At 40.2% G+C, this 60948-nt stretch overlaps 2 protein-coding genes and 1 long non-coding RNA gene across 4 annotated transcripts in view; 1 reads left to right on the top strand and 2 right to left on the bottom strand.

The window, feature by feature from the left end:
* Positions 1–9872: 9872 nt before the first annotated feature.
* On the bottom strand, positions 9873–26834 carry LOC116259128 (pectinesterase 31). 2 transcript variants are annotated; one of them, XM_031636776.2, is made up of 6 exons: positions 26446–26831; positions 25499–25603; positions 20104–20181; positions 19782–19969; positions 10467–10640; positions 9873–10325 (listed from the first exon to the last, which is right to left on the bottom strand). In XM_031636776.2, exons 1-6 carry the CDS (start codon positions 26686–26688, stop codon positions 10163–10165), a joined length of 951 nt encoding a protein of 316 aa, XP_031492636.1. In that variant the 5' UTR covers positions 26689–26831; the 3' UTR covers positions 9873–10162. The 2 variants fall into 2 exon arrangements, with proteins under 2 accessions (XP_031492636.1, XP_049935088.1); XM_050079131.1 differs by lacking the exon at positions 10467–10640 and having other exon boundaries at positions 26446–26834.
* Positions 26835–37800: 10966 nt separating this feature from the next.
* On the bottom strand, positions 37801–46480 carry LOC116258937 (ABC transporter B family member 19). Its single transcript, XM_031636440.2, has 10 exons — positions 45841–46480; positions 45628–45682; positions 44018–44193; positions 43730–43930; positions 42963–43222; positions 42532–42848; positions 42218–42441; positions 41241–42063; positions 40904–41145; positions 37801–39212 (listed from the first exon to the last, which is right to left on the bottom strand). The coding sequence occupies exons 1-10, from the start codon at positions 46084–46086 to the stop codon at positions 37995–37997; spliced, it is 3762 nt and encodes a 1253-aa protein (XP_031492300.1). The 5' UTR covers positions 46087–46480; the 3' UTR covers positions 37801–37994.
* A 13665-nt stretch (positions 46481–60145) lies between these two features.
* LOC126410327 (uncharacterized) overlaps positions 60146–60948 on the top strand; it is a 3816-nt gene continuing 3013 nt past the window's right edge. Inside the window, exons 1-2 of the long non-coding RNA XR_007574138.1 lie at positions 60146–60553; positions 60667–60721. This is a non-coding gene — a long non-coding RNA (uncharacterized LOC126410327). The remainder of the gene's footprint in view (positions 60554–60666; positions 60722–60948) is intronic.

Genomic DNA, 60948 nt, shown 5'->3' with positions numbered 1-60948 from the left:
GATTAGGACACCTTTGACAATGAGTTTGATTGAATTGACATTTGGACATCATATTTTACAATGACTTCGATTGAATTGGGATTTGGACATGGATTGTTTTGATATGGATTTAAAACTTTACTTGGTTAAATCTAGTTCTGAAAATGGGCTTATTTAGATATAGACTTTTGGAAATTAGTTTGATGGAATTGATTTATTTGGATTGTAAATACAAATATTTATTTTGATTGGACCTAGGTTACAAATTTGGCTATTTTGGACATGAGATTTTGAACAATTTGTTGGATTGGATCTCAAATTGGATTTTAGATAAATAAACCCAAGAATCATATTTGAAATCTTTGGAATGGCTAGCTAGGTTTGGCTGACAATGATTTTTACAACGGATTTCATCTTAAAGGGATAATTAAGTTTGGAAAAGTTATCGATATCACCTCAAGGTTTTCTCAGATCTATGTAGAGAGAGAGAGAGAGAGAGCTTTAACCCAAAAGGCCTTTAAAGTTGAAAACTACTTGGCCATTCATTTGCTTCAAGTACAAGATATCCACGCGAGAAGTCTTTCTATCTAAGAACACAGAATTCTTATATTCAATACTCTCCTGAGTAGGCTTTAGGTAGTGTCTCAACGGACAGTTTGACCAAAATATGAGCAAGGTTCTCTAATACATTCAATAAGATCATACATATAAAATAATAGAGCATTATACATCCCATGATCCAGTCTGAGAGCACCACAGCGCAATGCCCAAGTATGAAATTCCAAAATTACCTCTAAATCACTCAAACATGCACATGCCTAGCCCCCATAAAAAATGTAAATGCCAACATAATGAAGCCATACATACCATTAATTAATATATCATATTGGCCAAATACTGTTCTCCTCATCGTTAAACCATTGAACCTATAGACTCACAAGAAGTGTGATTGGAGCTTCACAAAACCATTCAAAGAAAATGAATCTGATATGCAATAACGAATTATATGAGCAATAAATAATAGTTCTTAAATTCAATGACCATATTTTGAAACATTGTGAACGCATAAAGTGTTTTAATATTAAGGCAAACTAAGAATAAATGATTAGCAAAAGATGAGCTAATGCTATTGTTTGCAAAGAAAAAATAACTAGCAACTAATCTACATACTGTGTTGTTGTTAAATAAATCATTTCACACATTGATTCTGGCAAGAAAACTCTCTAAACCTATCATTTCTACACATGCAAACTATATAACAGATAGCAATGCAATCACATATTAACCATGTATCATGCAAGCTCATTGCACATGGTATGACTGAACTCAGGAACTTAGGAAAATAGCAAGGGGGCCTTTAATTTATCATCCCCTACAATATTTGTCTGTTGCTTATTTTTCTCAAAGAAATTTGCCTCAATATTCCCAATTTTTTTGTAATAAAACCATTGCTTTGCCTTATAGTTTGGTTTGTAGATATTACCTTCCTTTGAGAATTCTGCACCATGCCTTCCATGTTCTCTTCCTCTACCACAAAAGTAGCCTCTATAACTTCCTTTTTCGTGACCTCTAAATCCACCTTTTGTATCATTGGTCTCCGTCAATTTCTTCTTGTTTGAGCTTTCTCTTTAGTTTTTTCTCAATTCTATTCATGTGACTCTCATGTGCTAACAAGGCACTAATCAACTCATTAAACTTGTATGATGACAAATCCTCAGATTCTTTAATTTCAGTTACAACATGATCAAACTTATGAGGAAGACTTGTTAAGACTTTTTCCGCAATCTTTTGGTCAAAAATATTTTTCTCTCAAAGACCTCATTAAGTCTTGAAAAGAAGTTTAGAATCACCATTTTTCATACAAAATGTTTAAAAACTCTAACGCAATATATGTAACTTAATAGTTGTACCTTTTTGCCTCCATCAAAATCCTGCTTTGAAGTATTCCATGCATGATTGGCCGTGGTTGCCTTTGTGGTCCTTAGAAAGATGTCTATAACTGATTGTTAAACCAATAATGCTTTTGCATCCTTTTTTTCGATTCTCTGATTTGTCATTTAATTTTGAAGGTGATTTTCATTTTGACCAGCAACACCATTATTTACCAAATCTCATAAATCTTGAAAAATAAAAAATGTTTTCCTCTTGATCATCCAAAATTCGTAATTTTCACCACTGAAAATAAGAACCAAAGTGTGTGACAAATTAAGAGAATCATACAAAATGTCATATTCATAATTTACCAATATCTCTTCACATGCTCAACTCAGCCTTTTGTTTCCAACACTTCTGCTTCAGTAGTAATATCTGCAATTCCAAGTCACACCTCTAAACAAGCTCTAATACCACTTTATTGGGATGTTGAGTTGAAATTGATTCTCAAAAGGAGGAGAGGACTAGCTATACATTGCTGAAAACACATGAAGCTGCTATTTCATTTCTCTTCATAGATCAATGATAGATACATAGCATATTTATAGGTCACCAAAAGACTTAAGTTACACAATTCATTTATACTTATTTAAACATGAAACCCCTTATTCTAATAACTATTAAAATTTTAAAAGTTTTTTCTTGTGAAACTACCAAACTAATTCACCATAAATCAAAAGGGAAACCACCCCAGTAACTCACACCTTAACTTATATTAGACATGTAAGAAGCATATGGAGCATTAAGAATAGATTGCCTAAACCAATTTGATTTCCAACTTTATTCATAGTTGATTGCAAAAACTTGATTTAGGCATGCACAATGGACCTACATAAAAAAGGTTAAGATGAAAACAATTCAAAGATCCATAAAATCTTTAGGTTGATGCCATGTTAATTGATGAGACAGCAAGGTTCTAATATTTGATTACAATTGAAACGATCATGTCAGTAATAACATGGCCTAGCTATGGTCGAATAAAGCATGCGTAAGGTAGGATGCATTCACAGCTGCTCGCTGCTGGTAGATTTAGTCCTGTTTGTGAAAGACCATCACATATCTATTGAGAATATAGCATATAATTACAGATCCCCAACAGAATATAAAATTTCAATCCTGCCAAAATAGAAGGAACTTACTTAAGTTACTGCCGTCGATTTATTTAGCCATGCTTTTTATAGGAAGGGCATCGATGTAAAGGTGTGCAGCAAAACATCTTTGATTGTGATGACTCACCTCCATTTGAAGAGAAGAGGTGCATCAGCTTCCCCAATTGATTGAAGCTCATAACTTGCTATGGAAGGAGAGGGTCCGATGGTGGTGGGTTGCTCCCTTTGAGTTTTGTTGCAAAATGGGTTACAAAAGGTAGGAGACGAGAGAAGACAGTGGTAGTGGCTAATGTCAAGGATCTGCAAAGGAAATGCAAGGCAAGAGTTGATGAGAAGAAGATCTTTCATTTTTGTATTGCAATATTGGTTTATGTGTTTTTTACACTGGGCTCTTGTCTATTTAAGAAGACAAGTTATAAAGTGATGAAAAAAAATTAGTGCATGTCTTCATAATGAGATGTGACTCTTCATATGAGACATGATTTTCCAAAAAAATTGTGCTCTCCAAAGAATTGTTTCTCTCCAAAGGATTGCCTCTTCCTGTTCCACATTTTATGCAATATCAGAATGCTCCCTTCAAACTGGACTGTGCTGAACTTGTATACCCCGTTTGTGAGTAAGATGCTAAAATTGTTCCTTGGATAAAAATTGGTGAAAATATCAGCCAATTGATCTTGAGAGTGTACATAAGCATGGAAAATAGTGCCATCTAAAATTTTTTTGTGCATCAAATGATAATCAATGCTAATATGTTTGGTGCTTTCATTCAAAATAGGATGGGCAAAGTTTTGGAGTGCTACTTGATTATCACAAAATAGACGTTTGGGCCAATGGATGACAATAGATACATAAAGGAGTAGGTGTCAAAGCCAAATGATCCTACATGTGGCATTGGCCATTGCCTTATATTATGTTGCAGCTGGATTATCAAGAGATAGAAGCAATTGTTTTTGTTTTCCAAGTGATTCAGCTTTTGCCCAAAAATATACCTAGTGGTAGATTTTCTTGTCTTAGGGCAGGTAGTGCAGTCTGAATCACAATAAAAGTCAAGTCCAAGACCAAAGTGCATGACATGAGGGAACTTGCCCTAGATTATTTTTCAATTATTGTACAACTCGAAGAGTGGCATCCATGTAAGGCGATCATGGATGTTGCATCAACTCAAAATGTTTACTAAAAATAAAATGTCTAGACAAGTAATAGTTAAACAAATCAATCACCTAACAAATGGTCTATATTTCTCTAGATTTTGCAATGGTTCTCCTTTAATGGAAGTTAATTTGAGTTTTTGCTCCACAGAAGATTGACATGGTTTGCATCAAAGAAGTCCATTCTCTAGATAACATCCAATGCATATTTTCGCTAACCGAGAATCCAATTCTAGATCTGGACACTCCTATTCCCAAATGATACTTAGCGCTCCCAAGTGCAACTTGTTTCAGCTCTGATGATATTGACAATACACATATCTTAATTGCATGCATTTATCCATGTTTCTAAAAAGCCCATGATTATGTTGTTATAGGTGTTGAAAAGCTTTGGTCAAACTTTCATAGCTTTTGGAGCTAATTTGAGGGATTTGCATGCATGTCAGTGTATTGAAGCAATACTGTTGAAAATCCAGATCTGGATCCGATCCAAATGGATAAAGATCAGTCCTTGGATCTGATTTGGACTCAATTCCATGCGGAAGACCCAAATCTAATGTGATTGTATGATGAAAGTTCCAAAAGTACTATCCAAAGTGACATCTAAAAGTCCTCAAGAAACATTGCAGTTTTTTAGATTTTCCACAAGTAGTTTTTACTTTGGACCTATTGGAAAGTTTTATTATTGTTGGGAAATATGTATGGGACTTCCAGCCCCATATTTCTTTGTCTAGAGTCTCAGATTCCACGTTAGGCCTTGTGATGTTTGTTATCTGCTTTAGTGTTCTAGCGTTTGTTGGGCACCTTGGCATCCAGTTTGACACTCGGGGTTTGTCGGGTGTTCTAATTCTTCTTCTCCGTTGTTTGTGTGTTCTTCTTCCTTTTTTTTTCATATGTTTTTCCCTCTCTTTTGTTTGCTGGTTTTTGCAGGCAGCAATACATATGCAAGCTTTCTCCTAAACACCAGTGTTTGTTGGTAAGTCCTTCTACCTCTTTCACTAGTTTTAGGCATAGCTGTAGATTTAATTTAATTTATTTGATTGATTTTATATTCGATTGGATGTTGTTGGATCACCGTTTCTCTGGATCTTCATGCTAAGATTCTTCAGCATTTGAGAAGCTATTGAATGTACATGTAATAGACATTTTATAATTGTTTTGATTTCGATAGGATGGTTTATAACCAAGAAAAAATTGATTTCGGTAAAATGGATTGAGGTAGATGATGAGTTTTCTGTTGATTAAAAATCTGTTCTTTTTCTCCTCGACGTCCACGTCGTCAGTTGAGTGGTGCTCGGCCCCCTTCTCGGTCGAGTGTTCTTTCTTTAGTAAATTTCATTTTGAGCGCACTTTAGTTTAGTTAATCCCCGGTCAAGTTTGTCAAGCTTCTTTATTTAGTTGATGCGGCTACTGGTCATAGTGTTTTCACTTTTTTCTTTTGATTACTCCAATGCACGTTTTGTTTGGTAATTTATTTTCTTGTGTTCTCTACGAGACCATCAATGCCACGTAAGCTCTCTACTTTACATATCATAGGAATATCATAAAGTGAGACCACAAGAGAGAGTGCCACTAATTTAGTATAGACTACTAACCCTGTGTCCCTTGCCTTAAGCTTGTTCAATTAGAGTTTTCTTTGAGGTTGTCTTTTTCCTTTGTGATTTTATTTGTTTGTTTAGTGTTTTAGAGATTACTTCTAGGTTATTCTACTACAGTTTAATAGAATTGAGAAGATGTGTTTAGTTCTGTTTGATGGTAGACTTTTCTCAGGCGAACCAGGAGGAGGGTGGGCAAGGTGGAGTGCTGATTATGCATACTTCTCGCTGAAGAGTTTAATGATACCTAAAGAAATGCCTCAAGCACAACTAATTCTTTTGGTTTGATGTATTTATTTTCCGACAATGTAAATTTTATCTCTGAGTTTTAATAAAACAAGTATTTTTTCCTTTTCAATCTGTCTATAAGCTACTTAACCTGTTCCCTTCCATATTGGTTCGGCCCGACTCGACACTAAAGTGGAAGTTGGAACTTAAAATTGGTGTATGACTCCCACTTATTTGCAATTAAAATATCTTTTAAATGTACTCCATAAAAAAAATTGCATCAAATCCATAACAAAATTTTTTTAATTTTTACATATTGAAGAAAAAATCTGATTTTTGGTCTCCACATACTTCAATATTTGTAAAAGAAACATCAAATGTGATTTTAGCAAGAAATGCCCGTTTTTGTCAAACTATTGTAAAACAGACAGTTTTGGCCCTTGTGCGGCACAGGATGTCTCTAGTTATTTTCAAACGATTAAAGTTGAACTTGGGCTGACTTTTGCTTGAGACCGTTACAGCTATTTTTAAAGAATGCCTTCAAAATTTTAGGATTTTTGAAGTTAGGGATGAATTGGTGTTGATTTTGAGTCTTCCCCTCTTTTTTTCCTATAGAAATAGAATATTGACATTTCAGTAATATGATGTAGATAGTTAGAATTTTAAGTTTTTACCAAAAAAAAAATCTCAACATTTTTCTTCTTTGATTTATTTCCTGCTGGGTAGGTTTTTGTGAATTTAGGAGTCCTAACTCTCCGTTATTATATTGCATTATATGATCAGTAGATCCGGAAAGGTTACAGATGATTAGAGGATTGAGGCGGAAAGTCTTGGTGTGTTGTTAGTATTTGTATGGCTTGTTTTCCATTGTTAGCGGCAGCTCCTACTAAAGATGTTTCTTTTTCTATGTGGCTTGTAGGTCGATGGGGCCCCATAGACCAGTTACAGAAATTTAGCTTTTTAGAAACAACTGAACTGAAAATGAGAAGGAAATGGTAAAATGAGGGACAAAACTAGTGGAAATGTCAATTAAATAAGTTCCGGCAACTGCTTTTACAAGTTGAGATGATGGTGCCCATATATGATGGTAAATCCAAGTATGATGAACCTATTCCCAACTTGCCAGGAACTATCCTCGCTTGAATGAGTTAGAATTATGCTTGAACATCATAAATGGAGTGAAGCGAGCTAGTATTGTAATCTCCAAACTTTGGAAACTGAATCCGACACAACTGAACTAGAGCTGAGCTAACATTAGGATATTTTGAGCACCGTGAACCTTCCCTAAGCTTTGTTTAGGTTGACTTTGCTCTGTTGAACTAAAAATGGGATAACCCCATCAAAGTGGGAGTGGAAGTGGCCTAGTGACTGTGTCCAAGTTTGTCGGAACTGAAATTGGGTTATTTTACTGTATGGGCCACTAGAGTTCAGCTAAATAGAATACGGAAAAAAGTTGTTCTAGGTTGCAAGTGAGAAATTGGGTTAAAAATGAACCATTTCTAGACAAGTGGAACCTGCTAGGCTCAATTTAGCTAGCATGAGATTCAATGAGCTACCCTAAGCACATGTAAGCAAGAAATGATATCTTCCCTACCTAAATGAAGCTCAAAACAGGCCTAGTTGAAATCGAACAGCCCTTAGTTGACTGGATTGTAGGGTTTTCTGAGGTAATTAAGGGCAAAATGGCAAATTGTCTACGGCCTTGGCCTAGTACTTTAGGGTCTCACTGAACCTAAGGTAATGAAGGCCTAAAGGAGGATAGGTAAGGCTGTTTGGGACTATTTTCAAGGCCCAAGACTATGTTCCTCTCTTATTCAACTCCCCTTCTCTCACCTCTTCATCCCTCCCTTCTTATATTCTCTTTTCTCTCTCCTACGCGCCATCCACTTGCTCTCTCTCCTCACGTCCATGTAGGGCTGCACACAAGCCGAGTCATGCTCGAGTTGGGCCAGCTTCAGCTCGTCCCAGCTCAAAAAACTCAAGCTCAAACTCGAGTCGAGCTTTATAGAACAAGCTCGAGCTCAACTCGACTATATAGTATCGAGCTTGAACTCGTTTAACTAGTTTATGTTACGCCCATCTTGTTTCTTTTAACTCGTTTAGTTGCTACTCATTTAACTATTTTCTCATTATAATTCAACATTTATTATATAATCGAGCCGAGTCAAGTTCCTACAACTCAAACTCCATTCGTTTAAAATTTCGAGCATACATTTGAACCCAAACTCGACTTGTTTATAGAGGAATCGAGTTTAGATGAGCAACTTCAAGTCGAGCTCGAGCTGGCTCGACTCATTGTGCAGCCCTACGTCCATGCCTTCCTTTAATTCTCACTTTTTTCCTATTTCTCCAACCTTTTCTTCTTTCAACAAATTATTCTTAAATAGTCAAAACCCTCATTACTTGCGCCATCCCACAGAGGAGGTTGCTGCACAACGCAGGCACTCCTTACTAGAGCCACTATATATGTGCACAAAGTATGAAGCATAAATTATTGGTGACCTTAGTTCATTACAAACAATGAAGTCCTCTTAAAAAAAGCACGTACACACAAGTTACTCGCAATTTAGTACGAGGGATTTACTTTTAGCAATTTACCATCTACTTGAGGGATTTTTACATAGTTTGGCAATTTCGTCATAACTATACAATCAACGAATTTTCTATATATGCGAAGCAATGTATAGCAGAATTATTCAAAAGATTTTTTACATAGTCTAGTTATTTACTTTGTTAGTTATTTACTTTGTTACACCATTCATAACCTAATGAGATTGTGGTTATAGTTATTTACTTTGTTACACCATTCATAACCTAATGAGCTTGTGCAATGTCTAATCTTGGAGTTCCAGAAAAATTAGAGAAAATACTCCGATTGCAAAACCAAATAAAAATTATAGGATAAAAAAATAAATAAAATTCACAAGAACTAGTAGAGTAGAATGAGGAGGAGATGCCCATGCAATTGAGGTACCCGACAACAACATGCAATATTTGTGAATATCAAGCAATGTACATCTTCACAGTTCTTCAAGGTACTCCCACACTAATAATTCTTCAAATTCCGTGAAAACTTATATGGTCTAGATATGAGGGTTTTGCAAAGCATCTAGTTTTGCAGGGCTTCTTCATATGAGACTTATACAAAGAGGGATTCAAAGTGTTATATTGTCTCCATGAGGATTGAGAATATTAACAATGAAACGCATTTATGTCAGTTGAAGTCTTGATGAAGGCGGATACATCTTTGTATCAATGCAAGCACAGATTGAAATCCCTGCGAGAGTAAATGACATTAATATCTTTTTGGCCAAGTGCGTTTTAGGCCTTTGTATTGACATAAGAATGGGGTGATTTGAGAATAGATTCAAGGACAAGATACAGTACAAGTGGCACAGTTGAGGCTAGTGTTTTTTCCTTTAAAATCCACCCTCATCCCACCTACCCCCAACTCTCTCTCTCTCTCTCTCTCTCTCTCTCTCTCTCTCCCCTCAAAGAATGTAGCATAGCTGATCAGATTGGCAGACTGATGAAAGTACAGGCACTACTCTAAGTAGATGCACAATGCTCTATCTAAAGGGTAATACCACTCTCCATCCAAGTCTGGAAACAGTCTAGGCCCCAGAAGCAGGGAGAAAAGGGTAGAACTTTAGGGATATATATATATATATATATATATATATATATATATTAAATGGATAATAAATTTTTGAAGTCCTAATATTCATTACACCATGTGGGTAGAGATGGCATTCCATAGTCAAATTCCCGTTCCACAAATCCACAAAGCAGGATGCTTGAGGAGGAGAATGACCACAAAAGGTTTGGCAATTAAAAGGAGTGAAGGCGCACAAATGCGGTGGGGGAATGGGAAACTCTCGTTTAAAACAATTCTTTGCAACTTTCCTAGTTGGATCCACTTTTCAAGCAATCATCCAGTTCATCATAACAACAGTATATGCACTTGTACAAAGGGTAGCAGATATTTTTCCTGCACTTGTGCATTAACACAAGTCAAAAGTAAAGAGCAGGGACACTGAACACATTATAACAATTACTTTGACAAACCAAAATACTACATGAGAAAAGACCTCAAATATGTACCAAGTGCCAAAGTGCTCTATTCTAGTTTCATTTTCCCAATCTCTTGCCCCAACCCAAACACAGTAAATTATGCGGAAAGAGGGATTTTCATCGTAATTTTATTTAACAACCATGACTTCTGTGGATTGGGATCTATAAAATTATGGGCAAGAAACTGAGTTGCTTCGTCATCCACAAGTTCTCGAGCCCATGGCACCCTCTGCAGTCGACTGCTTCCAACACCCAAACATCTGCAGGAGAACATCACATAGTCAAGAAGCTTGTACAAATAGGAAGTAGTAATTTTTGCAATTTCGATATCCAATAGTGTTCATTAGGATCCTGAGAAATGCTAAATACAGTATCGTATTAGCTAATCTTTGCATCATAACCTGTACTCATAGAAGCATGCACTTCTTTCATTCTCTGAATTATTCCAGTTATTCCATCCTGCAGGTTTGATACAGGCATCCATCCACGTATATGCAAATACAACCCTCGCACACGGTCCCCACGGCCTTCCAAGGTATGCATAAGATCTTTCACCATTCCCAGTGATAATACATCTGCATTTTTTATTTATATAAAAGCTCACATTAGTCTGAGACTCTGAATGGAAGCAACTCATCCAAGGTATGCATAAGATCCTTCACCATTCCCATTGATGATCATCTACATCCCATTTATATAAAACATCACATTAGTTTGGATGGAAGCAACTCTTTAAGAAAAAGAAGAAAATGCAAAGGAAATAACTTCTGGATAGGTTATGGGCATGCTTCCAATGTTTTAACTATGCAGTCTAATTGATTCAGTAGCTGCCATTTCACCGTTCCTTTCTTTTCTTCCCCATGTGTAACACCTAAAAGCCCTTCATCTCCACTTTTTCCCATTTCAAAGTCTAAGAGGTTTGCAATTGATTTGCTGGTGGCAATTGAGCCGCTCTAGCTCCTTCTGAGACAAGTGTTGGACCAAAACCAACACGTTGGAGGTAGAAAACCAGAACAGAATGTTCACATTAAAAAAGAACTTACCATTTGTAATTTGCATATATTTGGTTAAACCACCCATAAGAACAATTTTGTTCCATGTAGAATGCTATGGTTCCCGCCGTCCAAACTCAGTGCTGCATTAGGTTAAGGAGCTCGGAGGCAATAGATCATTGACATGAAGATAGGCCCCTCATCAATAGGCATTTGATGTTAAATGTATGTATGTGTGTGTGTGTGTGTGTGTGTGTGCACGCACGTGCATATTATCATCGTATTCACGTATACATTTGAGTTTATCTTAAAGTAAATATTTTCCTTTATTTCTTAATGTAAATTTGTTGTTTTCTTTTCATTTTTCTTATGTATTAAGGTAATGCCCAAAACCTGCTGTGATCTAGGTCCAAGGACATATGTAGGTACCTTTTGGACCAAAACTGATCCAAACTACTCACTTTGACTTGATTTAGCTTGTTTTTAGTGCAGTTTTCTTTCTGTTTTGTGAGTTATTGGTCATTAACATGTATTATTTTTAGTACATTAGCTGTTTATTTAAATGTTACTTTCATTTTGAATTTTTTGTGGTATTTTTATATACACATATATCTACCCTGCCATACCCTCGTATCCACATTTTGTAAAATTGCTGTGCCCATACCCCCACCCGTGCCTCTCCCTCTCTATTTTTTGTTTCCTCATATTGGAGAGGTCTACCCATCAAAATATAACATGGTATCAAAGCAGTGTTAAATTGCCACTTAAGGAGCGCCATAGGAGAACTCTCATATGCTGCAAAACAGGATTTTCTGGTCTACTCTTCTCTCCATCAGTTTGTTGGTTCATTTTCTTTCTTTCTAATCTAACCAAACAGCATCTCTTTTATTTTTTGGTCAAGTTTCTTTGTCTACAGAAGTCATTTGGTCTGAAATCTTTTTCTTTTTATCCAAACAGATTTTGTGCACTCTTGTTTCTGAACTCTACAATCAGTTTTGTCCTTGCTGGATTTTGTTTTACTAATGATTGCATATTTGCTTGCAGTCTATAAGTTCTATTCTCTTCTACTTCTTTTATTTGTATCCCAATCTGAACTTTGCCAAGCATAAGACAAAATACAAAGGCATACCAAGATCTATATAAAACAAGACATCTAAAATCAGATAAAATTAGGCAAACGCCTGAAATTGCATAAAAACAGATGTCCTTTATATTTTTGTTCCAAAAACACAGACATGCCACTGGATTTCAGTATTAGGATTTGATCTTTCATATTTATACCAGACAAGGTTTTTAGCAGGTCGACCTTTCTTTATCAAAAAAAAAAAAAAAAAAACTAAGTGGTCCACTTCATCATTTTATTGTTGTTTCAAGATTTAATGAAGTACTGTCTTATCATGCCACACCTATGATACACAGGTGCATTAAAAGCCCTACCGCACTTGTGTCAATGCAAGTCGACATGGAGGTGCGGGTTTGGACATGGTCCAAACCATGTCAGATGTGGTCAATGCATCCAAGGCATGTCCAGGCCATGTTGGATGTGGTCAACGCACCCAAGGCCGTAACCGACAAAGAAACAGACTCGGTCAAAGTTGACTGATTTCATTTTGGTCCAAAACTTTACCTTTTTTTAGGTTCACCATGTTTAAACACAGCGAACAGGCAGCCTTCAACTGAACAAGGGCTGCTCCGCTCTCCTGTGTTGTCGATTGGGTTTCAAATCATGGATAAGCAACCGGCATCCAGAGACTTCTTTGGCCAATGACTACGATTCACATTGGGAGGCTACATTTCCGGTGAGCAACAGGTTCTGGTAGCATTTCTTCATTTTTTAAATTACTGCTATCTTTGTCTTGCATTTTTTATGTTCAACGTAGTGCTTTGCTGATTTTTTTTTTTATCCCATGCATTCACATTTTTATTTTCAACTTTCCCCTTCGTTGATTCATGTAGCCTTTCAGCATTTTTTCATTTTCTTTGTCATCTTCCTTTTGTGTCCTGCCTGATTTCATTGTTTGCTGATTTGCCCCTTTTGTGATTTGCCCCTTTTGTCCCATGTGTCTGTTAGCGTATGGGGATCGGGTCTGTTCAGACCCGATCCATTCTCCTTATATCCACACGCCTAAAGTTACTGGGCGGTGGCTCTCTTGTAATATTTTATAATTTTATGTACAAATCTGTTGTAACCTATTAGGGTTATTCTCTTTAATTAAAAGATTAAGGAACGCAGGGCTGTGTTAAGCCGGCTGCTCCCTCTCCTCCATCGTCTTCTTTCATCTTCTCCTCTCAATATATCTGTTTTGCATACGGAGAGACGAGTACTTTGTGAAGATTCTTACATGGTATCAGAGACAGGTTGCATCGTCCTCTGGTGAGTGATTTCAGTTTGATGTGATTAGCCCTAATCTGCCCTAAATTCTTTCTTTTCTGGCGTGGTCATCCCTCTTCTCAGTTTCTGCCCTAAATTTTGCGTGATTTGCCCTAATTGATTTGCCCTAATCGTTGTGCCCTAATTTCTCATCGTTTTGCCCTAATTTCTGTCGTTGCCCTAAATCAATTATGGATCAACCGACTCCCTCTCTTCTATCTTCTAGCTTTCTCTCCCAACTTATTTCTCAAAAGCTGAATCATAGTAACTATTTGACTTGGAAACGTCAAATAGTCCCTTTTAATAAAAGTCATAGACTCTACGGGCATATCGATGGGACTACTCCAGCACCTCCTATGTATAATTGACCGTGAAGTGAAGAAGACCGTAGTGGGAGATCAAGCTGCTGGGGCTGCGGCTATGAGTGAAATCAGATTTGAATATGAAACCATTACTGAAAATAATCTTGAGTATGAAGTTTGGCTGGCTCACGACCAGTCCCTTGTTGCCTATATTACTTCTACTTTGTCAGAGGAAGTATTAGGAGGTATTGATGATGATTTACCAGCCCTAGAGTTGTGGTCTACCCTTGCCACCACATATTCTCAAGTGTCCGAAGCACGTTTTCTGCAGTTAAGAAGGCAATTTCAGGACATCAAGCGTGGGACGCGTACTGTTTTGGAATATTTGAATGAAATTAAAAGTGTAAGTGATCAACTTGCTGCCATTGGACATCCCGTCAGCGACAAGGACAAAGTGCAACAAGCCTTGAGTGGACTGGGAACAGATTTTGATATTTTTTGCACAGCCTTGGAAGTCCTACCTGTTCTTCCATCTTTCGAAGATCTCAAGGCTAAGTTATTCCAACACGAAGCTAGTCGTGTTCAGCGACAGAATTTGATACCTTCCAACAGTCACAATGTACTGATCACAGGGACACATGCATTGCAAGGGAATCGCACTCGTACTTGGATTCCTCAGGCAGGAATGGGAAGAGGGATTCTCCCAACACCACAAGGCATGAACAATACTTCTGCCACATCTAGAAGGGTTCCGACTTGTTTCTATTGCAACAAGAGGGGGCATGTAAAGTCAGAATGTTGGCACATCCCGCAGAACAAAAATAATCAGATTAGACGTGAGAACAAGGCAGCAACAGGGTCAGCTTCATCATCATCTGGATCTAATGTTTCAGCAGACGTACAACAACTCCTCATGACAGCCCTGTCTAAGCTTCATTTGAAACAAAACGAGCAAGCAGAATGGTATGTGGACTCTAGAGCAGCAGTTCATGTTACTGGTGACGCAGGTAATCTCTCTAGTGCTCTCCCTTATTTAGATAAAGGCTCAGTTGTCACGGGAGATGGTTCCCATCACACAATATCACACATTGGAAATGTACAAATTTCTATGGGCTCTTATTCGATTCCATTAAAGAATGTTCTTGTTGTTCCAAGTGTCAAGAAAAATATTATTTCAGTGTCCAAGCTTATTGATGATACTCAATCCTCTGTTAAATTCACACCCTCTTCTGTTTATGTCAAGGATGCTCGAACCAAGAAGACATTCGCTGAGGGCACTCACAAAGGAGATATGTATGTCCTTGAAGGAGCTCCACAGATGTCAAAACCTCACCTTTCCGATTCATGTTTTCCAAGTCATAGTGAAGTCAATGTCACAGAGTATAATAAGCCATCCATTTGGCAAGGTCGGTTAGCTCATTGTAGTCAATCTTTTGTTCGAAATCTTGTTGCAGACGGACTCTTAGATAAGTCCAGTCTGAGTTCTGTCAGTGAGTCCAGAGCCATGCCCTTCCTTTTCAATTAATAAATAAAAGAGCTTCAAAGGTTTTTGACACCATATATTCTGATGTTTGGGGGCCTGCTCCAGTTCCTTCTTCTGGGAGTAGATACTATGTCATTTTTGTTGATTCATATTCCCGATATACTTGGATCCATTTCATGAAACACAAATCAGAAGTTTTTCGCTTATTCACTCAATTGCATGTCTTGGTTCAAAATAAATACTCCAGTAATATTGTGCATTTTCAATGTGATGGTGGTGGTGAATTTATTTCTAATGAATTTACTGAGTACTTACTAGATAATGGGATCACTAGACAAATTTCATGTCCGCATACACCTCAGCAAAACGGAATTGCTGAAAGGAAACATAGGCATATTGTTGAAAGTGCACTCAGCATGATGCATGAAACAGACTTACCTATGACATTGTGGACCAAGGCTTTCCATACGGCTGTACATGTTATAAATCGATTGCCATTGGCTTTGCTTGATGGAAAATCACCATTTTTTCTTTTACAGCAAGAACAGCCACGTTATGAGGAGTTGCGTGTTTTTGGATGTGTGTGCTATGTGCATGTTGATGTTTCCTTGCGAAACAAATTTCAAGATCGTGTTGTTTTATGTAGATTTATAGGGTATGCAGAAAATTACAAGGGTTATAGGTGTTACAACCCTAAAACTGGGCGTGTACATATTTCACGGCATGTTGTCTTTGATGAGAACAGGTTACAGGATCCCAAGGCTACTTCTGTGACACTCAAGGACAAAAATGAAGTTTATGATACTTGGCTTCATGCTGAAATCTTAAGACAAGGGGCAGCAATGTTGACTGAGCACAATGAGCAAGTTGTTAATGAGCCCGAGACATCTGTAATTAGTTCCTTGAGCAGCACTACTTCCTTGGACAGCATGCCTTCATCTTCTCAGCCCAGTGAGCCACCTATACATAATCAGTTCTCAGGCCTGGTGTATTCTAGGCGATCAGTTCCTACTGCAGTTCCACGCCAATCACAACGCGTGCGACATCCTATTGATAGATGGGTGAGCTATAACAATTTTTCTTTGGATTTTCAGCTGTTTATGACAGAAGTCAGCAAAAAGGTGGAACCAACATCTTATCACAATGCGAGTAAGGAAAAATGTTGGGTTGAAGCTATGAATGAGGAAATGGCAGCCTTGCATGAATGTCAGACTTGGCAGATTGTCCATCGTCCAGCTGATAAGAATGTTGTGGGATCCAAATGGGTTTATAAACTGAAATATAAACCAGATGGTAGCATTGATCGGTATAAAGCACGACTTGTGGCGCGCGGTTTCACTCAGCAATATGGGGAAGATTATGATGAAACATTCAGTCCAGTCATCAAGATGGGAACAATCTGTGTGATTATTTCTCTTGCAGTCTCGTATGGATGGCCTCTCTTTCAGTTAGATGTCAAAAATGCTTTTCTTCATGGAATTCTTAAGGAAGAGGTATACATGGAGCAACCTCCCGGCTACACTACTCATGATTCTCAAAAATGGGTTTGCAAATTACATAAGTCTCTATATGGGTTGAAGCAAGCTTCTAGGTCATGGTTTGATCGTTTTTCTCATCACATACAACAAGTTGGTTTTCTCCGAAGCTCTTTCGATCACTCTTTGTTTATCTATCACACTGGAGAAGCTACCACCTGGTTACTTATCTATGTTGATGATATTGTTATAACTGAGAATTCTTCTTCACATATATCTTATGTTAAAGGTATGTTGAAGCAAGAATTCAAGATGAAGGATCTGGGAGAATTACGATATTTTTTGGGTGTTGAACTTGACAGGACAAATGATAGTTTGACTCTTACACAGCACAAGTATACCCTTGATATTTTGGACATGGCAGGTATGACTAATTGCAAACCCATCACTACCCCCAGTGTTCTGAATACTAAATTGACTGCATATGATGGAACTGCTGCATATTCCAATCCCACATTCTATCGCAGCATTGTTGGTATGTTACAATACCTTACCTTTACTCGCCCAGACATAGTATATGCTGTAAATCAGATTTCTCAGTTCATGCATGCACCCACTGAAGGACATATGGATGCCGCTAAGCGGATCCTACAGTATCTCAAAGCTACTCTTGGAGATGGACTAGTCTACACAAAATGTTCCAATGTTTCTCTTGGACATAGCATATATACATATACTGATGCCGACTGGGCAGGCGATCCCGATGACCAACGATCAGTTTCAGGTTTCTGTCTCTTTCTTGATTCTAATCTCATTTGTTGGAGCAGTAAAAAGCAGCGTGTTGTTGCACGATCTAGCACTGAGGCAGAGTATAGAGCAATGGCTGCAGGGACGGCTGAAGCGTCATGGTTACGTCATTTACTTGGGGAGCTCAATCTTCCTATTGTTCGGTCATCATTACTATGTGACAATCAAAGTGCGATAAAAATTGCTTTCAATCCCATTTTGCATAATCGCACCAAACATATAGAGATTGATCAACATTTCATTCGTCAGAAGGTTGAAGAAGCCGAGATCTTGCCTACTTATATATCCACCAATGAACAGATAGCTGATCTTTTTACCAAAGGTCTCACAGGGCAGCATTTTTGGGATTTGAAGAACAAGTTGTGCATGATCAAATCTCATGCACAACTTGAGGGGAGCTGTTAGCGTATGGAGATCGGGTCTGTTCAGACCCGATCCATTCTCCTTATATCCACACGTCTAAAGTTACTGGGCAGTGGCTCTCTTGTAATATTTTATAATTTTATGTACAAATCTGTTGTAACCTATTAGGGTTATTCTCTTTAATTAAAAGATTAAGGAACGCAGGGCTGTGTTAAGCCGGCTGCTCCCTTTCCTCCATCGTCTTCTTTCATCCTCTCCTCTCAATATATCTGTTTTGCATACGGAGAGACGAGTACTTTGTGAAGATTCTTACAGTGTCCAGGATTTTGTTGTATTTTTCTGAAATGTGAATCGTGACCTTTTGAGTGAATGTGGCGACTGTTTGTCCGACTATATGTTTTATTCATCTATTGATTCCATTCTTTCATTCTTCACCAAGATTAACATCCCCATGTGGTCATGTTTAGCAGTTAGCTTCTATTTTTTCTGTTTTATATTGTCTGTTTTTTATTTTTCTTACTGAAGGGATAAAAAAACTGAGCTTTTCTTACTCAAAAGAAACTTAAATGTCCTTTAACCATACCTATGATCCCAATAGTAACAAATTATATGTCCCTCGAAAACTTAGTTTCTTGAGAAGGAAAAACTTTATGATAATGTGCCCAAGGAAGATCAGGGACATTCTTTTATCTATAAAGGAGATGATCTAACTTAGCATCATTGATACTGTTGTACGCCCTAGAATGTGAAGCCCTGATAGTCATTAACCAAATAACTCATTAGAATATAATAACTTGACCTTAGTACCCCTTCGTTCATTACCTATCGAGGATGAAGTCAAGACACTAGTAGATACATCAGTACCTAGCTGTAGAGGCCATTGAGTTTGAAGATCGAACAAATCCACTAAGCAGTCTGCTTGATTTGTCTCATATGAACCATTTTATGCTTTATCCATGGGTCACTCTGACTCTTATACCATCCTATCAACAACCAAACTCTTATTAGCAAAGCATGACCATATGCATGGCCAGAAGCCACAAACCTGAAACTTAAAGCTCTAGATCCTTTAAAACTCACTTGGCTATTCTCAGTTCCTGTTCTAAGATCCTTTAAAACTCACTTGGCTATTTGCAGTTCCTGTTCTAAGATCCTTCTTGGCAAACTTTTTGTCACACACCATAAGTTTGAACAGGGTGCTAAAGATATATGCATATGCCTATGATTTTTATATGTATTTACATAGATATGGTCAACTGGCTGGTCTCATTAACTACAAACCATTCCAAAGGGAATAGCTTCTGATGACTTTATGGTTTTACAATGGTGCATATGAAGGCACTCAATGGGAAAAAGTACAACATGATCATAGTGGTTTACGGATTGCAAGAATCAGCATGAATTGACAAAACTAAAAAGTGAGCATGGTCTTGAGGTTAGATACCTTCAGATGCTTGTGTGAGAATAAAAGAAAAGAAACCAAGTTGAGCAAGTGTGGAATGTAACAATAATGAAGATCCACAGAACCTACAAATGATGACAGCAAATCCAAAACCTCAAAAATAGATGCATACAGGGGACATCTTGGCACATGCAGAAACACAACCAAGAGATTGGGAGGTGGATGTGAGAATGATTAATCCAAAAGACTCTAAGCTGACTTGGTACAATATTAGAGTAAAAGGTGATGAACAAGTTCCATCTTTAATGATGGTGGTAAAACAAGGATTAACAACCCTGCACTACGAGCTTCTTATAGAGTTAGAGATCAGACAGAGCAAAGGCACTTATTTTCCATTTACAAAATAAAGACAATGTTTCCTTCCAGCATAATTCATATTATAGCCTAGTTATCTGAATGTGGAAACAGAACAAACATGCAGTTCTTGAAAATCCTCAAGAATAGTGGACTGAGAAACAAACCTTAAGAAAACATAGCCTGTCAACTCCTGAGGAGACTTCCTACTTTGCGCAGTTATAAAACCAGGAGACTTGCAGTGGATGTGACAATGCTCCAAAAGAGCGGTACTATTTCCAAAGATAAAGTCAACACTTCCTTCAATATAGCAGTCCCTTAGATATTGCTTTCCGAAATGCAGATAAAGTGTGTCCTAAGTGTATTGGTGAGAAACAAAGCTCTTAGCATGTGCCAATCAGGGTGAAACAGAAGGAATGAAAATCACATGATTCAATAAAAAATCCCAGCAATGATTACCACTGGACAAAAAAATTCCATTATGCTTACCTGCCACCCAAGAAACCTACAATTATAAAATGCGCAATGATCAGCTGTAACCCTCATTGCAACAGCTTGGCCAGAACCCTGTGAAGTTTGAATGACCAAAATAAGCTGATCTGACTAATTAACTCAACATGTACTTTTACCATAAAAGAATAATAATAATTTAGTTCCACAAACCAAACGTTTGAAAAATTTGGGTGTCGAATGTTCATCAGTATCTGTTACTGTGCATGCATGCCCATGTGCACAGCCTTTGATAGCACACTCTAAGCACAGTCACGGCCTATGCCATATGGGTATGGGTATAGGTTCTGCTATGGGTATGGTGTGTGGCAATTGAGGACATCGCTCTGATCTAACGAGATACAAAGTTCTGAAGTTAAGAGGAAATAAAAGATGAGTAAACTGTAGCAGGCCAAATTGAACATACTACTTGTTAACAATCGATGAATTAGTAATTAGTAGACATGAAGAATAATGTAAACAAGCAGAATTAGATTGATAATTTCATATGAATAAATTGGCTCCAATAATCAGGAAATCTAACAAAGATACCATAACCGGAGAAGAAACAGTTAAATAAACAGAAGGAAAGAAAAATCAGACAATCAGCTGTTGCAATCAACAAATCTAGTAGCAACTAGCAAGTTGGCAGGGAAAAAAAAACAACATGCACCCCTCTAGAACACAGCAAGTGTAACATATTCAACTCAAATAAATCATCTAAAATGCATGATGCTGCAACAATCAGAACAAAGACCTGCATGGGAAAAAAATAGGCAGAGGAGGAGCCAACGCTCATACCAGTTGTCGGAAAGAAAAAATTAGAGTCAGCTTCAGAAAATAGGGTTCACTGGAGAGAAGAGGGAAAAGAGGGTTTGCCAGAGACAAGCGTGTTTGCTGGAGAAGCACAAACGCCAGAGAACTTCTATTTTGCTATAGAAAATAGTCACCTCACCGGAGAAGGTTCTTGGATGTTGGAAGACAAAGAAAGGTCGTTGGAGGGTTCTACAACGCAGCAGGACAGTTCCATAGTCTTTGACTTCGGTTGAGGATGGAATATTGTACTGTATATATATACAATGAAATAAAAAAGAAAACGCTACAAACTTTGAGCAGTCATAGACTTGGTCAAAATTGACTGCATCCAAAATTTGATGGGTTCGGCCTCAAGTGCAGCAACTACACCCGACGCAGTCGAAACCGCACCCGAAACATGTCCAGAGCTGCACCTGTACCCGTACCTATGTGTAGTCATGTCCACACTTGTATGCGGCCACTATCCAAGTGCCTATGTAATATAGGTTATGGCATTTACTTGGGGGCTTCAAGAGACCTAAAAACCAAGGTTTAGGTTGTGAAACACCAGCTCTAATGATAATGAATGACTTCAACCTTGAAAGGATTGCAGACAAAAAGGTGGATGGATTCAAAAGGTAACAAATGGGTGCATTAAGGAATCACATGCCAAATGTTCAACAGAAATGGTAATAGTACAAAACAGAAAGAGTGAGAGTGACTAACCCTAATTCACCAGGAAATGTAAATTCCCCAGATGGATGTCCATTAAAAAGACTTGAAGAAAAAACAAAAGATACCAATTATTATGACAAGAAATGAAACCCTCACAGCAATGTAAGATCTAAACATGTTTGTGGCGGATGACGATGACGATCAACCTCGGAGATTTCTTACCATGCGTTGGGTAGAATTCAAGTCCCATAGGCCATGATGGTGCAAAGAAGGTGTAAGGGCCAACCAGTTTCGATATTTTTTACACATCTACCTACAAGTTCATGAGAAGCCAGATAACAAAGCAACTAGGGTTGAGTGGCCTTAAGGTTGGAATCTTGGATTTGACTCATTTGAGTTTGTGGTTAATGATAGAAGATGCACAACAAAGAGGTGTGCCAGACCATGAAGATCTCTGGTTGCAGCTGTAAAAGTTCTGGCAGACCTACCCATGCTACCTCTAGTTGTGGATCAATATCATTCTTGCAATGCAATGGATCAAGCCTCTTCACCTTTGTGCAAATGTAATTCACACATGAAGGAGATCAGATGGATATCTCAACATGGACATGATGTGGTCATGTCCTCAAACTACTATACGTTAAGAAATAAGGTACATGAATGCATATATTACTTATGTTTATGTACGAACATTACATATTTAAATATAGGCTGATACATGTGTTAATAATGTATTATTGATAGATCGTTTTTTTTAGGTCTTATTTTTTTTATTTTTTACTAGTCCAACGGCTAGTTCTATCCACCCTCTCCTCTCTTCTCTTGTATAAATACCTAACTATCCTTGTACAAAATAAGCTGTTATGAACAGCAGTTCTCTAGTCATTTGAATAAAGATTACTTATTTCCACTTGGCCTTAGGTGCCTATTTCTGCTGCATATTTATTTGGTTACTGTTGTAGTCACATTTTCATGGTATCAAAGCCCTAGGAGGGCTGATTCTTTTATTGGAATTTTGAAGCTGGGTTGCTGTTTTACCTCTAAAGACTGAATCATCAGACTTCTACCCGTTTGTTGCTATCATTCTCAAGTGGCACCACCTCTTTGTGGAATTTTCTCAAGGATTGTCCGCTCCTAAGCTAAGTGACCTATTCCTTTTTGTTGTACCTAGGAAAAAGGATATTCATCCCAAAACAGGACTTCAATATTCTGTTGTTTTGATCTTGGTTTACTGCTGCACTCCAAAGTATACATCTGATTCTAATCAGAATCTGGTCTGGAGTTATTCCAGCCTCAGTTTTTGAAACCGATTTTCCTTAATCTGAATAAATCAGCTGATCATCATCCACCACCTACTCGGAAAACGTCCAAAAGTATCACTTAGTCCTCTATAGTAATTTTCATGGAGGATTCCAAAATTTTGATCGAGGAAGGGAGCTATCATGCTCCATACAAGCTTGATGGAACTAACTATACATTATGGGCTAAATGTTTAGAGATGCGCATCAAAGGAAAATACTTATGGGACTTCACAAGAGGTACGTCCATTCCTCCTTCTCTCAAGTTAACTAAAGTGGAAAATGAGATTGAGAAAGAATTAGATGAGGAAGAAAGACAAAATGTTATAAATGAATATTATAAGAAACTAGATAATTGAGAAACCAAGAACTCAAGGATTAAAGAATGGATTTATGAAAGCATTGAACCTAAAATTCCCCAAAACCTCATGTACTATGAGAGGGCAAGTAAGGTATAGGAATACCTCAAAGCAGTGTTGAATGTATCGTTTAGGAAATACGATACGATACACACCTCGTATCGTAAATAGGGGTGTATTGTATTTTGATTATACGATACAGGCCCCCATATTGTATGATGCGGTCCGATACTCCCCGTATCGTACGATACGGGCTAATTTCAAAAAAAGGGGGAGCCTGAACCCCCCTCTTTCGCGTTTTCTTCATAAAAACCTGCCCCTTCTTCATTTCTAACCTAGAGATTGTGCCACCTTGGAGGAAAATCATCGATTTCCACCATGAAATTATCGGTTTTCACCATGAAATCATCGATTAAACCATGGATTTGTGCGTGGGTGACTTATTCCCATTGGGAGGAAAGGAGCTTTTTTAAATCATGAAGATGAAGAAGAAGAAGAAGATGGAAATGAGGATGAGAATGAATATGATGAAGATTATGAATGAGAGTCGAGAGTGCTTTCATTTTATATGTATTGACATTAAACATTTTCACAATTTCATTATCATCTTGTGATGTAATATATAAAATTTCAAACTTGCTTTTTGATGTGGTATCTCATAGACTTATGGACCTTATGACATATGAATCTATGGTTATGAAATTATGATGTACGTTATGTAATTGTTGAGTTCTTATGCTTTCTAGATTGATGTTGTTATGAATTTTGATGTTGAGGAATGATAAACCATAACTTTATAGAAATAATAAGTTTGTCATTCTGTAAAACATGTTTTTTTTTTAAGAACATATTATTCTTGATTTTTACTATTTTTTATGAATTTTTCGATTTTTTTCCCTATTTTTTCTGATTTATTTTTAAAAAATGACACGGTTACGATACGTTAAAATATTTTACGATACGGCGTATCTTAAAGTCAAACCGATACGACTTACGATACACTTTTTACAACATTGCCTCAAAGGAATGTTTACTCAAAAAGACATGGCCCAAAAATATTGATGATTCAAAAAGCTCAAAATATCAAACAATGAGAGAAAAATGTAAGAGATTACTTTATAAAAATTTCTAGCGTTTGGAATGAATTAGATCAACTTAGCCCTAAACTAGGAACGAATTGTAAATGTCACGAGATTAGAAAAGATGAAGCTGATAAATTTAGATTTTTTCAATTTCTTCAAAGGCTAAGACCTGAATTTGAATAAATAAGGTCAGCCCTATTATCCTTAGATTCTCATCCACTTATTCATAAACTTCATACCAAAGTAAATGGAGAAGAAACTAAGAATGAATTTATCCAAAAAAATGGGACAGTGTTCTCATTCCCAAACAAGAAGAAGACAAAGTTTTAGCCACTTCTAGACCTGGAAACAACATTAGATCTTATAAACCCCCTCATTTTAAAAATCAAAATAAAGAGAATATAAGGTTTTGCCATTTTTGTTATGAACCAGGTCACATAAGACCTAGTTGTCTAAAGTTGAAGGGAAACCGCAATGAAGGACAATCACGATATTATGGAGGAAACTTTCATAAAGGTGGAGGCTCGTATTCTCAAGGCATGCAACACAATAGACAATTTGATCAAACTCTCAAGAAGGTTGCAAATGTTCGAAATGAAGGTTGTGATCTTCCGTCAATCACCACAACATTGAACCAAATCATGATGGCTCTTCAACCTATGATAAAGGAGTCAAAATCCAGAGCACTAGCAACAACAGCATCCACCTCCAGTACTCTCGGTATGGTTCATTGGCTTCTAGATTTTGGTGCTTCATTTCATATGACACCTAATATATCCTCTTTGACCAAGTTTGAACAAGCAAAAAACGAATCGAATGTATTTACTGCCGATGGAACGTCTTTAAATGTTAAAGGAGTTAGAAATTTTGAAAAGAAATTTATAGAAAAACAAAAAAAAATTATACCAAAAGCCAGTTATGTCCTTAAACTTAATCATAACTTACTTTCCGTATCTCAAATTTGACATCTAAGTATACGGCCACTAGCAGAAAAGCAGCAACATAAACATCAGTTATATCCGATTACTTCATGTTGTTTTCAGTATAAAATTTAAAACATCATCTAATTATTTATATGTCTGTTAGCAATAGAAAATGTAGCTCCGTATAGTTTGCTTCTAGCAGAAGGTAGCCTTCACAAGCAGGCATTCAAAAAGCAGTCAAAACGGAAAAATACAGGACTTACTTGAGGGGACGAGTTCTCAAAAGTAATGTTTTCAGCGATGAAGTGCTCGCCTTCGACTATGAAACTACCACAACCAAACGTCCCAGTACCAATAATACGAGAATCCTACAAACGATTAAAAGAAGAGAATAATTAGCACCTTAAAGTAGCAGATGGTAATAAAAAGGAACTGGCCTTAACTCGCTTGCAATTACGTGTAGATGACAATGTAGAAAAAAAGAAGGGAAAACAAGTGCTTCATGTCTGAAAGAAGAGACTTAAATATAGTTTTGTTTCAATATAGTTTCCTTTGGACAGATGCACCAAGTCAATCCCTTGAAGGTTCTTTTTTTTTTTGGCTATGGACATTGGTCATAACGCTAATGCTGGAAAGAAGGGAAATCAACTACTCGTGCCATGATGCAAAAGGCATCTCTATGACATAACGCGGTTAACTTCATTTCCTTGCTCTATTATATCTAGAAGAAACAAGTTTGGATTCCACAACAAATAGCCAGTATCAAGGATACATAAGTTTGATAAGTTTAAGTTTTAACTACATAAAAGTCAATCAGCATTGACCCAAACAGATCTATACAAATTTTCGCAACTTGAGCGGCTTCTCGCCAAGGAAAACTACTTCAGGGACTTCAGCAGGAAAAATCCCCTTCCCAATCCTAGCATCACAGACTATCCTACCAACAAAAAGAACAATCTTAAACGAGGCCTTACATTGTAGATAAAAACCATTCATCTGAACCGCTGAAATTATTGTAAATCAGAAAAGAGAAGAAGAAAAGCTCAGGAGGAGCCGCAGACCTATGAACAGAAGTGCAGAACAAGGAATAACTTCCGGATATTCATAACCGATGAACACACCTATACACACAGCATCATTTTGGGCAATATGTTATGTTTCCTGACAGGGGATCATTGGATTAGAGTATGATATCGCCTATGGACAAGACCTGGTGGTGGTTGATCCTGCTGGCTGTGTTGTTCCAGGTGACGATGGTCTCCTCACGGCAGAAACCCCTCAGCGTGATGAAATTCTTGGTCTTGGGAACGTAGACGGGCTCCTTGTAGACGCCAGGGCACACCTCGATTATCCTCCTGACTCTGTTCTGTAAGGGGACGGCGTCGATTGCTTCCTGCACTGTCCTGAATTGGCACAGACCATCCTTTCCAACCCTCGAAGTCACTGCCGCCATGGCCGACGCAGCTACTCCCTTTGATATCACAGCACAATGATCAAGGAGACCGGATTTTGCGTTGGGCTTACGCGTAGAGGGTCTGCCCCGTGAGTAACGCCCTGGTCCCGAACAAATAAGAATGGGCCATGTAATCACACGGCAGATCAAAAATGTGCACTCCAACAGCCTTTGGCTATAAAAACAAAGTGTCAAAACTCTGACAAATTTTTGCTCGTGTCACCTTTGCTGCCTTTTTATTTCTAAACGCACCACCACACTGTTATCCAACTACTGTGTTGGTCCGGTCAAGCCAGTAGAAGGTGCTGCTGCTTTACCAGCTTAAGCATAGTTGAAAGGTATCTGGGATTTAATCGCGCGTCGAGTCTAACAGAAAGCAATGCACATGGAATGTGCAGCGCGGTGATGCGACGACAAGACGTTTCAATGCATCAAGATCAGCGGTCCCTTTGGAAGTATAAGTCCGTTGTTGGAAAATCTGTTGGGTTCCCTACGCGTAGTGTTTGGATACACAAGGGGGTGCGCGTAGGTTAGGGGCAATTCCTCCAGTGGGCGCATACGCTACGTTCCACAACCGCGTAGAGTCACGCGGGGGTGAGCAAGTGAATGCTCATCGTCGAGTAGAGCGATGGTCGGCCGCCTTACTTAATGACATATAGTCGTCAACTGGCTTCGGCTGGGGACTTCCTTCCAAGAGAAGTCTACCCCCACCCAGATTTCGTTTGGATGGAGATAGGCACTTGGAGGAATGGTGACGTTCTGACAGGACCTCATGGCCACGGCCTGCCGATGGCCGACAATGGGATAAACCTGGGTGATGGTGTGCCGAGTGCTTAGCACTTCTCGTCTAGTCCACAGTCTCGAAGAAAAGATGAATGCTTCCGCTAGCTTAAGAGAAAGACGGTTGGCCGAAGGCTTTGGGGAACGCCTTCGGCGCCGCGCGGGCTGGAGAAATTCGACCCGTGACACACACTGTTCCCCTGTGTCTGGGAGTCTGTACAGTCCTTTGCTTTGTTTTGCATTGTGTTTCCTTTGCTTATGTTGAGTCATTTGCTTATGCATGTTTACTTGTAAGGGAGTACCCTCCCACCGGTCTAAGTGTCAAGTATTGGGATTTCTTGTCTTGGGTGGTCGGCATGGGAATCCTGTAAGCGGCCTCGACCATCCTATATAAGTAAAGTCGGTATCATTCTCCTTGCTTATCTTTCTCGTGATGTACTAATTTTCCAAGCGAATATATTGCGAGATTTCTTTATTCACAAGCATTCTTTATACACTTGTTTTCTCAAACTACCTTTGGCGCCTCGTTCAGCGGTTTGAAGGCTTGCGACAATCAGGTTCTTGCCGCGCCGCACGGGCCGAAGTTGTCAGCCCGTGACAACTGGTATCAGAGCTCCAGGTTCGGCAATCTGGGGAAGCGGGGGGATAGTCGGTGTAGGACTACACGCCGACGATCGTTGATCGAAAGAGACCTCTGACGATCGTTGATCGAAAAAAAAGCCCTGGCGACTCAACACAATCTGTGAAGTGCGGGGTAGCCCATTCTGACAAGATGGATACATCCCAGGGTCAGGAAGACCTGCCCGAGATGGTGAACAAGCTGGCTACCGACGTAACTACTCATAAAAAAGCGTTGGGTAATGCAGCTGAGTCCTTCGAGGAAATGAAGGACGAGATAAAGGTACTGCGGGAACAAGTGGCCGACCTAGTGGCCATGAATCGGGCACTGACTGACACAGTGACGGCGTTACAGGCTGAAGTCAAGGAACTTCAGGTAAAGAACCGCACACTACAGCGACAGATCTCTGTAAGTGGAGGTGACGATCGACCAGCGACGGTCGATGTTCAAAAACCAGCTAAATACAATGGAACTCGAGATAGTCGAGTGATCGACAACTTTTTATTCCAAGTAAAGTATTACCTGGACTTGCAAGGCGTTATGGGAGACGACCTTCAAGTCAAGACTGCGGCTATGTTGCTAGAGGGCGATGTTGTGGCATGGTGGAGAAGGAAAAGACTCGACATTCAGAAGGGGATTTGCACAATAGACACTTTCGATGATTTTCAGCGAGAGTTAAGAACTTACTTCATGCCCTCGAATGCGACACGTCATGCCTATCGGATGGTTGGTGAACTGAAACATACTGGATCCTTGCAAGATTACGTGAGGGCCTATCAAAGGCTGATGTTAGATGTTCCAGATATGTAAGAACAAGATAAATTGAACTGGTTTATTTTGGGACTTCAGTCGTGGGCACAATCCGAAGTGGAAAGGAGTAATCCAGAGACCTTGGAGGATGCTTATGTGGTAGCAAAACGTTTGGCTGATACTCAGCGCAAGAGTTACACTAACGCCTTCAAGCCATCGAAGAAATATGACCATGGAGGAAAGAAAGAAGATTGAAGGGAACAGAAAGATGAACCATCAACTCAGCGCCAAGTCGAAAGAAGAATTTTCTTTCGCAGAAACGACAACTCTCAGAATAGAGTGTTGAAATGTCGGTTTTGCGATGGTAATCACTTAGGAAGACAATGTCCAAAGCGTGTAAACAGGGACAATCAAGCAAACTCTTCAAGGCAATCTGCTAATGCGGCACAAGGTGAAGAAGGGGAAGGACCAAAGATGGGTGCACTTCAACTTCTGAACACCATAAAAAGGGAGGAAAAAGTGAATATGACAGCGACACCTTCTAACGAGCTCATGTACTTGGAAATCATGGTAAATGGAAGGTCTACCATGGCTATAGTAGACACGGGAGCCACGCATAACTCCATCTTAGTGGAGGAGGCGAGGAGACTAGGCCTAACCCTTGAGATGAGAGAGTTACGCATGAAGGCGGTGAACTCAGAGGCCAAACCCATCCACGGAGTGGCCCGTGATGCGGTTGTGAAGATTGAGAGTTGGTCTGGAAGGGCCAACTTCTCGGTGGTCCCGATGGATGATTTCCGGATGATCGTAGGCATGGAGCTCCTCAGTACAGCGAAAATGATTAAAATGCCGCACCTACGCAGAATCAGTATCATGGACGAGAAGTCCCATTGTATGGTTCCAGTAACATCGATAAAGAGGGATAAGGGCAAAGTCGCAATGATATCTACCCTTCAGTTGAAGAAAGACCTCAAGTACGGCGAAGAGACGTACTTGATGGCAATCAGGGAAGTGACTAATGACTCCCCTGGTTTGGTCCTAGAGGCACTTGCGCATGTCTTAGCGGAATTCGCAGGAACAATGCCTGCGGAGCTCCCTAGACGGCTGCCAGCTCGACGTGAGGTGGATCATGCCATCGAACTCCTTCCTGGTGTCAAACCCCCGGCAATGACACCATATCGAATGGTCCCTGTAGAATTAAGAGAACTTCAGTGACAGTTGGATAAGATGCTAGCTGGAGGTATAATCAGACCCTCCAAAGCTCCTTTTGGTGCACCAGTGTTATTCCAAGTGAAGCATGACGGCTCCAAAAGGCTATGTGTGGATTATCGGGCATTGAACAAGGTAACAGTGAAGAACAAATACCCCTTACCTTTGATTGCAGATCTGTTTGATCAACTGGGCGAAGCTCAAGTGTTTTCCAAGTTAGACCTCAGATCAGGATATTGGCAAGTTCGGATTGTTGATGGCGACGAGCCAAAGACCACTTGCGTCACTCGTTACGGTGCCTTTGAATTCTTGGTAATGTCGTTCGGGTTGACGAATGCCCCAGCCACTTTTTCGACTCTAATGAACAAGATGTTCTATCTGTACTTAGATAAGTTCGTGGTAGTCTATCTTGATGACATTGTAGTGTACAGCAGCTCCATGAGGGATCATGTAGAACACTTGCGGACAGTGTTCAAGGTATTGGAGAAAAACGAACTCTATGTGAAGCGCGAGAAGTGCCTATTCGGCTAACCGAAAATCAGTTTTCTCGGTCACATTGTGGGAAAAGGTCAGCTGCGAATGGACACAGAAAAGTTGAGAGCTATTCGAGACTGAAAACCGCCAACCAATGTACCATAACTACGTTCTTTTCTCGGTTTGGCAAATTACTATCGACGATTCATTGAGAGGTATTCTTTGATAACTGTGCCTCTCACTGATTTGCTAAAGAAAAACCGAACTTGGGCATGGGAAGAGCTCGAAGAAGATGCCTTCGAGAAGTTGAAGAGGGCCCTGACGCAGGAGCCTGTGCTCAGGTTGCCCGACCACACAAGGAAATTTGAAGTCCACACGGATGCATCAGATTTTGCCATTGACGGAGTTTTGATGCAGGAAGATCATCCAGTCGCCTATGAGAGTCGGAAGCTGAAAGACGCGGAGCGACGGTACTCCGTGCACGAAAGGGAAATGACAGTCATTATTCATTGTCTTCGCACATGGAGGCATTACTTATTGGGGTCCCAGTTCGTGGTAAAGACTGATAATGTAGCCACAAGCTACTTTCAGACTCAACAGAAGTTGAGTCCGAAGCAGGCTCGATGGTAGGAATTTTTTGTAGAATTCGATTTCGCCTTGGAGTACAAGGCAGAGAAGACAAACGTTGTAGCCGATGCACTGAGTTGGAAGGCAGAGTTGGCAGCTACCCGGACAACATCATCCGAAGCACAACTCGATGGTGCTCTTCTCGGGCGGATTCGAGAAGGCATGAAGCAGGACCCAATGGCCAAGCACTTGGTCGAAACAACAGAGGCGGGAAAGACGCGACGATTCTGGCTATAAGATGGACTTTTGATGGCAAAGAACGGATGAGTGTTCATGCCTAAATGGGGCAATCTCCGACGAGAGTTGCTGAAGGAGTGTCATGACTCGTTGTGGGCTGGCCATCCTGGCCAGGAGCGGAAACTGGCACTGCTCGAACGTGGCTACTACTAGCCACAGATGCGCGACGACGTTGAAGCCTATGTGAAAACATGCTTAATCTGTCAGTAGGACAAAGGAACAAACCAGAAGCCTGCCGGTCTCTTGGAACCTCTTCTTGTTCCAGAACGTCCGTGGGAATGCCTCTCCATAGACTTCATCGTCAGCTTGCCCAAAGTTGACTACTTTAGCTCTATCCTTATGGTTGTGGATAGATTTTCAAAGTATGCCACATTCATCCCAGCCTCTAAAGAATGTCCCGCGGAAAAGACGGCAGAGTTGTTCGTGAAGCATATAGTCAAGCATTGGGGCGTGCCGAAAAGCATTGTCAGTGATCGGGATGCTCGCTTCACAGGAAAATTTTGGCGCGAAGTATTTCGTTTGTTGGATTCAGATTTATTATTCTCAACAAGTTTCCACCCTCAAACGGACGGTCAAACTGAACGAATCAACAGATTGTTGGAACAATGCCTTCGACACTATGTCAGCGCGAATCAAAAGGATTGGGTGAAATTGTTGGATGTAGCTCAATTTTGCTACAATTTGCAGAAGAGCGAGTCTTCTGGACATAGTCCATTCGAAATAGCCACTGGACAACAACCGTTGATGCCGCATACCCTTGCAGTCCAAGAAAAGGGAAGACCCACTTTTGCCTACCAGTTCGTTCGTGATTGGCAGGAACAGACGGAAATAGCTAAGGCGTTCTTACACAAGGCCGCCAAAAAGATGAAAAAGTTTGCAGATTGGAATTGAAGGCCAATAGAATTCCGAGTGGGTGATCAAGTCCTCGTGAAGCTCTATCTTGATCGTACGGGCATTTTTCGTGGTCGACACAGGTCATTGATCCGCAAGTATGAGGGACCCTTCACAGTGCTGAAGAGAATCAGAAAGCTAGCCTACAAACTAGACTTGCCGCCAGACTTTAAGGTGCATTCAGTGTTCCATGTTTGTAACCTGAAGCCCTTCTATGTCGATGAGGAAGACCCCGAGAGAAGCCTTCCAGAACGAGACCCGATCCTGCAGTGAGCCCCGTCGACCAAGCGAGCGGCGGACCGTCAGATGGAAGAGATTCTTCGGCACAAGACGAACTATTGGGAGAGCCGAAGAAGTACCAAGTGAAGTGGATAGGCGAATACAACCCCACCTGGGAGTATGCATTCCGCATGAAGCAGCGCTACCCGCTGGAAGTCAAGGCCTATCATGAAACTGTTGGCGCCGAGGACAGCACATAACTTGAAGGGGGGAGCATGTTCTCCTGTGTTTGGGAGTCTGCACAGTCCTTTGCTTTGTTTTGCATTGTGCTTCCTTTGGTTATGTTGAGTCATCTGCTTATGCATGTTTACTTGTAAGGGAATACCCTCCCACCGGTCTAAGTGTCAAGTATTGGGATTTCTTGTTTTGGGTGGTCGGCATGGGAATCCTGTAAGCGGCCTCGGCCATCCTATATAAGTAAAGTCGAGATCATTCTCCTTGCTTATCTTTCTCGTGATGTACTAAATTTTCAAGCGAATACATTGCGAGATTTCTTTATTCACAAGCATTCTTTATACACTTGTTTTCTCAAACTACCTTTGCGCTCCGTTCAACGGTTTGAAGGCTTGCGGCAATCAGGTTCTTGCCGCACCGCACGGGCCGAAGTTGTCAGCCCGTGACACACACGGCCATGCAGGAAAATTGATCGAAGAAATTGCCCTCCATATGGAGCACCGATACGGATATCTACCCCTCAACAACCTACCTTCAAAATTGATAGGAAAATTAATCTATTAAATTCAACCCTATAGGCACCGGTAAGGGTATCTACTTCTCTACAAGTAAACGAGCTGAAAAAACTTGCATATTATCATGGGAACTAACAAGAAAGCTTAAGGGGGCATTTGGATGATACCCCTTAACCTGGTTAAGAGGAAATCGGAGCAAAAATAGACTTGAGATCAAAGGAAAATAAAGTACGACCAGTCCAAATATTCACTAAGCATGTATGGGATTTATTAGAAGCGATTTTTGACTCACCAAAGGTTGACTGCACCGATAAAACTATAAGCAAATATGTCCATATAAAAACTAGTGGCATTTCTACATCAAACGCTAATTTTGCATAATATTGATAAAATCATCAAAGGAAATTAATCTTTTTCATTTACTTGAAGGGGCATGTACTGAACTCTTAGATCCAAAACAAGTGTTTTGGTCAAACCTAAAACTCCTAGAGAAATCGGATTCTCACCAAAAACCATTTGGAAATGCGAAGTCCCAAAGATCCCACCATTTTCAAATCAATTATAAGAAATGCAAGCTAGACGTTCCATGAATGCCTCTTCATGTGAATGATGAATGGAAATGACAAACAAATCAAGGGTTTGGGCTGGGATTTCGTCTATTTTTAAAAGTTGGGAATAATGTCCAGGTGGGTCGACACAAATAAAACGTACATGTTAATGCATATACACATGCATTCCCATGATATTCTTAACATATTTGAGACAAATTCTGTTTTCAAAATTCAGAAAATGACATTTTTCAGAAACTGATTTCAAGAGGTCCCATTTGCGCAAAATTGAAGAATGACGCACCATGGTTTGGGCAGAATGCCATCCTTTCATCTATGTAATTGAATGAATAAATGCAAAGAAAGAGACATGAGCAAAGCATGGAGGTTCTCTTGAATGAACAATGGATTGAATATCATAATTTTGCCAAAACGGTTCCACCAAGGATTGAATCTACTCCATCCATGAGTATGACTCATCTTAAAATGGAACAAATCAAGCAAAATAGGCTTGTTTCAACTTATTTCATATCCTAAAATTTTTAAATCAACAATTAACAAATTCATCTAGTTGGAATCCGATTCTTTCCAAAAATCATTTGGAAATACGACTTCCCAAAGATCCACCATTTTCAAATCACTAATACGAAATGCAAGCTAGACGTTTCATGAGTGCCCCTTCATGTGAACAATGAATGGAAATGACAAACAAATTGTGGGTTTGGGATGGGATTTCTTTTATTTTTAAAAGCTGGAATGATGTCCAGGTGTGTTGATACACAGAAAATGTACATGTTAATGCATATGTGCATGCATTCTGATGATATTCTTAACCTATTTGAGACAAATTTCTGTTTCAAACATCAGAAAATGGCATTTTTCAAAAGCTGATTTCAAGAGGTCCCATTTGTGCAAAATTGAAGAGTGAAGTTGTAACTCCAGACTTAGGTTTATACAAAAATAATGCATGTTGTACAAATAACAATTTTACTCATAGGCACAAAACCAGGCTCTATGAGGCTGGGTAGGCAGTCTGACCACACCGGGACATGGGTCAAACTTAGTTCTGTGTGCATGCCAAGTTTGGCTGAAAATTTGCTTTTAAAATCACTTTTTCCAAAACTAAATACAAATAAAATTAACCCTCTAAATGGAAACGTGGATAGTAAAATGGAAAACAGGGATTTCCGCCTTGTCTATGAGAAGTGAACATACTGATACTCTCTCCGAGTGATACTGAATCCATCGATTCACTCTTATTGGAAATTGGCTTATCAGAGAAATTAGTTGAGAAATATACTATTTGGACAAAGACACTCTAGGAATTACTGAAAAAATACAATTGTGCGCAATTTGAAATAGAATTATTTGAACTAAAGTTAAGAATAGTCAGATTCAACACTAAAGAAATATGATTTTAGCTTCATTCGGGCTGACTCACTTGAATTGGATTGGAATGGTGATCAAATATGTGGAAATGTGGACATGAGGCACCATTTTCTAAAAATGGTCACTCTAACACTAGAATTTGAGCTTGAAAGCTGGAATTGAAGTTTCAAATATTATGCTAAAACTATAGAGAACTTATGATGAAAAATGGTGGAAAATTTGAGAAAATATGTTATTTTTGGATCATTTCTAACCAAATGTAAGATGATAAACTTGTTTTGAGAGTTTGTGGAGATGAAAAATACTATGATTAATCTTAGGTAAAGAAATTCTCAAGATATTATTACTATTCTTAAAAAATTAGAGGGAAATGTGATAAAGTGGAGTGGACAGGGGCAAAACGGTCATTTTAGGTGGCAATAACCTGGATGATCGAGGTCCGAGTGTGTGATACCTTGAATAACATTGCTTGATTTGGTGTAGTTCACGGCTTATACATTTGAAATGTTTTCAAAAAAATAGTTCAAAACCTTGAATGTGAGGAGTAAAATTGTCATTTTCTGTTGAAAATTTGGTTGTCTACAAATCCAAGTCCGTATCTACTAGTTTTTCTCAAGTGTTGCCTTATTTTCATAAAATTATCTATTATTTTAGTTCAATTTATAATAATAAAACACAAGAAATTGAATATAGACTCAACTATGTTTAACTAACTAGGTCAAGCTAAATTTGGATCCATATCTAAATCAAATCAATTGCTAATTAAAAACAAACTCAAGTTGCATGTATTCTCAAAATAAATCAAATGTAGTTCCAAACCCAGATACAAATAGGTTCTAAACAAGTGAAATCCATATTCAAATCCATTTACAACAATGGGGAACAAGTTGGATCCGAATCCAGTTGAACTCACAAATATGTAAACCTTTGAACAATATATATATGTGTGTGTGTGTGTGTGTGTTGAAAATGGGTGGGATCTAAATCAACATTGGATATCAAATTCTAAACTTTTTAAACATCATTCAAGACCAATAAATTGCTACAACTACATTTTAAAAATTATAATAATTATTTATGTTAAAAATAACATATTTTAAGATTCTTTAAATCAAACACAACTAGTATCAAATCTACCACGAAATTGTGAATTTCTGAAAAGCACCTTAATTTAGTATAACATTCAGGCTAATTTGTTCCAAACCTGTTTTCAACAAAATCATATTTCAATGAAAAACGAAATAGGGCTAATGGATGTTCAACGCGTCATCAGTAGGATTAGTTGAAATAATGTTCTAACGCCAATCTATTGAAAACAACTAAAATAGGGACCAAAACATCTAGCTCAGAACAAATCAAATCCTGATCCTACTGATATGGATTCTCTATGCAACATGATATATGGATCCTGTATATGCAACTTATATGGAATCATTCACTTACAACTAACAAAATTAATTACGCAACAATATTAATTTCTACAAATTCTAAGTTAAATCGGCCCCTCTTCTATCATTTGGCTTTGAACAAGGCTGAATGAGTTTTGCGTATGAGTCGAGCTTTTGGTATAAGTCAGTTCCGGAGCCCAGAAAACATGGTCGTGGTCCAAACGTTTTTCTTTTTTTTTTTTTTTTTTTTTTTTTTTTAAATACTCATAAAGATGAGTTTCGTCATATGTTGTATGGTTTCAGAATTTCTAAAACAATAAATCCAGAAACTTGCAGAGCCCTCTTTCTGTAACTATTTCATAAGAAAAAATAGGCACATAAATAATCTTTTGTTAATAATATTTTTGGAAAATGGTGGAAAGGATGAAAAAATTAGGACCTTTGACCGTCCTCTCACCCGACACGCTCATTTTCTCTCTCCTCTTATTCCCTCCAGCAAGTTCTATGGCCATTCTGGCCACCTCGGCGTCTGGCGACATCCGTCCACAGGTGGCCACCGTCGCAGCTCGGGCGAGATCGCTCCCCCCTTTCACACCTTTACTTATTTATTTGCATTTAGTTTCAGGGTTTTGATTTTGCTAAAAAAAAGACCGAACAGCAGCCAGCGGAGGCATTAAGCCAGACGAAGCCTTCGATTCTTCTTATATATATATATATATATATATATATATATATATATAAGTGAATAATGATTATAGTTAGTCAAAATTACCTAATTATCTAATCGGCCATCAAAATTAGATAAATGGTTGACAAAAAAACAAAAAAATCTATTAACTATTTATTATGATAAATGAAATGGTTCTAATTAGATGACTAATTAGTTAAGGTACCAATCGATAACAAAGAAAGTGTTAGTGATGCATTTTTTGGTGCATGGTCCAAAAAGACGAGAACTAAGAAGGATAATGCTACAACTTGGATTGCATAATTTTCCAAAGTTGATAGTGTGCTTGTTTTTCTAGCAATTATCAGCAAAATACAAGTCATTATGAAAAATAAAAAAGTGTGATACATGTATTTCTTCCTTTAATTGAAAAATGTCTTTAAATAAACATTTCTATTAAAAAATCAGATTTATTGGCATTCCCATTAAAAGCCAAGTTCAGCTGAACCACGGTAAACATTGAAACAGGGAAGGCATTGAAGCACTGTTAGTTGGTAAAATTAACTTGGAGATAATCGACCATTCATAGATCGTAATATATCTAGCATATAAGATATTGTGCAATCACAGTTTGAGTCCAAAAGATGTTCCGTCGTATCTACAAGCAAAGGAGAAAACAGAAGACATACAAGACCAACGGGTAGGGAACATAACGGAGAGGAAAGGCCTGCATAAACAAATTCCAGCTGCCCACAAGACTCAAGCATGGTGGTGGTGAAGGTGTTGCAAGTGGAGAAGGCGGGTGTAAGCGCCGTCGGGACGAGAGATGAGCTCGGCGTGGCTGCCCTGCTCCACAATCCTCCCGTCCTGCATGACCCCGATGCTGTCCACGCCCCTTATCGTAGATAGACGATGTGCCACCACCACCGTCGTCCTCCCCTTCATCAGCCTCTCTAACGCCTCCTGCAACACATGCTCAGACTCCGCATCAAGCGCGCTGGTTGCTTCATCCAAGAGTAGCACGGCCGGGTTCTTCAGCACAGCCCTCGCAATGGCAATCCTCTGCTTCTGCCCGCCGGATAGTTGGATACCCCTTTCTCCCACTGCAGTCTTGTAGCCATCCGGCAAACCGCTGATGAATCCGTGAGCATTTGCCGCCTTTGCTGCCTCCACCACCTCTGCTTCTGTTGCCCCTTCCTTGCCGTAACATATGTTATCATGAATGCTAGCCGCAAACAGTGCAGGTTCTTGCTGCACCAGACCGATTTTCAGGCGTAGGGACTTGAGATTGAGCCGCCGGATGTCCTTCCCGTCGATTAGGACTTTCCCGGCTATGGGATCATAGAAGCGCTCTATCAATGCAATCACGGAGCTCTTGCCAGACCCACTGGCGCCAACAAGAGCTTGGCTGTGGCCGGCTCTAATGCGGAGATTGAGATCCTTAAAGATTATCACGTCCGGTCTCGAAGGATACGTAAAATCGACATGGCGGAACTCAATCTCACCTCTTACCTCCTCGACGGGCTCGTTATCGGGCTCGTCGGGATCTATCCTGGTTTGGCGATCGAGGATGGCGAATACTGAGCTAACGGCTTCGCCACCCTTGATGATCTCTGGGGCGAGACTCACCGTCTCAGCCACAGAATTGGCAGTGACGACGAGTACCACGAAGACCTTGATGACCTTTGAGAAGGTGGAGGTACCATGCTGCACCAGTCTGACGCCGTACCAGAGAATAAGGGCCTCGGAGGCATAAAGGCAGAGTTGGGAGACGCCGAAGAGGGAGCCGGAAAGTTGACTGCGCCGGAGACTGCGGCGCTGAGGCACCCTGAGCTCGTTTCGGAAGAGACCAAGGATCTTATCTTGGGCATTAAAGGCAGCGACTGTTCGGATGTTGCTAACTCCTTCCCCTGCGACCATGCTAGCTTTGGCATGTGCTTTGGCTGTATCCCCAGCAAAGCCCTTGAGTGAAAGTTGCTGCAGCACATAGAGGAGAGCGTCACAGCGCGCCCAAGCTGGAGCATGCGTGTGTGAAGAATGAGAAGGAGAGAGAGGGAAGAGAGAGATTGTCTGGGACCCACGGAGTGTTTGGAAAGAATAGTAAAATCCAAAAAAATAAGTGGGCATAAATTTGCCCATGCGGCAAAAGACACAAAATTCATGATATATCATCAACTCAAGTATCTCAGATCTGACCTGCTACTTTACATTATTAAAATGGCTGAAAAAACGTTCCAATAATATTAGATTCTTAGATTTCGAAATGGTCACCAGTAAAGGAACCAAAAGTCCGAGAACGTGTCATCACATCCCCAATGCGATTCTAACTCGAAGAACGTTGTGAACCCCCTTTATTTTCAACTTAGACAGCTCGATCAGGGAACGAAATTTGTCAGTGATATAGAAAAATCAATTTAAGAAAAACAAAAAAAAGGCGTGCACTACTATTGCACGACATTTCGTGCAGAACAAATTCAATCATCCACCAACTGAAGGTCAAGGCATCATTTTATTTTGTTTCGGGAAAGAAAGGTCATCAATTTTGAGTCATCGTTTTTTCTTTTCTTCGGTAACAATCTCAGAGTAATGGTCTTGAAGGTGTACAGCCTTGATGAAGCCGTATTGGACAGTACCAGTACCAAGCATAACCAATTTCATTGCAAAAATTGAAGACTCTAGGTCACAGGTTAAAGCAGCACAATAATGAGGAAATGGGAGGCACAAGGAGGGTACCCAACACTGTTCAGAAACCAAGGCCCCATGAACTCGATTGTCCAAATCAAGGACATGGTCAAAAAAGTAGGACAACCTTGCGAATGAGAACAAACAAGTGCCTACCTATGTACACGTGGACCGACAGCAACAGGGCGAAGCCTGAGGCTTTCCTCAGGGTGGTGGCCCCGCCCACATGACAAAGGCAGATGACATGACAGTGAAAAGCACAGAAAAGGATAAAAATATGCTACGAGACAAGCAGTCACGGGATGAGAGACCCAGACAGCTTTCACATGGCGATCCAGACGCTTTGACACCTAAATAATTAAGAAGCACAACTGAGGGAAATAATGCGCAGTGTGATCTACAGCTACTAGCCCACGGCCAGCCTAGTGGGCACAACCCATCAATCATCGATCAGTTCACCTAGCCTTTCTTCCATGTACTTTCCCCCAACTGCACATGTGGAAAAAGGTACCAAACCTCTCAACTCTACCCCATCACCGTCCAAGGCAAGCAGATGGTGCCTGAAGACTGAAAAGGCCGTCCAGCAAGATGGAATCCCATAATTCGGGCAGACAGGAAACCAAAGCTAAAAAGGCATTATTGGAGAAAAAAGAAAGCCTTAGTTCAGTCACCATTTCAACTATTCTATGTTCCCATTAAATTCCTACAACTGCAGTAGTTGGGAATGTTTTGGATAATCGACTATCTTAGACTTGCGCCACCAACAGCTGAACTAAGACCATGGTGTCTTACGAAGTTGAAAGGGTAACAATTGCAGGACCATCCATAAAGCTCGATAGAGAATGACTGTATAACTTGGAAAACTCGTCTCCCAGCTTGGTGGCGTCGCTCGTCTTCCCACAGACCAGCAAAGTAATTAGCGGTCCCGGTATTATGTCCACAGAAGTGTGCAAAACAATATAAATGGTGAGTTCGGCGATTGGTACCTGGGCGAAATTGGCCAGCACGAGAAGAGGAAAAGTTGCAAGAATGAGCAGAGAGACTCGCCACTCGATGATGAAAGCAACGATGAAGGATGTGAGCAGAGAGGTCATGTTCTGGAGTATCACGGAGATTCTCTCTGAGATGGCAGACTTCACATTGGTTGCATCAGTCGAAAGACGAGCGGCAAGCTGACTTGAGTTGTTCTCATCTTCATCAAACCATCCAACTTCATTCCTCAGGATTGCTAGGGCACGGAGAAGCACAAGAAGAGATTTAGTTCTTGTTCTTGATCAGTTTCTTTCCGTTCAGAAATAAGAAAAAGGTAAAAAAGTTTTACACCTGACAGCATCATTCTCCTGACCCGGGTCGTCAGGTTCTCACCCATGATACTGAAGAAGTAGTGCTGAACCAGATAAGCGACGACAGCATAAAGTCCCACTCCAATGTAAATGAATACGAATTCTCTGGTCTTTGATTCCATGACTCCAAGATTCCTATAATAGAAAACTTCAATCATGTTGGCCATAAGGATTGCAAATGTTGGCCCAATGAAACCAGAGAGCACAGAACCAGCTGCGCCCAGGATGGTATATGGCCATTCCGGCATATTTAGCTTCAATAACCTAAAAAAATAACCATCTGGAACGGGATTTTTCATGTCAGCATTGGATATCATTTCCAGCCTTCCATCTGCTCCAGTGCTGTACTGATAACTCAAGTTTCTCAGGCTGCTGGACCGAAGGCTCAGTGATTTTGTGGAGAGGGAATGGCTGAGGCGGGAGGAGCGAGAACGCCGTGAGAATGCTGAAGCAAGGACGTGGCCACTTCCAGCCATCTCCTGGAAGCGGATGAGGGAAGCATAGGCACCAGAGCTGCCCTTAGCTAGAAGCTCTTCATGATTTCCCAGCTCCACGATTTGACCCTGCTGAAGAACAGCGATGGTATCAACATTCCTAATGGTAGAGAGACGGTGTGCAACCACAACGGTGGTCCTGCCGACCATCAGTCTATCAAGGGCTTCTTGGACAACGCTCTCCGAAGCTGCATCAAGAGCACTAGTTGCTTCATCGAGGAGGAGGATTTTGGGGTTCTTGAGCATTGCCCTGGCAATGGCAACTCGCTGTTTTTGGCCACCAGACAGTTGAATTCCACGTTCTCCAACCTACATAAATTCAGTGTGTTGCTGCAAGTCAATAATTGCATGAAAAAGAACAGGTGAAGCAAACTTTGCAAGAAATATTCTTTCAAACGAATGGCATGGGAGATTTAGTAGGGCTGCTCTGAAGAGAGAAATGCATGGCACCCAATCTGCTTACCTGTGTATTGTAGCCATTAGGAAGCAAAGCGACAAAGCTATGCGCATTTGCAGCGGTGGCAGCAGCTTCAACTTCTTCCGTTGTAGCATCTGGCTTGCCATATAGTATGTTTTCTAGTATGGTGGTCGCAAAAAGTGCCGGTTCCTGGTTTACCAGACCGATTTGCTCCCTTAGCCAACTTAGTTGCAGAGTTTTGATGTCCACATTATCTAGCAAAACTTGTCCTGTGCACAGGAGATGTGATTACATTGACCATCTAAAAAGTAAATTAACCAGAGAAACTAATTTATGCAGAAGATATATCATTCCGTTACCCTGATTAGGATCATAGAATCTCTCGATAAGAGAGACAACTGTACTCTTTCCGGACCCACTACCCCCAACTACAGCAACTGTTTTACCAGCCGGTATAATGATGGAAAGCCCTCTAAATATGAGCACATCCGGTCGCGAGGGGTAGCTGAAGGTGACATCTTTGAACTCTATATTGCCTTCCACGTGGTCCAATGCACTCCCTTTAGCGGTGTCATGAGTGATACAGGGTTTCTGCTGAATAATCTCCATCAGTTTATACCCAGCAGCCTTTCCCTTGCTAAAGGCCCCAAGATTTGAGAAGGACTGACCTAAACTCCTGCAAGAAATGGTTGCATGGAAAGTTAGGTATTGATGTTACTAAGACAGAGAGCCATCTACGGAATTGAAGTTTCGAAGCTTTTGCCCATGATTAAGAAGCTCTCGTGCTTACATTCCTCCAACAATAGCCGAAAATATGGCTGTGAATGCTTTACCACCATCAGTCACCCCATTTCTAATGAAAACTCCAGCATACCAGAAGACGAGAGCCCATGACATGCATGCTATCCCATAAGTGCATCCAATTCCCAAACCTTTTGCCATCCCAGCCTTGTACCCAAGCTTCAACGTGTTCTGTATGGCTTCTGAGTACGCATTCAGGGATTTGTTTTCTCCTACAAACGAATACACTGTACGAACTTGCGCAATAGCCTGTAAAACATGAACTCGAATGTAAGGAATCCAGAGTTGAGGCTGCTTGGGGAGACTCAAGAGCATTAATCTTTCAAGAATTGTTCCTACACATCGTCTGCCTGTGCGCCCACGAGCCAGTAGGTATTAAAATAAGGGACTTGAAAATTCAGTCACATCTTGGGACTGGGTTTACACTGTGAGTGCACGCGCTCAGGACCAGGCCTGTTTGAGGCTGGTCAAGTCACCTCTTCGTTAAATTCATATTTACATGGTTTTCAAGATCAACGTGAAGGATAACATCTTCATATCTTAAAGCCTAGGAAAAAACAACCTTTTTACCGCAAAATTTTAAAGTGTCAAGTCCTGTGAAATTGATAAGCCTTTACAAACCAACAAATGAGCTTCACAAGTTCAGTGGAAAACCAAGCAACTCCACGTGCCTTGGATTTTTTTGTATAGAAAAAAGGCAAAAGAAAAACGAAAAGACGAGGGAAATGGGGCATGATCAGAAGACGAGAATTTCACCTGCTCTGCAACAGTTCCGGCAGTTGCGTAGGATTCCTGGCTCTTCGAAGTCAAGCCAGTGAGAGTATATGCATATAAACCTCCAGCGAAAGCGATGCCCGGTATGACGGCGACGCTCAGCAGGGCAAGCCTCCATGCCGACACAAAGCCAACCACTAATCCCGCAAGAAAAGTGGAGAGATAGTGGATGAAATTTCCGACCTAAATTTACCCGTGAAGCTAAAGAAAGTAAGCAACTTGAAAGCCATTAATGGAATACTTTCTATTTTGACGCCAGTGATCAATCACCTTCTCACTGATGGCGTCCTGGACGAGCAGGGTGTCTGTGGAGACGGTGAAGACTATGTCGCCAGTTCTCGCATCAGTGTCGAAGAACCCCACATCCTGCTTCAGCACGGCTTCAAGGTACTTTATCCTGAGCTTGCTTGCTTGCCTTTCTCCGGTGTACATCCAACACGCGATTTCTTCAGCCAAGAAGCCAACATCAGCGGAGAGTATGAAAACGGCGAGACAGTGCATGTTTGATTTTCCATTTTAAATAATATCGGTCTTCTCTCCCTCATCGTTCCTTAGCATTGGTTTCAACGGAGGAGTTGGGGCTCAAGGCCCCTAGATCATCATGTATATAAAACATGGGCACATGACCGTCATATTCACGGCGCTATATAGTAAAAGGGTGCTTGCTCAGGAGGATGAAGGACCGATACAAGGCAAGCAAGGCAAATAAATAGCAATTGTCGTCAGGGACTCGATGGTCCTTTCATTGCATTGTCACCACCAAGAGATAGAAAGATGTGGACACTACCCGGCGTAGATCAAATCAAAGGCCCCGCTTCAAATCCGCAGAAATAAAGTACACAATATAGGTCAAAAAGTCCAGCACCCAAAAATAAAATCAGTGGATAGCTAGTTACAGAGAATGTGAAAAAAGACGAACTTGAAAGAAACTTGAAGACCCATTGATGCCAGCGTTGGAAAAGGGAAGAGAAGAAACTTCTCAGGCCCTTTAATTAATGCTCCCCGAAAAACAGAGGGTGGGCTCTATGTTGACCGTTTGACAGAAATAGTAGGGGAAACAGATGAGCGCGAGCAAGAAGAGAGCGAGGAGGAAGAAGATCGAGAACTCTGTGAAGAAAAGATAGAAGCTCGAACTCTGGCGGATGAAGGAGCGACGAAAACGGAGGAAAGATTACCACGAAAATGAAAAGCTACCAAAAATAGGAAAAACACAAAATATGAAGCTTCAAACTCAGTAGATCCGTTCTTCCCCTAAAAAGGTGTCCTCAAACCATTAGAAACCTCCGCAAGTAACTTTGACTGTTACCCCACTTGCAATCAAACACAGACATTGACAGACGAATGGTAATGCCCGTTTTCCAGCATCACCACGTGTCCCGCACATCCTTTTCCTTCTTATTTTCTGTTTCTAGTGATCGAACATCAACTGCATTTTCTTTTTCAGAATACAGTAAATCGAAGAAAAAAAAAAGGAAACTCGCTAGAGGTTCCAACTCTAACACAAGTAGATAAAAAGACCGTAATAAGAGTGTAAAAAGGAAAAAGATACAAATGGAGGAAAAAACCAAAAGAAGTAACACAATGCAAAAGCTAAATCCCCCATTTCGGTTTTTAAGTAAACCATTATGCGATCAAGATGCCGGAGAGAGAGAGAGAAGAAGGGAGGGAAAAACAAGACTTCTGAAAGATCCAGCGTTTCGCTAACCCAAAAAATCCAAATAATGTAGGGAAAAACAGAAAATGAAGACCTGAAGCTACCATCATACTTCGAAGGTGAATGACATCGATTACGGTGAAAGAAGAACGAGAGGAAGAGGGAATATGTATATAGATATATGAGAGAGAGAGAGAGAGAGAGAGAGAGAGAGAGAGATGCATACCTGCATAAGAGGAGGCGCAAACAATGAGTCCGAGATAGACGAAGTAGAGAGCGTACTGCATTTATTCAAAACGCAGAGATCAAGGAAAATACAAAGACCGATCTCATCGCTAGGTGACTTGCAGTCATCTTTTTCAGCATTCTTTGTTCGGAGAAAGATTGGGAAATGGAGGAGGAGGAGCGAGAAGAAGAGGAAAGAAGAGGTGTTGCGCACCTTTGAGACCTCGTGGGTCATCTTCAAGGGATCTTCCTGGTTCTTGCCGAAGCCGTTGACGAGGTCACCGAAGAAGAGGAAGAAGACGGGCATGGCCGAGCCGTGGACAACGGCGCCGAGGGAGCCAAGCGACATGAGCAACCAATCAAGGCCGTCCGCGCAGGAGAAGAGCTTGTAGAAGGGCACGCTCTGCTCTTTCTTTTTCTCCGCTTCTACCACCGCCTTAGGCTCTGCAGGTTCCGCCATCTTCCCTTCCCACCCGATAAATCCGACAACGACTCTCTCTCTTCCGTCTGTGAGAAGGAGGAGGAGGACGACAACGAGAATGTTGATTACAGGATTAGGGATCCGATCCGTTCCTTCGGCATTGGTCTCAGGCAACTCCGACCTGAAGGTAGACCATCTCTGTTTATGTGTCGTGCGCGCAGTTGCAAGAGGAAAGAAAGTAAGAAAGAAAGAGAAAGGGGAGGAGGAAGAGATCAAGAACTAAGCAGGAGCGGCAGTTTGAAGGTTACGCCACAGATCATGAAACTGTTTCCTTTTTCCTCCTCTTCCTCCACCTCCACCCCCACTCTCGGTTTCTCCCTCTGTCTCTGAAGAAAAAGAATAGTTTATATGCACATATAGATGGACGAGACTCTACCGACCAATAGCCCATTTAAGAGCCATACAGACGCTGCTGTCTCGCGCGTCTCAAGTCTCAACCCACCTTGGTACTGTGGTTAGAATGTGGATCAACCATGGTAACTCTTTACCGCATCGTGGCCCGAGCGAAGGTTAGATGGAATCTTCATGGCCAGGGCAGGCGGAGTCAGACGCAGAGTGAGAGAAGAAGGGAGGGCGAGAGAGGATCGCCTCGTTTTTAAAAAACTGTTTGCTTAGATAGCCGAGCCACCCTCCCCCAACTTTCTCTCTCTCTCTCTCTCTCTCTGCCCTGAAAGGCTCGCGCTCTGATTACCGGGCCCCATGTATGTCCCCGTGGGCCCACTTTTCCCATTCCATGTCTGTGTCCACAGCAAGAAAGCAGAAACCTTGGTTGCAGGCGTCTTTGGTTCGATTCCTCTTGGTGACCATTAAATCTGTGTAACGAGACATTTTAGTAACAATTGTACTATGTCTTGCCTATGCACCGAACTCAGTTCTGAACCCCTGAATGTAAGAAATAAGAGTTCAGGTCCTCGGAACCCGGTGGAGGTCGAACGCCTTGGCCTTGCTCACGCCGTGGGGATCTTGTTCGGATGCAACAAGCTCGAGAGATGGAGAGAATGTGGGTGTGTGTGTGTGTATGTATGGGTTGTCGCGCATCCCTAGGGAAAGAGCCAACTTTTTATATTTGATTGCCACGATTGAGCAGCTTTTATAGCTACGCTCCACCTGAACTCGCTTTTACTCATTTATTTTGTTAAAACTAAAAGTTGGTCAAGTTTGTCCAAATGAAATTAAGTGTTTTTGGTGCGCTATCGATTAAAAAAATATTATATTAAATAATTTGATATTTATCGTTTGCATTTAAATAAAAACACGTGCCTGCTTTTGGGTTGGCATTTTAGATTTGAAACATTAGTTACCACTCAACAACAACCTGGCCGTGGGAGCTTCTAGGGCCATAAAAGCGTGACACTTAAAAATGATGTTAATCATCCCCCCTTCCCCAAAATTGGTCTCTTCCACCCCTCCCCCCTCCTTTTCCCAGCAAAATTGTGCAATTGTTTATAGTTGTGATGTCATTTATAGTAAAAAAAAAAAAAAAGGCGGCAAAAAAGATGTGTCACTGCTGCTGGCCTCGCAGTTTGGTTTACTAATATTTTTCATCATAGTTGGTGAACCTATAGCAACAAAATGTTCAATTTCAAAGTCTGGTTTATTGACATTTTTTCGATGCCGTTGATATCTGTATACAATGACGGACGGCATAGATTGTCCGAGTAAGTTATACTAAGGTTGTGTTTGATGGCGGCAGATCATCTTACATCCCGGGCTGATTTAAGATTCCATGATTTCAAGTCCTCAGACCTTAAAATCCAAGTTTTTATAAATGGTCCTTTTGCTCTCACATCTTCACTCTTATCTGTGTGGACCTCGACTGTTCTTGTTTCCTTTTTTTTTCAGGTGTGCAGATGAAGGAATGTCAAGTTTCAGGTAGGTCTCTCTCCCTCCACCCCTCTCTTTCTCTCTTTTCTCCAACAGGCGAGGAGGATGAACTTTCTCAACATGCCCTCAACTCTATCCGTCCTTGAACTTCTGAAATCCTTAGCAGTGTCGGGGGTTTCAGCCAAGGGTTTATTTCTTAAAACCCTTGGCAGTATTCAACTTTTTTTTTTTTTTAAATTAGGTGAAGTTCAGAGCGCTCAGGTGTGTTCCCCCCCCCTCCCCTTTTTAACTGGCTTTCTGAAATCCTCGTAGTGCTGAGGGTTTCAAGTTTTTCAAAAAAATCCAACAGATCGTTTCTTATCGCAGAGGGAAAGCCAGCCACTGTAGCAGATGATCAGTCGATGAGCATGGAAGGCCGCCCAGCGACTCGTGGGGATGTGAGATCCGTGATAGAGATCGGATGGGGGGGTGGTCTGATCTCTAATCCACGGATTTCAACCCCCTTGTGGATTTGAAATCCATGGGATAGAGATTTTGTCCTTTGTTTTATTTTGGATCAATCCATAAAATCTGACCTCGGATCTAAGATCTAAGGTAACAAACAAGCCTTAAGAGTATTTGAGGATGTATTAAAATATGGTTCAGGGACAATCACATCATCATTATAGTCTTCCAATGTTGACTGTCATACATAGGTGGAGATTGTAACTGATATTAACTGTGTGCCAATAAAGGTAGACATTGTGATAGATTTTGTTCACAACTATGGATGCTAAGAGCCGATTGGAAGAGGCTGTTTGGATTGCAGGGATGTTACTATAGAGTGTATGGTAGTGTGGATCGAAGTTTATGTTCCACAGTTTTTTCCACGCAATATCAGATGCGGAGAACTTTGTCTGTTGTCCAAAAGGTAGTTGCATGCACAGTGACAGGGCCTGTGAGCTGCCACATGGTATTGGAAGTTTTGGGATTTGAATGGAAATATACAGGTAGGACCTGAAAATAATGTTTCATTGTTGTCCTCAATCAAAAGAAGAATGTATTGGGATAACCTAACTATCTTTTTTATTACAGGGACACAATAAAAAAAAAAAAGAATTTATCATCTTGTCCTCCTAAATGTCATTTTAGTATACAGACGCACAGAAAATGTATTTTTCTGTGCTACCATTTGTCTTAAGAGACGTAACTGCTCTATTGTCTTAATGCCCAGAAAAATGATATCAAATGTGGTGCATTAGGAAAATTCTGAAACGATACTCCATTACCTAAAAATACATGTTCCATGGGTCCGTGCACAGAGAACGTGCCTTGTTCAAAAAAACGGGAGAAAAATGTTAAAAACGAGTTAGTCATTAAACACAAAAAAAAAAAACCTGTTTTTCTTTAAAACGTGAAAATAAATAAAACGGCTTTTATTCCCCTTTTTGTATTTTTTATGTTTTTTACATTTTCCCCATGTTTTTGTGTTTTGTGTTTATTCACATTTTTTCACACTTTTTATATTTTTTTATTACCATATCTTTTTTTCATATTTTATTTTTAATTTTTTAGCTTTTCAGAAATTTGTCATGTTTTTTTCGAGAAAAATTCCTTTACTGCATTAAGCTTGAGAAAAAAAAAAACTCGATGTTTTATACCCGAAAACAAATATGAAAGGGTGCCGAAAAATAGTGTTGTACTTCGGATTGCTTTTCATCAGCCCCAACCAGACACCAAATAGTCATTCGCCTATGCTAAACTACGTGTTTCGACCAAATAACTTAAGTATAAAACCTGTGACCACTTGATCGAACGTTGAAGCGCACAATTGGAGTCCCTCCACTTGCTGGCTTGAGAAGCATGCACATGAAAGTACGATCAGTTATACACTTGCACTTCATCTGCTTTAGTTGGATATGCAATCACCTCTAACATTTTTCCGAGAATGCAACTGTAAGGTTTTGCTGTGCGAAGCAATACTTGATCACCTGTAAAGAAAACAACCGACAAGCAATCGTGCACAGCTTCATACAACAAAACTTTGTGCTTGCAGGTTTTGGGAAATGTTAGGGGTGATTGTATATGTGATTGAGGCCGATGAAGTGCAATTGTATGATTGATTGTCCATTCGTGCGTGCTCTCCTCAAGCCAGTAGATGGAGGGACTCCAATTGTGCATTGGCGGACAGGTTCACAATGCAAAACCTTATGGTTGCATGCTTCAAAAAAATGTTAGAGCGATTTCATTTTCGATTGATTCTGATGAAGTGTGATTGTATGACCAATCATACTTTCATATGCATGCTATTCAAGCTAGTAGATGGAGCGACTCTACTTGTTCGATTGAAGCCGATGAAGTGTGATTGTATGTACAATTGAGGTTGATGAAGTGCGATTGTATAACTGATCGTGCATTCATATGCACGCTTCTCAAGCCAACAGATGGAAGAACTCCAATTGCATGTTCGAATGTCAATCAAATGTTGGAAGGTCTTATACCTTAAGTTATCGGTCAAAATACATCATTTAGCAAAGACAAAGCACAATTTCATGCCTGATTGAAGCCGATGAAGAGCGATCTCAAGTCCAACACTATTTTTCAGTGCCCTTCCCTCTTGGGACGCACCATGCTAAAGGGCAAACTGTGTTCGTAGACCAAGTTCTTGTCCAACAGTGACATGGAATAAAGTCGGTTAGTGTGGGGAGATCATCGTTGTTATGTTGTGCATGAAACTAGTCAATAGCTCATTGTGGGTACATATACAACTCAAGCGGTATACATGAAGCTCCAGAAGGTGGCCTTAATTGTGCTCATGAGTAGGAAAGTATGAAAAAAAAACAATCAACTAGCGATTGCGCATAGCTACCAAGAGCAAAACCTTACAAGGGGCGATTTCATCTGTGATTAAGGTCGATAAAGTGCTATTGTATGATCGATCATCCTTTCATGTGCACGCTCTTCAAGCCGACTGATGAAGAAACTTCAATTATGCGATAATGCTCAGCTTCGCACAACAAAACCTTATAGTTGTATGTCTTTGGAAATGTTAGGAGTGATTATATGTCCGATTGAGGCTGATGATGTTTGGTTGTATGATTGATCCTGCTTTCGTGTGCACACTTCTCAAGCCCGTAGATGGAGAAAACTCAAATTGCATGCTCGAATGTCGATCAAATGGTGGAAGGTTTTATACCTTGAGTTGTCATACAAAATGCATCATTTAGCACAGGTGAAGTATGATTTCATGCCCGATGGAAGCCAACGAAGAACGATCTTAAGTTCGACATTGCTTTTTGGCACCCTTCCTTCTTGGGACGCACTATACAAAATGACATATGGTGTTCATCAACCAAGTTCTAGTTCAACAATGACATGAAATACATCTAGTTAGTGTGGGAAACATCCTTGTTGTTATGCTATGCTGGGGATGAAACTAGTAAATCGCTCACTGTTGGTACCACATAGAACTCAAACAGTGTGCATGATGATGTGTGATTGAATGACAGATTGTGCCTTCATGTGCACACTTCTGAAGCTAGCAGATAGAGAACTCCAATTGCATGTTCAAATGTCGACCAAATGAGGGAAGGTCTTATACCTTGAGTTGTTGGTTTTAACACATCGTTTAGTAAAGGCGAAACACGATTTCGTATCTGATTGAAGCTGATGAAGAGTGATCTTAAGTTCGAAACTATTTTCTAGCACCCATCTCTCTAGGGACGTATCATACTAAAGGGCAGGCGGTGTTCGCACAACGAGTTCTTATCCAACAATAACATGGAATACAATCAGGTAGTGTGGAAAACATCCTTGTTTGCTATGTTGTGGATGAAACGAGTCAATGGCTCATCATGGTGCCATATAGAACTCAAACGGTATATATGAAGCTCGAGCAAGTGGCCTTACTTGTGCTTATATGCAGGAAAGTGTGAAGGAAAGCAGCAGACAAGTGATCACACATAGCTTTGCACAACAAAACCTTATGATTGCATGTTTTGGGAAACGCTAAAGATGATTGCATATGCGATTTATTAGCTACTCAATATATGAAGGAAATAAACCTCTTTCCATACCTTTAACGTGTGAGACTAGTATCCATTTATATTGACATTCATTCGTATGTTACAAATGTATGTTATGGTAATAAGGATATACTTGCTATATATGCATTCAAGAATATAAATTGGAAATGGTTCACTCTGGAAAGTCTTTCATGTAACTGCAGACGTTGTATTTATGTGATTACGTATTGAGAAGGCTGGTTGTTGATATGGAGCTGCAATTTTATTTGCAATGCCTGGACAAAGTCTCTTTAATGGCTGGATGATTTGCAATGGCTGGACAGCAGGTCTTGACATAATTAGCATCAACGGCTGGATAGTCTGTCTTAACATGCCCCGTCAATTTGAGTGTGTAATCAACTACATTCAAATTGTTTGTAAATTGAAGATGTAAATGAAATTCAATGGTTTTGTTAAACCATTAGCAACTTGTTCATTTGATCGTAGGAATTGAATCTTGATGTGGCCTTTGTTGACATGATCTCAAACGGAGTGGAAATTGATTTCAACATGTTTGGTATGGACATAAAAAATTAGATTGGTTGCCAAATAAAGCGCCCCAATATTATCGCCCCAGAATATGGGGGCTACGGTTGGTTTGAAGCCGAATTCTTGTAGTAAGGACTGATTTCCAAGTAATTTTGCAATGCCTCCTGCAACAGACTTATATTCAGCCACTGTGCTAGATAGTGCTACAGTCTGTTGTTTTCTTGAGAACCATGAGATGACATTTCCTCCAAGAAATTTCACGTATCCTCCGGTCGACTTCCGGTCATCTAAACAACCTCCACAGTCAGCATCAGCATAGGCTTGAAGAGTGAGTGGATATGTGGTCGATTTGAAACACAAACCATAGTTGAGAGTACCTTAAACATATCGCAAGATTCTTTTGATTACTTTCCAGTAATCAATGGTAGGTCGATGCATGTATTGGTATACTTTATTGTCTGAAAATGAAAGATTGTCTGGTGAAGCAGGCACACTGAAGTGCACTGACAACACTTCGGTAGAATGTATTGTTGTCATACGGGATTCCATCCTTGTGCAACTTGTGGGTGGTGCTCATAGGTGTAGTCGATGCCTTGACCTTTTCCATGTGGGTTTGTTTAAGAATATTGAGTAGATAATTCCTTTGACTGAGATAAATACAATTATCTTGATAGAGAACCTCAATGCCTAAAAAATATGACAACCGACCCATATCTTTGATGGAAAAATTTGTTTGAGCTCTTGAATTACCCTTGACGTGACCTTGATAGATGTTCCAATTATCAATATGTCATCAACATAGACAAAAATGAAGACTTGGCAGCCTTGAGAAATGAATAGAGAGGGATCCGAGTTAGAAATATGAAATCCCAGATCTTGGAGAAAGTTACTGAGGTGCATGTACCAGGCACGTGGTGCTTGTTTTAGGCCATATATGGCATTTATAAGACGACACACATGATTGGGTCTATTGGGGTCTTCATAGCCTTGAGGCTGCAACATATAAACCTCCTCTGAGAATGCCATTCAAGAAGGCATTATCAAAGTCGAGCTGATGAATGTCCCATTTGAATTGTGCTGCCTAGGAGAGAAGCATGCGTACAGAGGTTGGTTTAATGATGAGACTAAATGTCTCATTGAAATCAACCCCAGCTTCTTGAAGACAACCTTTGGCCACGAGCCTAGCTTTATTTCTAGCAATAGTGCTGTCAGGATTATATTTCAGCTTGTAAACCTACTTGGATCCAATAACATGAAAATGATCTTGACAAGGTACTAATTCCTATGTGTGATTGTGTTGCAAAGCACAAAATTCAGCATCCATAGCACGTCGCCAAGCAGTAGATTGAAAGGTGTCTGTATAAGTAGCAAGTTCATAGTGATTTTCAGTGGTATGGGACTGAATGGTTACATAGGTGAGGTGAAGGGAGTTCTAACGGGTGGTTAACACTTGGAACAAGTGGTTCACAGGGACTAAGTCATTTAGTTGCTGTGAACAGATCAGTCGATGGTGGTGAGGAAATGAGGATTGGGTCATTTTGGTTTGGTCGTTGGATGATGCTAGGCCGATTTTGGTTTTTGTGGTCTCGGTTCATGGGAAAAGGTTGCCATAAATTGATGTTGGTAGGGCTACGACTGTTGTCCATTTCTAATAATTGGAACCCAAGTTTGCTTTCATCAAAGAAAACATGTCGACTGATATAAATCTTCCTCTCTTTGGGATCAAAGTACATATACCCTTTGTATTTGACACCATATCCAATTCACACGCCTTAGTTTTGGGTTCCAACTTGCCTCGAGGATAAGCTGTTAACACAGGATAACATGTAGCTCCAAAAATTCGAAATAGAGAGTAGTTTGGTCTATATTTGAACAAGATTTCATGCGGTATTTATTGACTGCCATGTTTCCTGATAAGTCAATTTATAATGGACACTGCTGTTTGGAAAGCATTTACCCAAAACCGAGATGGCATATTGGACCCGTTAAACATACAAAGTCTCATTTCCACAACATGTCTATGTTTCCTTTCAACTAATCTGTTTTGTTCAGGTGTATATGGGCAGGAAAATCGATGGAAGATACCATGTTCGGCTAGAAAGGATTGAAATTAGGTGCTAATGAATTCTCCTCCATTATCCGATTGGAGAATTTTAATTTTTTCTTGCAACTGGTTCTCAACAATGGATTTGAAGTCGACAAACATTTTGAACACATCAGACTTATGCTTGAGAGAAAACAACCAAACAAAATGAGAGTAATCATCTACCAAAATCAAATAATAACTAAAGTTTTCCCTTGACTCACATGGAAATGGACCCAGACATCAACATGAAGTAACTCTAGAGGATGAGTTGACTTGTGCAAGGCAGGTTTGAAAGGAAATTTGTGAGTTTTTCCAATAAGGCATCCTTTATAAACTCTATCTTCTTTATTTGAAAAATGAATCAATCCTTTTGAGTGGAGAATTCCAATTGATCTTTTGTTTGCATGTTCCAATCGTTGGTGCCATATGTCAAAAGACACAGGTCGTTGGCTTTTTTCAGCTAATAACACTTTCTTCTTGGTGGCTTAATCTCATATAGTCATGTCCGTGTCCTCGTCCCTTGAGCCAACACCTTGCCTTTTCGAACATCTTTCACATAGAATTCAAACGAAGTGATCTAAAAAATGTAGTTGTTTTCTAATGTAAATTGACTTACTGATAGCAAGTTTTTGGTAATATGCGGTGCATGAAGAACTCGACTGAGTTTAAGATCTTGCTCATTAGATTGAATCACCATATTCCCAACATGAGAAACTAGAATAGAAGAGTCATTGCCTACAATTACACCTTCGCCTCCTTGGTAGACTTGTTTTTCGGTCATTTGGGAATCATCCATGGTGACATGATTTGTTGCTCTGAGGGTACCATGCTTCATCTTTGACTTCTTCAAGTGTCATGGTGGAAAAAGCTTTAGAAATATCCTAGAAATTCCTTGCAATGTGTCCGTTCCTTCCACAGTATTGACATTCAACACTTGATTTTGTTTTGCTTTGTTCACCATTATTATCGGCATTAGGAGGATAATTTTGGACTGGTCATCCTTGATTTTGAAAATGATCAACATTCAGAGTATACTTTTGGACTGATCGTCCTTCGTTTTGGAAACGACCTCCACTTCTTCCACGATAAGTACTTCTCCCTCGTCCCCTATAGGTTATAAAAGTAACTTGTGTATTGTCAGATGTAGAGGATACATATCTTTTCGACTTGAGAATTTGAATTCTCTTTTATTGGTTTAGCAACAAATCATATAAACCATTGAAAGTGATCTTTTCAACGGTGGCACTGGTGGTTACATACGCGACTAGGCTTTCATATTCTTCTGGAAGCCCATTCAACGTAATTTGGATTAAATCTAGTGTTGATATTGGATGACTAGCGGCGGCGAGAGTATTGGCAAGAGATTTCACATGGTCCAAGTAAGAAACCATGTCACCGCCGTCCTTTTTGATAAAGTTCAATTCCTTCTTTAGGTTCATGATGCGGAGACGAGTGTGCGTACCATAAAATCTTTCCAATTCGACCCACACTTTGTGAGCAATCTCAACATGAAGAATTTGTCCAAGCACCTGTTTGGAAACCGCCGCCATTATCCAGCTCAAGGCTAGCTGATCTGAGCGATGCCAAGATTCATACGCTGGATTTTCTTCAACTCGGTTTGCTGCTTCTATGTATTGTAATGGGGCAGTTAGTGATCCATTGACATATTTCATGAGTCCTTGAAAGCGCATTCCCGTTTGGATCTGACCTCGCTAGAGAAGACATTTGTGTTTGTTCAGCATGATAGACACCAAGCTGGAGGCAGCAGCTGCTAGAGAGGCCATGGATAAATAAGAGAAAATTGCACGTGTTTCCTGACTTGTAGCAAAGGAGCAAATTGTTGTTGGGTGTCTCAGTCGAACTCCACCGTTTCGGGTAGAGTAATAACCGATCAATCGAGCTTTTATAAATAGAAGACAGATAAATAGTAGAACGAATCACCAGAGACTTCTGGAAGTCTCAATTTTGTATCAGAAGAAGGAATATGGGCTGGTAATCTTCTACCGACAGTTGCAGAGGCTCCAGAACGACAAGCAGATTTTCAAAAGATGAAGTGCTTTCTCAAGCAATCTTCAAAAAAATCTTGAAAATGTGCAGCAACAATCTCGAGACACATGGAGACTTGAAAATGTGCACCAAAAATCTCCAGACACCTGGAGACCTGATGAGAGCCTGCTCAATAGCTGCTGTGACTGAATTTGACGATGCCGGTGTATATCTGGTCAATCGGTTTTTTTTTTCTTTTGTTCAGCAACTCTAAACACGTCTTTTGCAAAACTACAGCAGAATGACAGAATGAACTAGTTTAGGTATGAGCCAGATGAAATCACAAGCTCTCTTAGAGAGATGACTTTGATACCATATTAGCTACTCAACAAATGAAGGAAATAAACCTCTTTCCACACCCTTAACGTGTGGGGATATTATCCATTTATATTGACATTCATTCATATGATACAAATGTATGTTATGGTAACAAGGATATACTTGCTATATATACATTCAATGATATAAATTGGAAATGATTCAATTTGGAAAGACTTTCATGTAACTGCAGACGTTGTATTTATGTAATTACGTATTGAGAAGGCTGGTTGCCGATCTAGAGCTGCAGTTTTATTTGCAATGCCTGGACAACAGGTCTCTTCAATGGTTGGATGATTTGCAACGGCTGGACAATAGGTCTTGACATAATTAGCATCAATGGTTGGATAGTCAGTCTTAACAATTGAAGCTGATGAAATGTGATTGCCTAATCGATCATGCTTTTGTTTGTGTGCTTCTCAAGCAGACAGATGGAAAGACTCCAATTGTGAGATCATGCACAGCTTCACACAGCAAAACTTTATGGTTGCATGTCTTTGAAAAACGTTGGGGGTGATTGCATGTTTGATTGAGGCTGATGAAGTGTGATTGAATGACCGATCACGCTCACGTGTGTACACTTATTAAGCCGATAGATGGAAAGAATGCAGCTGCATGCTCAAATTTCGATCAAATGGTGGAAGGCCTTATACCTTGAGTAGTCTAGTGAAACATGATATTGTATCTTATTAAAGCCGATGAAGAGCGATCTGAAGTTTGACACTGTTTTCTTACTCCCTTCCCTCTTGTGATGCACCATACTAAAAGATAGACAATGTTTGTAGACCAGGTTCTTTCCAACGGTGAGATGAAATACAACCGGTTAGTGTGGGAAACATCATCGTTCTTGTGTTGCAGATGAAATCAGTGATTGACCCATGTACAACTTAAACAGTATACATGAAGCTCGAGCAGAATTAAGGTTAGCAAAGGCAAAATACAATTTTGTGTTTGGTTGAAGCCGATGAAGAGCGATCTGAAGTTTTACACTATTTTTCGATGCCCTTCTCTCTCGGGACACACCATACTAAAGGGCACACACTGTTCATACATCGGGTTCCTATCCAATAGTAACATGGAATACAACTGGTTAGTGTAGAAAACATCATTGTCGTTATGATGTGGATGAAACTAGTCAATGGCTCATCGTGGTGCCATTTAGAACTCAAATGGTATACATGAAGTTTGATCAAGTGGCCTCACTTGTGCTTATGAGCATGAAAGTGTAAAGAAAAACAACATACAAGCGATCGTGCTCAGCTTCGTACAACAAAACCTTATGATTGCATTGCATGTTTTGGGGAACATTAGGGGCGATTGGATGTGCAATTGAGGTCGATGAAGTGCGATTGTATGATCGATTGTGCTTTTGTGCGTGCACTCTTCAAACCGACAGAAGGAGATCTTCAAACCGACAGAAGGAGGGACTCCAATTGTGCAATCACACACAGCTTCACAAACAAATCTGTATGGTTGCATGTCTCTCAAAACGTTAGGGGCAATTGCGTGTTCGGTTGCGGCTGATGAAGTGCGAGTGTATGACCGATCATGCTTTCATGTGCACATTTCTCGAGCCAACAGATGGAGGGGCTCCAATTTCATGCTCATATGTCGATCAAGTGGTTGAAAATCTTATACTTTGAACTGTTGGTTGAAATACATTGTTTAGCAAAGACGAAACATTATTTTATGTCTGATTCAAGCCAATGAAGAATGATATCAAGTCCAACACTATTTTCTAGTACCTTTTTTTCTAGGGACGCACCATACTAAAGGGCAGACGATTTTCATACACTGGGTTCTTGTCCAACAGTGACATGAAATACAACTGTTTAGTGTGGAAAACATTCTTGTTGTTATGCTATAGATGAAACCAGTCAATGGTTCATCGTGGTGCCATAAAGAATTCAAATAGTGTACATGAAGGTTGAGCAGGTAGCCTTACTTGTGCACATGAGCAATAAAGTGTGACAAGCAATCACACACTGCTTCATAGAGCAAAACCCTATGGCTGCATGTTGCCGGAAAAGATTAAGAACAATTTCATGTTCGATTGAGGCCGATGAAGTGCAATTGTATGATTGATCGTGCTTTCATGTACGCATTCCTCAAGCAAGAAGTTGTAAGGATTCCAATTGTGCCATCACGCACAACTTCCACAACAAGACCTTAAGGTTGCATGTCTTAGAAAAATGTTGGACGCGATTGCATGAACAATTGAGGCCGATAAAATGCGATTGTATCACCGATCGTCCTTTCGTGTGCACACTCTCAATATGGCACATGGAAGGACTTCAATTTCACGCACGAATGTCGATTAAATTATGGAAGGTCTTATACCTTAAGTTGTTGGTCGAAAGGCTTCGTTTAGCAAAGGCGAAGCACGATTTGTATATGACTGAAGCCAATGAGCGATCTCAAGTATGATATTGTTTTCCGGCACCCTTCCCTCTGGAACGCACTAGACTATAGTTTTCAAGTATAAAATGGCGAGTTTTTTCGGAGTTTATTATGGCAAAGTCGTTTTTCTCGAAAAAACTCCATCCAATTTTAAAAAAGCTAAAAAACTAAAAATAAAATATGAAAACAAAAATCTAGTAATGACAAAATGTGAAAATACGTGAAAAATGCAAAAAAAACGAAAACATGAAAATAACATGAAAAAACATAAAAAACTCAAAAAAGATAGTAAAATGTTAATAATTCACATTTGATTTATTTTTGCATTTTCTTTCTGAAAACACATTTTTTCCATGTTTAACGACTGACTCGTTTTTTACGATTTTTTTTGTGTTTTTTGAATAAAACACGTTTTTTCGTCTTACTTGAAGTCGTCTCCTTTTAGTGCACCAACACACACACCATGTACCTTTTGGTAACAGTGGGGCAGTTATGCCTTTCGAGTTTTAAACTGATGCGGCATTCAAGTGCACTATAGCAACCTTTGAGGTACAACTGATTGAAAAGGCAGTAGGGTAGTGATGCCTTTTAGGACGTAAGTGAAGTCGTTGGCTGCCCATCTGTAGAATCCTAAAATGTTCTGTGGCAGGCCTGCACAAAAGGCTTGTGCTGATAACCAGCCTGCACAAACAGCTTCAGTTCGAGATCGAGACGGGTTTCTGCGGATGTTCATCAACACCAACGTTTATCCATAAATGGGCTTCTTTTCCATCTTCTCCTCTCTCTCTTTCTCTTATCTCGTCTTCAAATCACACCCACTCGCAGCATCAGCCCTCCTTCCACCGCTGCAGGAAGTGAGCTAGCACCGGTTTCGCTCACCCTGCTCCACCATTGCCTGCAATCTGCATTGCAAGTAATGTTCACATCTTTTTCTTGCTCTGGGGATTTTCTTTAGCAGACTTGGCCTTCTTCTCTCACACACTCTCTCTCTCTGAGCTTTTCTCCTCTTCACACGAAGCACTAGCAGCGCTCCGACTACCTCCGCCGCTCGTCCAGCTGTATCACTGCACTCTGTCTGCATTCCAGGTACTGAACGCCTCTTTGTTTCTCTGTTTCTTTTTTTTCTTTTTTCTTTTTTCCGCAGATACTGTTTCAGCAGACCTCTGCAAAAACAAGCTGAAGTAAACCCCCACCACTGCCTCTCAAGAGTATCCACCGACACCAGAAATCTACTTCCCAGGTAGTCTGTGCATGTCTCTCCACCTGGGTTTCGGTGTCATGCGTATGTATTGTTGTACCTTCTTCACCATTTTACGGATTTCCTTTGTTCTTTTGCCAATCGACTACCAGCAGGCCATTCTCCTTTCTGACATTATCCGTTGAACTGGTGGGAAGATCATCATCACAGGTCTCTATTTGACTTTTCCTCTATTCAGCTCTGCTGAATCCATCTATCCGATTGTTGTATCTCTGTCTTTTGTTGATTCCCTGTCCTCTGGGAAGTTTTGGTTTCTCGTTTTCTACAGATTAATGTACTTTCTCAGCTTGGTGATGATCAACGTAAGATGGAATAGATTTTGTTTGCATTTACAGCTTGACGTGCATATGCTAAGATGCCTTTTGTGTTTAATATGC

This window comes from Nymphaea colorata, chromosome 8 (genome assembly GCF_008831285.2).
Source record: "Nymphaea colorata isolate Beijing-Zhang1983 chromosome 8, ASM883128v2, whole genome shotgun sequence".
Lineage (NCBI taxonomy): Eukaryota > Viridiplantae > Streptophyta > Magnoliopsida > Nymphaeales > Nymphaeaceae > Nymphaea > Nymphaea colorata.
This window is presented reverse-complemented; position numbering and strand designations above follow the sequence as displayed.

Excerpts from the sequence above, each read along its gene's own strand:
- LOC116258937 (XM_031636440.2), bottom strand. The coding sequence starts at position 46,086 with ATGGCGGAACCTGCAGAGCCTAAGGCGGTGGTAGAAGCGGAGAAAAAG. Across the intron at positions 42,849-42,962 it reads TCGGCTATTGTTGGAGGAAT|GAGTTTAGGTCAGTCCTTCT; the intron begins GTAAGCACGAGA and ends CATTTCTTGCAG. Across the intron at positions 42,442-42,531 it reads ATTCTATGATCCTAATCAGG|GACAAGTTTTGCTAGATAAT; the intron begins GTAACGGAATGA and ends TCCTGTGCACAG.
- LOC116259128 (XM_031636776.2), bottom strand. The coding sequence starts at position 26,688 with ATGGCGGCAGTGACTTCGAGGGTTGGAAAGGATGGTCTGTGCCAATTC. Across the intron at positions 20,182-25,498 it reads TTGAGAACTCGTCCCCTCAA|GGTTCTGGCCAAGCTGTTGC; the intron begins GTAAGTCCTGTA and ends CAAACTTCACAG. Across the intron at positions 19,970-20,103 it reads GTAGGTTTCTTGGGTGGCAG|GACACACTTTATCTGCATTT; the intron begins GTAAGCATAATG and ends CAATACACTTAG.